This window comes from Amblyomma maculatum, chromosome 6, assembly GCF_055883805.1.
Source record: "Amblyomma maculatum isolate TAMU_Amacu chromosome 6, ASM5588380v1, whole genome shotgun sequence".
Classification (NCBI taxonomy): domain Eukaryota; kingdom Metazoa; phylum Arthropoda; class Arachnida; order Ixodida; family Ixodidae; genus Amblyomma; species Amblyomma maculatum.
In genome coordinates, this window is record NC_139349.1 from 144,875,265 (window position 1) to 144,946,894 (window position 71,630).

General features: G+C 49.0%; 1 protein-coding gene and 1 long non-coding RNA gene across 2 annotated transcripts; both read left to right on the plus strand.

The window, feature by feature from the left end:
• The first annotated feature begins 18,835 nt into the window (after positions 1-18,835).
• On the plus strand, positions 18,836-55,093 carry LOC146186961 (uncharacterized). The gene is made up of 5 exons (XM_084608152.1): positions 18,836-19,154; positions 25,434-25,599; positions 27,280-27,490; positions 38,418-38,706; positions 54,220-55,093. Exons 1-5 carry the CDS (start codon positions 18,987-18,989, stop codon positions 54,493-54,495), a joined length of 1,110 nt encoding a protein of 369 aa, XP_084464278.1. The 5' UTR covers positions 18,836-18,986; the 3' UTR covers positions 54,496-55,093.
• On the plus strand, positions 50,518-52,539 carry LOC146186962 (uncharacterized). The gene is made up of 2 exons (XR_014708186.1): positions 50,518-51,754; positions 51,983-52,539. It is a non-coding gene; the product is annotated as an uncharacterized LOC146186962 (long non-coding RNA).
• Positions 55,094-71,630: the final 16,537 nt, after the last annotated feature.

Genomic DNA, 71,630 nt, shown 5'->3' on the forward strand with positions numbered 1-71,630 from the left:
AATTACAAAAGCAACGAGACGTGAGTATAACTTTTTTCTCCACCCAGGGACAATCCACTGTTGTCATTGGTCCTGTTCGTAAGGACAGCTAGGAAACTTGAAGAAACACGTTTCCATGGAGCTTTCATAGCTGTTACGGCACCCCACTACGCAACAGTTGACTCTAGACATCACCCAAGTTCCAGTTGAAGCGTATGAACCGAACGATCACAATTTTTGTGTGTCAAAACCTTCGACTACATAGAAACCCAAGGAGAAAGGAATTAAGTTGTTTTCATCACATTTGCGTACGTGATGTGAATACCGTGTTCTAATATCCATGTGTTGCTGATCGTTATATGCCTAATTTTTGTTATTTATTTTAATGTACTTGATTTCAACCGATAACTGCACTGTAATTAATGGTTTCGGGTGTGTTTATAGCACTTGTGCTTTTGCGAATGATCTGACAGTCATATTTGTTTAAAGGCCAAGCTGTAGGAGCATGGACCCATGCCAAGCCTCTTCCTTTGAAAAGAAAATAAAGAACTAAATGATGCAAATGAACGAAACTGCTCTGGAGCGCGCGAGTGCGTATATCGCTCGCTATGTCAGTCCGTTGCGAAAGAAACTAGAGTGATGCAAGCCCTCGTTCTTTAGAAAATGTGTATTTCCCGCCGTTTTTCTCAGCCCGTTTCTTCATTTTTTTTTTATCGCTAATGAATAACCGTGTACCACATGAAGTGAAAAATGAAAAAGCTACTGTCGAACGAACCTGCACCACGAATGCGCATCGCTTTATCGTGGCTTCGTACTTTCTCGGCTGATTGTGCATGCTTCTGCCATGTACGTAGGTATATGCATGAGCTGGCCGCGCCTTCTGTTACTTTTAATTTTTCGCTTCCGCATTATTTTATTCGCTTTGACGCAAGTCTGTTTATCGGTAGTTCCCTCATCTATTTTCGGCTGGTTTTATTTGACCGAAATATGAATACGCTATATGTGATTTCGATCCCAATTGAAACTAGACAGTTTGCTACTTTTTTGGGCATCGACACAGTAGTGTCGGCATTGACGTCCACTGGCCTGAGAAAATTCGACAAGTGCAGAGTGAATTCCTACCGTGTGAATCTCCTAGGCGTGTCGCATGTCGGCGGCGTAAGCAAAAGATTCCTCAGTTCTTCACGGAGCGACTTCGACCACCGGTCAAGTTATCACCACATGAATCACTCAGATCTACCGTCACTTCATTCTCGCCGTCGTGGGATCTAGTCTCTGCCTATTTCACGAAATATGCTTCCGTAGTGCTCACCTGCACAGTGAACTAATCTCTAATCCGCCGTATCATTCAGATCACATCGACCGCATTCACAGTTAGAATTATCTCTTGCCGTACTGATATCTTGTCCCAAAGTTTTATTCCGCACACATCCCGGGATTGGAACCAACTTGCCGGACTCTTAGCTGCTATTGAAGGTCACCAACGCTCTTTAAATACCTTATCTAACATTGTATAATTTGAGCCTAACAATTTGTCTGTTATTCGTTTGCTGCATTTGTTTTCTTTGTTTCTGTTTTGCTTTGTATTTACTCACTCCCTTTTGTAATGCCAGTGGCCTTAAGGGTAGTAATAAATGAAATTAAAAACTTGTGGCATAGTGCCGTATGTCAATGGGGCCAGCGCCAGCACCCCCTTTTTGTTATTATAGGCAGGCATGCACTAGCTAAATGATCGTCGACTGGAAATGCATCTGTGTCTTCTAAACCGCGCGCTGCGATGCCAACGTGTTCGCGCTTTTGAAAACGCGCCTTGTCTCCGCCTCGGCATACGGGTGAAACCGCGGAAGGGGGCAGTAACCCCCCCCCCCTCTTCCCAAACGCCTTTGCACATCTTCCCGATCTTCCGTTTGTGGGCTCTCATGAGGCAAGATAGGATTTTGAAGCGAAAGGATTCACTAGGCTAGTCAACTCCCAGTCTCGCGTGTGCTCCGTCGTTAGAAAAAGCCACAGCTGCGCATGCGCATACCACGTGACGTCACAGGTGGTCGGAGCCGCCGCTACCGCCGCAACCGCCACCGCGACTCCGCCGGTTGACCTTTAGCCGGTGCCGAGCGCTTATCTTATGTGATGTACGGCTGTAATCAATGTTTCACCCTGATGATAAGCCATGGAATATCTATAAGGTGCAACCGTGAACAACAAGGTAAGCCATAACTACGCCAAGGAACCACAAGCTAAGCCATGGCATCGCGGAAACTTTTCGCTTCTGATATCCAGGCTTAACCAAGCTAAGCCACCACTAATTTTTGGGGCTTTTTCGTCCGGGTAATGCGTCAAATAGTCCCCTACTTTCAACGTTTGCCGTGTTAGCGGCTGTCTTGTTTCACACAATTGCACGTTCTAAAGATACGAAGAACATTCCCCGTGACTGTCGAGGTATCGCGGTCATACCGTGCCATGGTCCTACCATGCATTACATTGCTGATGGGAGAGACAAACATAAGACATTGGAAAACAACAGAAATCGTGCATATAATAACAGCACCAGAAGTAAAATCGATAGATAGGTTAAGCAATGTGTGAAACTAGAGGAAGTGTAAAACATTGTATGAAGTCATTGATGGAAAGAAAACTAAGAGACCTAAAGGATCAACGATAACAAAAATAACGTAATAAAAAGTAGAGACGTAGGGCTATAACAACATGGAAGAAAGTGAATATCAATAACGTCATTTAGGAGGGACCTACCGAGTTTTTTAAGGCATTTTTGAAATGTGTGGGGTCAATAATGTTAACTACTAACGCAGGCAACTTATCCCATTCATAAAAAGCTCTTGAAAGGAACGATTCAAGATAACAGTTTTGCAAGGCGATATGTGAACTTTGAGTTGGAGGTCACGACGAACAGAGAAAATTGAAGCTGGGTGCATACAAGATGATAGGAGGGACATCTTGTGATTAATGGGTTTTGTGAAAATGACGAGGCGTGCTATCTTGCTGCAGGTTGCGAGGGGTTATAAGTTCAGAGGTGCCTTCATTTGTGTGACACTGGCATTGTAGTTAAGTTGGCTATTATAAAACGAACAGATCGATTTTGCGCTGTTTCTAAAGCTTGAGGTAATGCTGTGTAGATGTAGTCGAGCAAAAGTTTTGTATAGATACATTTTAATGGTAATGGTGTCAGAAAAAAGTTATTCTTCAGGGACCCGAGAGTTCTATTAGATTTGGATGTTATGGATTCTAATTTCTGTTTCCAAATCATTGGGTTAGTTACCTGAACATAAATTTAACGATATGATTTTACGAATTCTAAAGATAAATTATACCTCTGTCACAGGGGCGATCTGAATTACCATTGAGTGAATGTCCACTAAAATTTTGCAAAGGTCATCGAGATGCGCCACGGCCACACGGCAAATTCCAATGACCATGGAGTAGTGAGCGTGTTAGCTGACAGATGGCGTCACGTGTAACAGCATCCAGCAAAAATATGAAGTGAAAGAGGATAAAACGAGGAGGATATTGCACTAAATGTTATTAATAAATGTAAGGTCTTTCAGAAAAGGTTATTGAAATACTTTGTAACACGGCATAACCCGCAGGCAAGCAACGGCGGAACGACGACGAACGACGTGCAATCGCCGCATTCATTTTGCGTCAGCGATGCTGGCACAACTCGGCTGTGGTCTCCTCTGCGTTCTTAGATAGTTAGAAGCACATGTAGGGCTCTGCTTGGTCTCGGTTAAGCGTGGTAAAGGGCGAACATGCGCAAAACATTGCAGCATGCCGCACTGCCACCGAACAGCAGCTAGACACCCTAGAAAAGCGTCAGTTTCATTACATCTGAACACTGCACATTCAATAGGGCGATAATTTTGACTTGCAAAAAACTAGTTGAACTGTATAACATAGTCAAAATAATTTAGGCCTGAAGATGTCTTGTTTCGTCTAAGTTTATGTCTTAGACGAAACAGTGCCGGGCTGCTCTCAATGTTCCTTGGCATTCTAATGGTCATTCGCGAACACCATTGAGTTAATGTCGATCGAGTTCAATCTTCATTGAAAACCGCAGTATGATAGTGTCCGATCCCCACTGAGTTCGATCTCCATCGACTCAATGGGCATTCAAACTGTCCGTTTGACAGGGGTATTATTTAGTAGGTGCATGGTCGTCCACATTTAGGCTGAACACACTAGGGGATGGTCGCTCGCTTCGAAGCACCGTTATGTTCAACACAGCCGCGCATCGAGACAATGTGGTGCAGATACAGAGGGACCTGGAGACGGTACTTTGCGTGGGTTGCATGCTTATTCGTTCTGCAGTCGGGTCGGATTCACTAGTGCTCTGAACACATTGGCCTCACACTCGCCGTGTTTACCCTAAGAGTGTACGACCCTGTACATACGACATGAAGTGTTAGAGCGAGAGATACGCTTTGAGTTACATTCTTTCATTTTATTCTCCATTTGCAGCGTACGGCACGAGTTAATCACATTATTCAGATCAGTTTGAAGCAGACCAGTTTAGGTGTTGTTAGGACCGGTGGATATTTTGCAGTATATTATAAAATCATCTCCAAACAAGCATAAATGGGAATAAATTGAATTGGCTAAGTCGTTTATGTATATTATAAACAAGAGAGGGCCGAGAAATAATCCTTGAGGCACCCCAGATTTCAAGAATGCAAGGTATGCAAGGTCAGTGCCTTCAGCAGTAACAAAAAAGGAGTGAATCCAGTCAAATGAAGGAGATTCAGCATTATTACAACAAAGCTTATGCCGTATAAGAGAGTGTTTAGCCTTGTCAAATGCTTTAGCGGAATCGAAAAAGAGACATGCAGATAATGAGGCACCCTGAGTCCCGAAGCGTATGTACATCGCGAGTAAATGAAAAACATTGTGCATCACATGAGAATGAAATGACATGCGAATAAAATAGAGAATAGAATAACAGGATAGACACTCACTTACGATGCGTAACCATGTACCACATACCTAAAGAGGGAAGATTTCAAAGATTTCCATATTGCCTATTTTCAAGGAGAAGCGTCATGAGGCAAAAAAAACGAAGCGGTCAAAAATCTACTCGTTCTTCATGTCATCGAAAAAAGAGAGTCACTCAGCACAAATCCATCGTTGGACGCGTCTATTCCTGCTTCCTTTCCTACGACGCCCGAAAGTACAGCGAGATTCTTTTGGTTAACGAGCATAGCCCTACCAGAACTTATCCCTCAAACGATGAGATCAGTCAGCTCTTGTCAAGTCAGATAAAGTAAGCGGTAAAGAATTGAATCCTTCCTCATCTCCTTAAAGAGAGGAGAGCGGATCTCAAGTGCAGCTCCATCGTTGTTTACGGCGCCTCCTTCTGATTTTTCTTCAACGCTATTCAAAGCCTCTGCAAACGAGCCCCTACCTACAGGCACTGCAACCCGACTTCCAGTTCCCTTAATGTTGGACAGTTCGCTGGTGAAAGCAGGCCAGACACCTTTACGCTTTGTCAATTACTGAAAACTCATTGCAACTACCTATCGTCGCAGCATTAAAAGGAAGGAAAAATCGAAAATTGGTTTGTCAGGAAATAACACCTGGCACAATATCCCTGGCTCGTAGTCTCGGCCGTAAAGAGGGGAGTGTTTGCAAATACTGTCGGTTTTTCGTGGTAGAGTGCTTCGGGGGTGATGAGCACAACATGCCTATGAACAAACGCATTAAAAAACCTCTCACGTCTTTTGCTAAGCTTCTTGGAAAAGATAGCGCTTTAAAGCTGCATAACCACAACAGGTACTATCGTGCCGCTGTGAAAGCGGTAAAGGCGTTCTTCTAGTGCTATCGCCTTCCGTCAAAAGATCTGGCCAATCAGCTGGAGACCCAGAGGCTGCAGCAAACCACCAATAACCATGATCGCATAGGCCGTATCGTTGACTGGACCATCTTTCGCGGCAGACAGAATACGCCACTGCGTGAACATAGCGATTTTTGCGCGCTGGAACTGGATGTGCACAACCAGGCGTCCAAAATCCCTATTAACCAAGGAAATGTACGTAACCTGCTGCGCTTTTTAGTTCTATAGGGAGACAAAACGCTGCAGAACGACGTAAACACATCGTCGTCGAGCACTACGTACTTCAGCAGTTGTGTTCAAAATGTATTAATCACATGCTAGGAAGTGCTGACGCATATTTAACAAAATTTATTAGGAGCGGAACACTACAGTATCATTTGCGACGTTACTGACATCTCCCATCTGTGTCAGATGAGTCTTGTTTTTTGCTACGTTCTGAGGTCACAGGATGGAACTCACGTAAAAATAGAAGACTTCGAAACCTTTTTGGATTGTCATGCCTCAATTCCCGAGGCGGAGTCCCAAAGAGAAGATGAAAACACTGTTTATGAGCCGTCGGTGACAGGAGAGGTTCTACGAAACATTGTCAAGAGAGAGAAGAAGTCGATGAGTTTGCTTCCAGCCAAGGAAATGTACGGCCTGCCTAGGCCTGCCACCTGAGCACGGGCCGCTGGAATTCAGCACCGCAGCCACCCCTCGACCTGTCGTGCAAGCTCCAGCCTATTCCACCCGAACCCATCGGAATGGGTGGATGTTGTCCTAAAATCTCATAATCTTGCAGAGCAATCCAAGAGATTAAACAAGAAGCCGTGAATGTTGTGCGCTGACCTTGCTTCAATCATGCCTTGAATCTATTTCTTTCTAAATCATCATCTGTTCAGAGCGTGAGAAATTTTATGCAAATCATAGCACCCACCGCCTCTTTGTTCACTTTATCATAAAAAAATGCCATCCTTCGGCGCAAGCTCAGACGCAAACTTCAAGGCCTTTGCGAAACGCGCTGGGTTGAGCGCCACATCGTACTGATAGCATTTGCGTACTCTTTAGAAGATATTGCCACCTGGTGTTCCTGATATTCCTAGGTGGCGCCTAGAAGAAGAGGACGCGAAGTCGGATCGGGTGTTGTGTGTGTGTGGGTGGGTATGTGCCATCAAATTAGAGGAGAACAACAACAACTCTGCTTGCTGGTACAGCTTCGGCCCGTCGTTTTAATCACGTCTAGCCCTGTTTTTCGTGGCATGTTTTGGTGTCGGCGCAAGTTGTCGATCCCAGTATGTGTCCCGCACTCCTCCGCACGCCCAGGATTCAGGTCCTGTGCCAGTCGACACTCCTGTGCACCGCGCTAGCCGAAGGAACCTAGGCCTGCCACCTGAGCACGGGCCGCTGGAATTCATCTCCGCAGCCACCCCTCGACCTGTCGTGCAAGCTCCAACCTATTCCACCCGAACCCACGGCTGCCTAAGCCTTTCCGCGGCAGTCAGAATGAAGCCGTCGAAGACTGGCTCGTCCAGTTTGAAGGGTCGCTTACTTTAATCTGCGGGATGACGCCGCGAAGCTCAGGAACATTTTTTTCAGCCTGGAAGATGGCACTCGTACTTGGTACGAGAATCGCGAAGGCGCCCTAACATCGTGGCGCGAGTTCTGCCACTCCATCCTGGACACCTACACCAGCCTGGATCACCGAGAACGAGCAGAAAGGGCTTTGCACTCTCGCATGCAGATGCCGAACGAGACTATAAGTATGTACGTGGAGGACATGACCAGGCTGTTCCGACGATCTGACCCGGCCATGCCCGAAGAGAAAAAGGTGAACCATCTCATGCGCGGCGTTAAGGAGCAACTGTTATCTCGCCTCGTGCGCAATCCGCCGAGCACGGTTGCCGAGTTTCTTAAGGAGGCAATCACGATGGAAAGGATGCTCCAGCAGCGGTCTACGACATACGACAGGCCGGTACTTGCCGCTTCACTCACAGAGACGCTTTCGGCCTTCGGGGCTACTCCGAATCTTCTTCGCGACTTCATCCGCTCTATTTTGCTCGAAGAGCTCCAGAAACTTTTTGGTGCTCCCCAGCCGACGGTCAGCTCTGTCAGTAGTATCGTCTGAAAAGAGCTTCAGCAAGCATTTCGGCCTTCGGTACCGCCTGCTGACCCGCAATCCTTTTCCACCGAGTCCTGTCGGCCAACGTTTGCGGACGTCTTGCGACGTCCTCCGACTGATTCCACACAACTATTCCCACCTTACCAAGGCTCACTGTATTCAGCCCACCCTGAGCCATACATCGACAACCGCCGACCACCCCAGCGAAAGGCAGACCTGTGGCGTGCCCCAAATCGGCACCGCCTGTGCTCTGTGGAGAGCCAGGTCACCTGCATCGGCAAGTGCCCATATCGGCACATGGGACTGAAGGTTCTCCGCATCGACATGCGTCGCCCTCCATTAGGCCAACGACCCCGGGATATTGAGGACTACGTAGCCCACAAGCGCATCGCGCCAACTTTACAGCGACAGTCACGTTCTCCCTCTCCACGCCTACCATCCTCGAAGCCCAGCTCCTCCTGGATGGCGCAGCGACGTTCGCCTAGTTCGCGTCGGGCAAATTAAAGACAGCGACATCCGGGGGCGAGGCCGCTTCAGATCGACGCGACGAAGACCCCCCGACAACGCGACCTGTGAGCGACTGCGACTTGACGGCCCCGACGACAGTTCGTACGCGTGAAGATAGATTCTTGCTGGATGTAACCGTGATCCTCGACGGCTGTAATGCTAGCGCATTGGTAGACATTGGCGCTGTTTTTTCGATTTTAAGCGGAAAGCTAGCGGCGCTTCTAAATAAGTTTATGACTCCATGGTCTGGCACACAGTTTCGCACCGCTGGCGGGCATGTCGTAACTGCGAGCGGTCAGTGCACGGCGAGAGTCCAAATTCGCAACTCCACGTTTGTTAGCTACCTTTTGATACCTGACTTCTCCGAGAGTATGGAGCCATTATCGATCTCCGTAAGCGTACAGTAACCTTTTCGACCAAGAAAGCTGATGATACTGACACCGCGTACCGCCAACACCGCGCCGTTCTTCATATTTCTGCTTAGAGCGTTTCTATTCCGCCACGTTCCATTAACTGCAACGAACTACGTGACGGGACGGCGATCGCTAAGGGAAACCCGTCCCTTTTGCTCAGCCACGGCATCACCTCGGCGCGGAGCCTCATCCACCTCCGTAACGGCCGATCTGAGCTCCTGGTGACTAACTTCACGAATGAACCCCGTCATCTTTTCCGCGCTACTGCAATCGCATTCGACGACTCCTTAGCGAACGTTTCTGAATCTTTTACGTTCGGAGCAGTTGAAAATGTGCGCCCATCCCTTGACCGTCTTGATATTAGTACAGATCTCTCGGAAACACAGCAGCGCGAACTGCGTTCTCTCTTCCTAGAATACAGCGCTTGTTTCGCGACCTCATTGAAAATTCGGCAAACGCCTCTTGTGAAGCACCGCATAATTACGCCCGACGATGCTCGCCCTATACGCTAGCAGCCATACCGCATCTCAACGACGTAACGTGAAGCGATTCAGACACAGGTTCAGGAGATGCTTCGTGATGATGTCATCCAACCCTCAAACAGTCCGTGATCGTCCCCTGTCGTGCTATTGAAAAAAAGAATGGCACCCTTCGCATCTGTGTTGATTATAAAAAATTGAACGATATCACTAAAAAATACGTCTACCCGCTGCTCCCTATCGACGAATCGCTCGACAAGCTTCGTCGCGCCCAGTACTTCTCCTCCATTGACTTGAAGAGCGGGTACTGGCAGATTGAGGTCGATGAACGGGACCACGAAAAAACTGCTTTTGTCACCCCAGACGGTCTGTACGAATTTAAAGTGCTACCTTTCGGCCTATGTTCAGCGCCGGCTACTTTCCAGCGCATGGTGGACACGGTCCTCGCTGGCCTCAAATGGCAAATTTGTTTGGTTTACCTCGCTGATGTCGTCGTGTTCTCTGAAACATTTGCCGAACACCTTCAACGCCTGCGCATAGTGTTAGACGCCCTTCGGTGAGCTGACTTAACACCCAAGCCAGAGAGATGTCACTTTGGCTACAAAGAGTTGAAGTTTATCGGTCATCTCGTGAGCGCTGATGGAGTGAGGCCAGACCGCGGCAAGACTTCTGCTGTCGCCAAATTTCCCGTTCCTGCAAACAAGGGAAGTTTGGAACGCTTCCTGGGTGTCTGGGCGTGCTACCGCCGCTTCATCGCCGATTTTTCTAAGGTTGCCGCCCCCCTGACTCGCATCACGTGCGATGATACACAGTTCGTGCGGGGCGCCGAGCAACAAGAGGCCTTTGCAGAGCTGTGCAGACGACTGCAAACAAGCCCTGTTCTTGCGCACTTTCATGAATACGCTGACACCGAACTCCACACCGACGCCAGCAATATCGGCTTTCGCGATGTACTCATTCAACACTAAGCTGGCGTTGAAAAGGTCATCGCGTATGCCAGCCGCACGCTCTCCCGCTCCGAGACAAGCTATTCCCCTAGGGAAAAGGAATGCCTTGCGGTTGCGTGGGCAACCATGAACTTTAGGACTTACCTCTATGGCCGCCAGTTTAAAGTGGTCACTGATCATCATTCTTTGTACTGGCTGGCTTACATCCGCGACCAATCGGGGCGCCTAGCACGATGGAGCCTTCGCATCCAAGAGTTTGAGTACACCATTATGTACAAATCTGCCCAGAAGCACGAAGATGCTGACGCGCTGTCGCGCGCACCCGTCGGATTAGTTGATGAGAGCACGGACGACGAGAGCGGGTTTTCCTTGGACTGGTAAGTGCTTTAGAGGTAATGACCCGGCAGCGAGCTGACCCGGACCTTCGACCTGGCATTGATCACCTGGAGGGTCACGCTGCTGATATCCCTCGCCAATTTTTTCGGAACCTGTCTGCTTTCTGTCTTCGGAATGGCATTCTATTCAAGCAAAACTCCAGCACTGTCGACCGAGCGTACCTCATCGTAGTGCCGGCCAACCTCCGTGCCGATATCCTTTTTGCTTGCCACGATGAGCCCACCTCTGGCCACTTGGGCTTTGCACGCACACTCACCTGAGTTTGTCAAGCCTATTAAGGGCCTAAACTTGCTGATGCCGTTCATCGCTACGTCAGAGGCTGTCTTGAATTCCCACGTCGAAAGGCACCGCCTCTCAATCCAGTGGGTTCGCTCAAACCTATTGCGCCTCCCCGGACTCCATTTGATCAAATCGGCATCGACCTTCTGGGCTCATTTTCGCTGACATCGGTAGGTAACAAATGGATTATAGTCGCGACCGACTATCTCACACGGTATGCGGAAACCAAGGCGGTGAAGCGTGGCACGTCGTCTGAGATCACCCAGTTTTTTATGCAGCTAATCGTGTTGCGCCATGGCACACCATCCCAAGTGATCACCGATCGAGGCACGGCGTTTCCGGCACAACCTATGCACGACGTATCTGAGCTCAGTCACATGAGCCATCGCAAAACCACTGCCGATCATCCACAGACGAATGGCCTCACTGAATGGCTCAATAAAACGATCGCCGACATAATTGCAATGTACATAGACTCCCAGCAGAAGACCTGGTACGAGATTCTCCCGTATGTCACATATGCATATGCAACACTGCCATCTAAGAGACGACGCGTTTTAGGCCATTTCGCCAGCTCTACGGATGCGAAGTTCAGACGATGTTGGATGCCATGCTTCCGTGCTGCACTGATCCTCTCACGCCAGACGCCGAAAAGTTTGCTCAGCGCGCCGAGGAAGCACGTCAACTTGCCCGCATTCACATTCAGCAACAGCAGGGCAAGGATACACGTCGCTGCAACCTCCGTCATCGACACGTCACACACCAACCTGGAAAGCACGTTTGGGTGTGGACACAAGTGCGCCGGCCCGGCTTGTCTGAAAAACTGATGCCGCGTTACTTTGGACCATACGAAGTTCTGCGCTGTATCACGGAAGTGACATAGGAAGTTCTTCCAGCGGGTACTGTGCAGCGTTCACGTCGACAACCACGCTCCGAGGTGGTGCACGTTGTCCGCATGAAGCCGTATTTCACGCGGTAATGTGCGGTGTACTATGCGCTTGTTTAGTTGTGTGGGCTACCGCCTCCGTTTCTTATTCGGTTTCTGTGCTGATCCTTTTGTTTTCGCTTGCATGGCCCATTGCTCGCTCCCAGTCTGTGCTTTCGTTTTTTTAGGACGGGGAGTAATGCCAACTTGTGTTCCTGATGTTCTTAGGTGGCGCCTAGAAGAAAAGGACGCTGAAGTCGGCTCGCATGCTGTGTTCGGAACTCTGCCTGCTGGTACAGCTTCGTCCCGTCGTTTTAGTCCCGTATAGCCCTGTTTTCCGCGACAATATTATTATCGCGTCGCTGGACACCGGAGCCAACTGGAAGAGCCGAGCGTCATCTGTGGCTAAGGCTCTGATAGCAGCACTTCGAACACCGGGGCCAACTGGAAAAGCCGATCGTCACCTGTGGCTAAGGCTCTGATAGCAGCACTTCGAAGTAGCAACTCCCCGGATGCCTTGCTTACGATGACCTACGTCGTTTCTTTCGCACAACCTTTGAGCAGGCTTTTTAAAAAACAGGCCCTGGATTTAAACACTGCAGTCGACCTCTTACATGGCACTCTTTCTCAGCTGAAAGCGATAAGACAGCAATTGAAGTCGAGTTCAGCTAGGGAAGTCCGAGCTATCGCTGACAAATTTGGCGTAGAACTATCTGCTGCCCCGACCGCGACGAGCCAAATACGCAATCAGAGCCCTGGATGAAAGATCCTGAAACCTTTTACCAGCAAAGAGTTCCGCGCTCTCCCCCGAGGCTTGCCGTCAGTCCACCAATTCCAATCCTTATATCAATCATTGAAGACCTGTTTCCGCGTTTGCGCAGTCTCTCTACATTAGCCAGGGCCCTGATGGTGCCCGCCCGGTGCAAAGGGTATGGATTCGTGCATAAATCTGGCCACCAAACAAGGTTTAGCGCTAGCTCGTTCGGACAAAATGGCGCCAGCGTCATAGTAGTGTGAGAGTTCTCGGCACAGCGTTTTGGAAATAATCGTGGGCTACGTACAGAATCGTATAATGGTAATTGTGATTGTAGTCATTGAGATTGATTGCTGTGTGATAGGCGATAGCGAGTTAATTAAATTATTGGAATTATTTGATGACTAAACAAATTTATGCTGCGACACAGCCCCCTTATAAGTAGTAGAGCGCGCCATGTTGAGGTCACTCGGCTCATCGCGCATGCGCACAGCTGGCGAAGCGAGGCGGTTGGAGCAGCGGCGAGGCGAGCAGCGAGGTGCACGCCAGCTGCGCGCTGTCACGTTACTCGGCTTCTCGCGCATGCGCAGAACTGCACCTGTTACAGGTAGGCGAAACGGCGAAACTGTGGCCAATGTAGTACAAAAAGGATACAAATACGTCAAAATGCTCATAAGGAAAGCCAACGTTTCCAGGCGCTATCGGTGCATAAAAATATTACAGCATAAAAGTGAAAAAACGTTATCACTTTGTGTGAAACGCTGTTGCGTCATGCCTTTAACGGTGGTTTCACGGCGTTTCATCGAACGGAAACAGCGCGTTCCCCTGAACGCGCACCGGGACGCGTCAAGTTGCAAGAAGCGGCTCCCGACCTTACGTCATCGTCCTGCTCGCTACAAGTTAAATATATATAAATATAACGCCAACAAAAATTAAGCAAAACTAACAAACCAGAAAGCATCATCTGTGAGCACTTGTTACAGTGTCAAACACTTAGCTATAGAGCATTGTACCTTAGCGGCGGAGCTGGTGTCTCCCTATATATATATATATATATATATATATATATATATATATATATATATATATATATATATATATATATTACTGAGCGCCTGTACAGATGCAAAATGTGGTAATAGTGTGCATTGTTTACAAAGTGACACGTGAAATAAAAATGGCTGTGGTTTCGCTGTGGTTAAACCTGGTAGACTAGCGAGAGCAAGATACCCCTGGCTATGCTTAGGTATCGCTTGAAAGTAAGACACAGGGTTTACGTAACGGCTTGAACTTTATGTCTGTACCAAAGAAGACGCTACGGTGCTGAGTAAACTAGTGAGACTTTGTTTCCTGTTTGTCGATAGCATGGTTTGAATCACCAGAGTTTCGCTGAAGCATTTAGTCTAGACTTCTTCCCCATTGCGTGGTGGTAGTCGGTCATTGTCTGCTGAATACCAGTTGAAATCGTTCTTTGGAGGCTTGAAGAAACTTCGGGCTTCTCCTGGGGTTTTTGTTGAGATCACTCGTGATGAGTACCAACTCCCGTTCGGTACAGCTAGGCAGCCCGTTTGCCACAACCTTTAGGGCGGTTCCGATGGTGGCCTGCGGGTGATGGTGAAAACGTTTATTAAAAATAGAGAGTGACATGGAGGTTTATCTGGGGTCAAGCTTAGTGCCCTTCTCCTCACGAACACTACGTGGAGTCTCTAGTACGGAACCCCAGTGGCTTCCGCTGCCGCCACTGCTCGTTTGACAAACGCCTTTTGGGCTTCCAGGTCGGAGCAGGCGAGTAGGTCGCCTCCCAGTCCTCCCGGGTAGGGCTTGGGTTAGGTGCAACGGCAGGGTTAAAGGGGCACGCCTACACCATGTTCGATGACATTTTCCCACAGTGCGGGCACTCTCCGGAGAAGGTACTGTCAAATGTGTTTAAGTGACGCAGGGCACATCATGACGTTCGTAAAGAGGTGAAGAAACACGTGTTCCTCCGCTCTCGTTAACCCTTTACACCGGTGGGGGTAAAGATTGTGTCTGTTTTGGTACAGCTGCGTAATTTCTCTGAAAGTGTAGGCTGGTGTGAATTCTTCTGGGGAGGAAGAGGAGGGGCACGAAGTTGCCCGGTTAAAAAGCGCGCGGGCGGCAGCGTCTGCTGCCTCGTTTCCCCCTAGCCCCGAATAGGCCGGAGCCCAGACTATGAAGCGGCGGGATGGGCTTTCCACGTACGAGCTGTTTTGCAGTAGTCGGTAGGCCAGGTCCGAGCTGTTTTTTAGTAGCCGGTAGGCTAGGTACGGAACCCAGCCCAGTTGAAAGTTCCTACACGCCCCTCGCGAGCCCGTTATGAATGTTTTGGAGTCAGATTGTGTTGCTGCTAACGCGATGGCGACCTCCTTTGCCTGTGTTACATTTCGGGCTTTAAATGTGAGCCTGTTTACCGGTTTGGACTCGTGGATCACTACCGCCGTTTATCACCCGCCTTAGTGCTGCCCGGACGCGTCCACATAGTACACTCCGGGTTTCCCTTCGTAGTGTTGAGCTAAGGCCTATGTCCTGGCCATGCGACTACCCTCGTGGTCATCCTTGGACATGTTAGTGGGGAGTGGTTTTACGTGCAGGACGTATCGCCACTCTTAGGGAAGCCTTTCTCTTTCCTCGGTTAAAGTCGTGTGTTGTATGTGTATACGGGTTAATAGGCGACGCCCCGATGGTGTCCGCGATAAACGCTTGTATTGGCTTGTGAGATGGGCTTCTCTAAGCTCCTCAGACGAGTTCGTCATACCCAGACCTTGGAGTCTCAGGTTCGACGCGGTTATAGGAAGGTCAAGGGCCTTCGCTATTTTGCGCGTGATCACCTCGATGGTGTTCTCGTCGTGTTTCTTGAGGTGGAGATAGTGGGTCGAGTACAGGATTCTGCTTGTTACAAAGGCATTGACCAGTCATAGAGCATCTTTGCTTCTCAGTCCCCCTTTCTTGTTGAAGACTCTGCGGATCATTCGGCCCACCTGGTCTCCCACCTTTTTTAGCTTGTCGAGCGTTGTCGTCTCTAGCTTACGCTGGCGAATGTAAAGACCCGGGACTCTAATTTTCTTTCTCTCGGGTATCGGTTTTGATCCAAGTCGCGATTCTATCTTGTCTGTGCATTTTTTAGAGGGACGAATATGGAAGGATTCGAATTTTTTCTGTGAGCAATGAAGGCCGCTTTTTTTTCGCGTACTCATTCACAGCGGTGGCTGCCTCCTGCAAGCTGGCTTCCATTTCTCCCAGAGAGCCTTGCGTGGCCCACATTTAGATGTCGTCCGCGTACAGCATGTACTGCACACCCGATACTTTCTCCAGGTTGACCGAGAGATTTTTCATTGCCATGTTGAAAAACAGCAGGGATAGCACCCCTCCCTGTGGTGTACCTCTCGTGCCTAATAGAAAGGGACCGTGTTCTGCGTTCTGGATTCTCACGTAGGCTTGTCTGTCTGAGAGGAAGTGTATTATATACTCGGACGCGTTCTTTTCACACCCCGTCTCCGAAAGGTGTTTCAAGATCACCTCGTGCGTCATATTATCGAAGGATCCCTTCAGATCTAGGGCGAGAACAATCTTATCTCCGTTCGGGTGTTCAATCGGATTTAAGATCTCTCTGCTAAGTTGTAGCAGGATGTCCGGAGCCGATTTATTTGGGCTGAAGCCATACATCGAGTCGGCGACGACGCGCTTGTTTTCTAGATACTCGGAAAGTCAGTCTCTGACCATTGTTTCCATCAATTTGCCCACGCACGACGTGCGATAAATGGACCTGAGGTTGTCTGTATCTATAGCTTTGCCCGCCTTTGGAATGAAAGTTATGAGTGCCGTCTTCCATTTGGTGGAAAGAGGAATTTCTGCCGTCCAGATCGAATTGAAGTGTTCTAGAAGCGATTGGTAAGCGTACTCTGGTAGGTTTTCAAGTAGTTTTACCGTGATCCCGTCCACCCCTGGAGCTGTTCCGCGTTTCATTCTCGCTAGGGCCGCCCAGAGCTCGTACATTTTGAAAGGTTCATCTAGCTTAACATTTTGGTCTCCACTGTACCTGTAAGCTTCTCCCCTTGGGTCCTGGGTCGTGCTCAAGTACTGGTCTCAGAGCTTCAGCGCTAGCTGGGCCGTATTTTCTTTAAATGCGTGTATTGCTCTCTGCAGGTGTTTCTGTGACTCGCGTCTGGTATAGATCTATGAACGCTCGGAGAGACGCGATGTGTTTTTGCCAGACATCTGCCTAGCTGCCCATTGCTCCTCTCTACCCAGTTAGCGTCCGCGAGCTGCGTCTCGTATTCTGCCGCCTCTTTTGTTATCGCCGCGATCCGCATTTTTAGCTTGCGGTTATGTTTCTGCCTGCGCCATCTTTTAACCATGCTGCGTCTGGCTTCCTAGAGGTGGAGGAGGTAGGTGCCCACATCCGTCACCGCCTCAGATAGCTTTACCCGCAATTCCGTCGAATGGAGACTGGTCAGCAGCTGTTTGGTCCAGGCTTGGTATCCTTGCTCCTGGATAGAACTAACATCATATTATTTTCTGAATTTTGCCCAGTCCGGCATCCTAGTCTGCCCCATTGGTCTGGTAAGGGGTTCTTATATCGGCGCAACGCTTATCAAGCTTGCTGCTGTCTTGCTACTGTGTGCCGCTTGGTTACTGTGTGCCGCTATCTGATGTACGCAGTCATGGTTCGCGTGTGCGACCGTAGCGCTAGCCAATAGCATGCCTCGGTTGCACCCAGGCTTCCTTTATAAACCGAAGCCACTGAATCCTTGTTGCTTGGATGTTCGCGTTGCTGTCCGAATAAAGTCTTGCCTTCTCGGCGTCTCGGAATAACATGGCGACAAGAAGGCAAGACTTTGCGGATCGTTATGTTGATCATACCGTGGTCGCTACCGAGTGTTTCCTCCGTATTCGTCCACTCCACTCGCCTCGGGTTTTTCGAAAAGGTTAAGTCTGGACAAGTGTCAATCTGCGCAGAGTTCCCAATCCGCGTGGGGTACGCTGGGTCGATGTGTAGGGTTAGGCATAATGTTGACGCTGCCTCCGCTAGCTTCCGTCCTCTCGTATGTCCTCTCGTTTGTAGCCCCATGAGAGGCTCTGCGCGTTGAAATCTCCTAATACTAGTAGCGGATCTCGCCCCACTTCCCTGATAGCTTTGCTCAGTAGTGTTGAGAAGGTTGGTTTTTACTTTAGGTAGGCAGTACACGTTCATGATGTGGAACGGCGGATAATCCTTTTTTATGGGCAGGAGAGTCACCATCACGTATAAAAAACTGGCTTGTAATTTCATATCTATTAAATTTGCTGTGAAAGTTTTGTGCACGAAGATGCATGTTGGAACGTTTTGTAGTTTGTGAGGCTCGCGCTCCCGCCTGGCTCTAGTACGGCCACCGTTGCTGCAGTATGCTCGTACGTGGAAAGTTGCATCCTCAGGGTCCGCTCTCTTAGTCTGATTTAAAGCATAGACTATTTCACTGTGGTAAAATTATAGGGCTCCCTTTAGTTCGTCCTGCCATGCTGTGCCTGGAGATTGCTATTCTGGAGGGGGAGCTGCTGCAGCTTTTCACCCTCACTGATATCCCTACGCATCTTGTGGGTTATAGGATTCTTGGGTCTCATTGTGTTAGCATACTGGCGAACCGTCATCGCTTTCGCTATCTGTCGTAATACTATGGAGGGAATGAATTCTTGTATCTTCCTCATCATAACTTCTAGTTTGCTTTCCATGCTAGGCTCTGCACCGCTTTCCATCGCCTCCTCTTGTTGAGGCGGCTGGGATTTAGTTGGTGCAGTTTCTGGTTTGCTGGTTAGCAGCTCAATCTGCGCTTTTAGAATGATGGCCTGCGGAGATATGTACACACCGATTATGATGATCCCACCTTCGCATACATGCATTTTCTCCATGTTCAACGACTATGGAAAGAAGGCGACGCAAAACTCGAACGGTGTCCCTGACATAAACGCAAACACCGACGTTTTGCACCTGGTTTACTCTCCTGGCTGCAGCAACGAGTTTAAATCCCGGTATCTAACCGGAATCAACGGGGCCCCATCTTCAGCGACAGCTGACGAAGTGAGCAGCGTCTGTTCCGTCGTAGGCACAGTGGCGAGGCGTGCGGCGCGAACGCCAGTGCGCATGCGCTCATTCCGCGCATGCGCATAGCTAGAGGAGCGGTGGAGCCGCGACTCGGCGCGCTGCCCTGCTGACAATCGCGAAGCGGCTGGCGTAGTGTAGCTCTCGCTAAAAAAAACGAAGTGGAAGCGCAGAGCACGAGGCACATGCTTATAGAAGAAGAAAATCCTTTTCGCGAAGGTCGCGTTACCCTGTCGTCGCAATTCGGCCTGTTCAAAACTGAGCCCGAGAGTCGCAATGGACGTCGTCCACATTGCCACCAAAGACTTCGTGGTAGAGAACGTGCTGGGCTTCCTGGACACAGAGCAGCTGTTCGCGTGCGCCGAAGTGAACCACCTCTGGCAGTCGGTCGCCCTGAGCCTGCTGCGCAAGAAGCTCATCTCTGTCTCTGTCTGTTGTGCACCAGTAAGCCTTTCTCTCGCATTCTCTTCCGTTGTGCTAAGTGGAATCAGACTTCAAATTGCCATTGCGTTTGCTTGCGCAAACAGCGCTAGGCGCCCGCCGCTCACGGCGAAGAGCGCACGCGTTGCAAGTTACGCTAGCCGGCCGCGCATGAGAAATGGCTGCAATCCATTTGCTGCGAGGATGCTGCTTCGCTGTCAGTTCACACAGTCAGCCGATTTTACACAGAAATCGTTGCGTTGTCGATTCCGCTGGCATAAACATTAATATGTCTCCATAAACACTGTATGACAGCTTACACTTGATTGCACTTATCTTGCGGCAAGCATTACCTCAGGCTGGATACGGCGCTTTTCGGTTACCGGGGGATGAGTGCTATGAATGCAGCTTGCGCAACATCGATCTAAATTTCCTCCCCGAACGTCAGTAGGGAACAATCGTTTTGTTCTCGTTGCAAACTGAAATGAAGAGGCCCATCCTACATGTTATAAAACTGACACTCGGACCAATTGCTAGGCCATCGCTATATATTATTTAAAAACTTTCTAGAAAAAAAATCGTTCAGAATTTCTTCCTCACTCTACGTCTACCATCACAAATATGTTTGTTGTACCTGCCTTAGTTCATTCCCATTCGATTGCAAATATAATAATATTAATAATAATAATAATAATTCGTTTACAGGACGGGAAAGGCGCAGTATCTGTCACACCTGCTATGTGGACACCTGAACCGCGCCGTAATTGAAGGGATAAAGGTGGGAGTTAAACTGGAAAGAGAGAAAGGGGAGCCGTAGTGTAGAGCTGCGGGGTAATTTCGACCTCCTGGGGATCTTTAACGTGCGTTGACATCGCATAGCACAGAGAGAGAGAGAGAGAGAAGAAACCTTTATTTAGCCGGATAGTTATATAGGGCCGAGTTATATTGCCCTACTAGATGGCCAGCAGGTCAAGCCTGTTAGCGACCTCGTAGGCGCGCTTGAGGATCCGGTCTTGTATGCACGGGTCCGAGCTGCGCAGCAGGGTCTCCCAGTCATCTGTATGCAGGATTTCTCCTAATTCTGGAGGTGGGGGGTCCTCCTTGCATCCCCAGAGTATATGGTTGAGGGCAGCTCTTTCATCGCACAGTGTGCAGTCAGGAGAAAATTGGCTGGGGAAAATATGTGAGAGAACTACCGGGTTTGGAAAGGCGTTTGGAGTCTCCTCCAGGTAATTTCGCGTTCTTTGCTTAGACGCTTGTGCGGGGGCGGAAACTTCCTTCGTTCAAGGCGGAAGTGGTGGGTTAAATCTTGAAATGATATAAGATTATCCTTGGCTGTCCCAAGAGCGGAGGTGGTCACCGCCCGGCCGACTAAATCTCGGGCTGTCTGGTGAACCGCCTCGTTTCCAGGGTTGCCAGAATGTGCCGGTACCCAAATCAATTCAATTTCCCTATCTGGGAAGGGAATCTTATTAAGAATATTTAGAATAGATTGTGCAATTCTACCTCGGGCGAAATTGTGTATGGCAGTCTTGGAGTCGCTGAGGATAATATCTGCCTCTGAATTTGTAATGGCTAAAGCGATGGCTGCCTCCTCAGCCATTGCGGATGTGCGTACACGGAGGGAGGCCGAGAAGGCTGTGGCGTGTGTTCCCGTGACCCCTGCCACTGCAAATGCTCTTTTTGGAACTGCATACTCAGCCGCATCAACGTAGATAACACCCGGTTGGTGCTTATGAGTCTTATGAAGAGCCAGGGCCCTGGCCATCCTCCTACCCTCGTGGTGTATAGGATGCATGTTTTTGGGCAGAGGCTTAATGGTGAGCCGCTTCCTGATTGGTGTGGGTAGATCTCTCGGTTCATCTATTTCTGGCTCTGAATTTGCGTCCAGTGCGCCGAGGATGCTTCTGCCTGTTTTAGTTTTTGTCAGCCGCACCATCTGTGTGGTGATGTGGGCTGCGCAAAGTTCCTCGAGTGTGTTGTGAATGCCGAGTTGAAGAAATTTTTCTGTAGATGTGTAATGAGGAAGCCCTAGTGCCGCTTTGAACGCTTGTCTGATGAGGCACTCCAGCTTGGTCTTCTCTGCGGCATAGAGCTGTAGGTAGGGCACTGAGTAGGTGAAGCGACTGAGAACAAATGCCTGCACTAATCTGCACAGGTCTTTCTCTCTCATGCCCCTTCTCCTGTTGGCAGTTCTTTTAATCAGACTGATTGTCTGATGGGTAGTGGCAGGAAGTCTGTTAATCGTCTCCGCATTCTTGCCATTACTCTGGATGGAGAGGCCCAACACCCTCAGTGTCTGGACTTCTGGTATGGGTTGTCCGTTAACCTTAACAGTAATGGGAATAGAATCTTGATGTGCTCGCCTACCTCTCCCCTTACCTCGAATGACGAGGAGTTCAGATTTAGGCTGTGAGCAAGTTAGTCCTGCTTGTGCGGCGTAATTTTCTACCTGGTCAACTGCCAATTGCAGAGTTTCCTCGATTTCGCCCTCGTTACCTTTATTTGTCCAGAGGGTGATATCATCAGCATAGAAGGTATGGTGCAAATTTGGAATTTCGGCTAGCATACCCGGGAGGCGGATGAGTGCCAAATTGAAGGTAAATGGAGAAAGGACCAAGCCTCGCGGTGTACCTTGTGTTCCTAACGTTATTGGAGCGGATGTTATGTTTCCTAGTGTTATGACGGCGGTACGTTTAAACAAAAATGATTTGATATAATTGTATGTTCTGATGCCTGGATTAGACGCCACTTCGTTTCGCCTCCATCGAAACGCAGCCGCCGTGGTCGGGTTCGAACCCAGGAATTCCGAGCAGTAGTCGGGCGTCTTACCACTGCACCACACCGGCGGGGTGCAAATATATGCCGATTTCAGAAACAACGGCATGCGGGGCAGACTGCTGCAGAACCAGATTTTACCAGAAGCATACTACTGAGCTTGTCGTACGTGATCGGAATTAACAGCTGCAAAACTTTTGGGGTACGCCGGGAGAGTGCGAAAAAAAAATTACGGAGCTTGTCCAGATAAACAGGCAAGTCCCGCAGCTATAACCGCGGCCGCTCAACCCGCGTTCAGAGTGCAGAGTGCAACGTATACTCTCGCACTGTTCACTGCACATCGTCTTCAATATCAACTTCCATCTGTGCAGAAAAGCTTTCGTCCGTGCTACTGAATCAGTTTAACTACGCTAAATTCCTACCATGTTTGTTGTTCTTGCTGTCCTGCACTCAGCCTGAGGACGCCGGGAATACTGTGGTGTCCTCACAAAGGCCTTGAATTCTCGAGTTATAAATATGCTAAAGACTACGACATGACGGCTTTGGCGGCCAGATACGTGACGCAGCATGATTCCGTTTTCTCCATGGGACCATCCCAGAGTTTCTCACTAAGCAGAGATACAGTTTCGGTTTCATTCAGGGAAGTTTTGGCCGAAATCACTGTTTAAAATGTCTGCAGGCGACCGTGCGGTACAGGGTACCGCACAGTTGAGACATCTATATTGTGCCGCGTCGCCGTACGATATAACAGCTGACACGCGTAACGGCGCTGGCCGATAGCTACGGCAAAACCCTTTAAAAGCAGCAATGTTTTTAGGAGAAAGTGCGGCTGAGCGCTGATCGGCGGAGGCATCCAGTTTGCTGTTAGCTTCCAGCGAAGCCGAAAATCACCTCCTTCGCGTTTTATACACGTCCTGCTTCACAACAGCGCGCCTCACACTGAAATTGCCTCTGCAAAATAAAAAGCACTGATAATTAAAACATCTAAGGTTTAAATCGCCGCCGGAGTAGCCGTTTCGCCATCCGCTTTCTTTTGCGATACATTTCCTTCGGTTTCGCGCTACGTAATCGGCCTCCCACGCCGGCTGCTCCGGAGTGATCCTGCAATACTCTCACCGCTGCTCGCAGGGTGGCGCTGGCTTGCTAGGTGATCATGGCGGCTCCTAGGCACTGTTCATTGCCTATACCTTTGACCACTTGATGCCCAGTCTTACTGGGTATCAGCAAGATGACAGCTGTAAGGCGTCGTAGTAGAAAACACCACGTATGTCAACACAGATCTTAACTAAAACAGAAAATTCGACGAGATTATGCTCGGACATGATCATTGTGACCGCCTGGTGTACATCCACTGTGAAGAATTGAACTTCTGAAACACTTTCTGCACTTCGACACTCATTAAAGATCTCCAACTAGACAAAATTATACCGCAGCTCTTCTCTACGGTACATCTCTATCTCCTCCTCTCTTGCCCTTTCCTGAGTTCTTCAATCCTCCTGATTGAGATGCACTCCTCGGAAAGGTGAATTCCGTTTCTCAAAACGAAACATATTTCTAATTTACTCCACTCTCACCGGCTAATTTGACGCCCATATAAAGTAGATGGGATATACTTGCAAAGCATTAGAAGTCTCCACTGTGACATTTAGTCCTTAGCGCCGCGCTGCACGTGATGGAAGCCGTACAACTTAAGTGCGTTTATTACTGTCCGGCGCTTTTCGAGAGAACGGACTAAAGTGCAACAAAATACTTCAGCCCCATTTCATCGCTTCGGTGTCATCATCATGCAACACGCATGTATATCTCTCCTAGTTTGTGCAGGATGCAACGCCTTACTGGGATTCTGCGCGTAACTTTACCCTGAAACATTCCAGCACGCTATGTGGCTGTTTCGTATTTGGCTGCTACTCCGGCTATTAGAAATCCGAATAAAAGAATCCGGGTTAAACTTTGCGTTTTACTGCTCTCCCACTGTTACTTCTTAAAGACCAAATTGGAGAGCTTCGCCTATACGTTGCTTTCGCATAAAGACACATGATAAGTCACTTCTTAGGGAACACCAACAGCGAATTTATATGCAACTGTAATTTGTAAAAGTTTAAATGCCGAAAACTTGAGATGATGCGGAAACCGTTCGTCTCACCCATTTCTGATACGACCTTTTGCTCACATGTGCCGATTCGTTTTCGAGTTTAAAATGGTGTGTGTACTGGGTCTGCATCGTACCCTTCTTTGCTGACCAAGTTCTTGGTCATCTAGATCATAATACCGTGCTCAATGCTCTACTTTCGGGATAACTATTTAACTTTATCAAATCGCTCAACGCATGCTGACCATTGAATATGAACGAAAAATAAGTCGCTCGTGTTCGAAGTGTTCAACAGCCCTGTGGACCACATGCACACGTTCACGGTCTATGGCGAAATTCGTTTTTCGGATGTTCGGCCCTTTTCTAATGCACCATGCTCCTGCGAATCAACTGTATCCACCAAAAGCCTGTTGAACGAGCCGTTACACTGTCCTTAAAAAAAAAAAGAACATCTGGGAACTTTCGCCTCACTTTAACCCCCAAAACGCTACACCGTCAAGCTTAAATATTCAAATTGGCGGATAGCCGACAACTCCCGCGTTAAAGGCACATAATGCTCTCTCAGTAATTCGCACACATAAGTAAAAACTCGTAGTGCCCGCAAATAACGTAGGCAGAAGGTAACACCAGCGTTTAAACTTGACAGTGAAATTGTGTACACTCGAAAAGCTGTCAAAGCCTGCAAAACGAATGACATGAAGACGACTCAGCAAGACGGCTGCGACCAAAAGAAGCGGCATTCTTTGAATGCTCAGAAATATATAATTTGTCAATTCTTCCTAAGTTATCGAAACAAGTAGGAACCGGGGTGTTAGGAGACCGCGCAGTGTGTGAAAACGTGCGTTAAGATAATGGCTAAAGGTTTCGGTAAGTCGTAGTTTGACCTACCGTTATTTAAGGATCTTCATGGATTTATAAAGCACTGCTGTAACCAAAGAAATCAAGCAATACGTAACACGGAAAACCATGACATCTAAACATGTATCCGGTCTTGGGACGGCTGATGCCCTTGCTAAGGACAGCTTATATAATATTTATAAAGTTTTCATTTATTATTTTACGTTCATTATTATTTGGAGTTCAGAGCTCGTCCTAGCTTCGTCTTCGTCGTATACTCTCTTTTCGCGATGCTGATATTTTGAATTTTCGTCTTTCCGTCCCGAGAGCGCCCGTGTTCGCGGTAAAAAAAAAGAGACTACAAACAGTCAGTGTACATCTTGCAGCAACAAACACCGGCCCAATGTCGGCACTCTGTTGTTAGTGCTAAGCCCTACACATATATAACCAGTACATTCCCAACGCCCTCCACAATTCTACCCGTGGTTTGCACTAAATCTGAGCTGAGTGCACGTTAGTACGCTCGGGTATAGGTCATTACGCGAATGCGCAATAGCAGCATATGACAGCGTAACGGCTATTTCTTAACATACATGCAGGACTCAGAGATGGTTCCCCGAGCGTCTGCGCTGGGTAGTGCGCATATGTGTGTGGATATATTCTGCTCCAAATTCTCCCGCTACCGCAACATTGCCCACATGGCGGGAATGCGGCCTTCGCTCGTCTTCCTCTCCTACCACGGCGACCTGAACGAGGACAGGAAGGGTGCGTATTCATAGATTTCGGCTGGTGTTTGACATCAGACCGTCACAGTGCAGCTTTCTACCATATCAAAAGGAGCGTACGTGGACATAATAAAAATGCAAAAATTACACAGTCGAATTTTGCAAAACAAAGCTGCTAAGGACGAACGCGATGCGTAATTGTGATGTACATGTACGCCGCCGCAACAATTCCGATTATTTCATGTGCGTGCATGCGTGTGTGTGTGTGTGTGTGTGTGTGTGTGTGTGTGTGTGTGTGTGTGTGTGTGTGTGTGTGTGTGTGTGTGTGTGTGTGTGTGTGTGTGTGTGTGTGTGTGTGTGTGTGCGTGTGCGTGTGCGTGTGCGTGCGTGTGTGTGTGTGTGTGTGTGTGTGTGTGTGTGTGTGTGTGTGTGTGTGTGTGTGGTATTTAGGGCACGTACGTGGCAATTTTTCTCAATTTACTGGCAAGAAGATCCGGAATCCCACCCCCAAGAAAGCAACTCAATTTATACGCGTATGTCCTGAAAATTAAGGTCAAAGTGTAAACAGCTAGTGGGAGGATGCGAATTATATTAAACAACCTGGGGCTACCATCGCTTTACATCCGAGCGACCTTGCGAGCAAACTCCGGAGGCACTGAATCGCCGCGTTCGCTCATCAGCCGTCAACCATGAATATATACGTATTAGATCCAACTTTCCGTCTTCGAAAATTAGCGATGCATTCATAGTAAGAAACTGCGTGATTTGCAGCTATAGACGCTTATGCTATCTCCAGTAACATCGCCAACAATTTTTAGGCAATACATAAACGATTATGTATGCAATAAAAACAAAATGAGAGCTTAAAGTGACAGTGAAAAGCTGTTCGGTAAAACTGGCAAGTGCGCACGAACAAACGGTATTACATCTTCCCCCTCCCAACAGAAAACCCTGAAAGTTTGCTTCATTGCATTTAAGCTATTTTCGATCAGAAATCATTTTCTTCCCCCCCCCCCCCCCAAGAAAGCAGCGTGCCAGAAAATAACTGATAAAATAAATCTCTGGTTGGACGTCAAGTACAAGAGGCAGCTACGAACGCGCGTTGATGTCGCCCTAATCGGCAGCGAGCGGTTGCAGGGGCACTTTTTTTAAAAATGATATTAATAATAATAATAATAATAATAATAATAATAATAATAATAATAATAATAATAATAAACCTTTATTTCCATCAGGTGCTATACAGATGGAGGGCTACGGAAAAAAAGCTGCCACTTGGCGGCTTGACGAGTCCGCAGCCCCATATATAAGGCAGCGTCTAGGCAACACCAGAGAATCAACACGCGATAAACAAACAAACACTTAATCAATGCGGAATAAAAGAAAAGTTCCTGAGCCAGGTAAAACAAACACCGTCAGCACAAAAAGTAAACAAGCGATAAGCATAGCAAGACACTTAATCTATGCAGAAGAAAAGAAATGCTAGATAAAACAAACACCAGAAAAGTTGATCAGCTTAGTCAAACAGCAAACATGTCTCTGAGTTTAACAGTTAGATAACAAGGTCCACGTAGAGCTATTAACTTTGGCTCGCATACCCACAAATGCAGCCTGTACAGATACGCAGCATTACGATGTTAGAATAAATATTGTTTAAGGGTCCCTTTAACGTAACTGTGCGAAGATTTCCCGCCAGTGACATCGATGATGTTTTGCGCAGTGGTGGAACGCCTCCGCGAGATGCTACCTTCCGATTCGGTGATTCTGTACTTCAAGCTAGAGCTTGTGGGAACTATCGACGAGCCGGACGATGCAGTGCACGAGGGTATCTTCGGCGAGTTCCTCTTTTGCGCCGACTCTGACCGATCCCCGCAGCCGTCGCTGAACGGAGCAGACGACCAGCAGACGTCGGGCAGTATTTTCGCAGCCGGGTGAGTAATTCCGCACCTAGGCGTGACCGGTGCGAATTGCATGCAATACAAGAAGCCTTGCGGACTGGTATTGGGTTCGTTGCAACAGAAACGATTGTGCACGTATGCGACTTAAGCTGCCTCAAAGCCAGCTCAGGAGCTGGCCATGTAGCGCTCAACAGACGTAAACAAAGGGCCACGGGACATTCGGTCGTTCATGATTCTGAAAACCGGATCCAAGAAGCATGTTCCGCCTTTATTTTCGAAAGAGAATCGTCGCTTTCTATAGCACGAATCAGTGTGTTCCGATGTGTTTCCATTGTATTTAAAATTGTGTACAGCCCAGCCCACTTATAACAGCCGCAGATATAACGAACGCTCGCTTAGTACGAACGAGGGCGGTGCTACCGTCAAAATATATATTGGGGCAATGGCACAGTGTCTCACATAGAACGAACTGCTGTGGCCTCAACAATCGGTTAGAGCGAACGCGAAGCTGTCGGGCCCCCGTAGTTGACCGAGCCGGCGGTGTTTGGCGCGATTTCGCTCCACTGCGAACCCGCGGCAGGCGAATTTCGCGCACTTTGTGTTCCCCTGACACGACGTGAACACATAGCGCACAAAGCGTCCCCCGGCACTCCTTTTTGGGTAAAATAAAGTAAAAAAAGAAAAAGCGCGCGTTGAAAAATGAAAACGAAAAAGCGCGCGCACAGTGACAAAAGAGAAAGTGGCGCCGCCCGCGTCGCTGTGATGCATCCACGTGATCTGCGTCGGCGAATCCGGAAAGTCAGGCGCCTGCTCTACCGGCTCAAACCAGTTCTCCATTAGTTGCTCCGCTGCCACCCCGCGCTGAGGGCATTGCGCAGGAGGCACGAGCAGGTGCTCTCTGAACCCTGGAGTACTGCAGCAAGTATGACCCGTCAGTGCAGTGTGTGTTGTGTAGGGTGTGCGGCAAGGAACGCGAAACAATGACGCACATCGTGCCACAGTGCACAAGCCTCCCGACGCCGCCGCTGGAGACTGCCACGTTACCGCAGTCGCTGGGTTTTTGCCTGCGCTAGGCGCCCAACTTCGCCACTGCAGAAGGTGGTTTACGTCCAGTGGCAGTGACAAAAAGCCGTCTGAGTGGATGACTTTGGTGCGGCGTGGTGTAGGAGTGTAGTGTGGAGCCAGCTACCCCACCCCGAACTTCACCTGGGTGGGTGGGGCATCATCCTGTTCGTGCTTCTCTTCTCTCAGTCCTCTGTCTTGTTTGTTTGTTCTTCCTTTTTTTAACTTTCTTCTTTCTCCCTTTCACTTCTGGCCTGTGCACCAGTTTTGGTGCCGACCCGTTTCAAAGGGTATGGCCCTGAGCATCAACATCATCATCGTCGAACAGCAAGTTGCACATAACCGTTCTTCTGTGTGTCAATATGGACGGCAGTGACCGGCGGCTGCCTTTTGTCATGGGCAAGTCACGAAAGCCGCGATGCTTTGGAAGCTACGTGCCCGTACGCTACAGGAACAATACAAAAGCCTGGATCAGTCGTGACTTATTTGCCGAGTGGCTTGTCGAGTTCGACCGCGCCATGGCACGAAAAAACAGGAAGGTCCTGCTCGTGCTAGATAACTGTGCGATGCACCATGTGCAGCCTTCCTTGAATGCGGTGACAGTGCTCTTCTTGCTTCCCAATGCAACCTGCAAAATTCAGCCGCTGGATATGGGCATCATTCATGCGTTCAAGGTGTGCTACCGGCGGTGCGTCATCCAATGCTTGTTGATCGCGATTGATGCTGTCATGCCAGTTCGCATCAGCTTGCTTGCCGCCGTGGAGATGTTGAAAGCGGCGTGGATGGAACTCGCCGCGGAGTGCATAGTAAATTGGTTCCGCAAGGCGGATTTTATGGGCCCAGGCATCGAGGACTCTATAGATCACCCACCGGAAGGCCGGTCGCACGAGGACCTGTGACAACGCGTCGTTGACACGCAGTTGGCTGGACCTGACGTTGCCTGGGACGATCTCGTTTCTGCTGATGACGACGCCGACATTGCGAAGCCATGCACTGACGAAGCTATTGTGCGTGAAGTGCGAGTCATTCCTGACTGCCCAGAGACCGACGAGGACGATAACGAGGATGCTGCTCTACCGCCGGTTGCTGTGAACGCTTCAACCGCGATCGGTTACCTCGCGTCGCTTAAGGAACTTGTGTGCAGCAGAGGCCTTGGCGATGAACATATTACCGCGCTGGAAAAATTAGAAACGGCAATGATGCGATCAGATTTCAAGAAGCAGACATGCATCACGGACGTTTTTCAAAAATAAAGTTAACTTTCGTCTCGCTTGCTCTTTTTGCCCGTATTATAGGTGGTCTACTTACTACGAACTTTGGATACAACGAACAAATGCCGCCTGACGATCAAGTTCGTCATAAGTGTGCTGGACTATGTCCCACGCCTACTTACGGCCTTTTAATGCGAAAGCCTTGAATGCGTCATATTAACGCGGTAGCGTTAAGGAGCTCGTGTCGCAGAAAAGCCGGTGTCGTCGGCGGCGTTGGCCGTGAGCGATAAATCCCGGCTTGCACTTCATAAATAAAAAGCAACTTCCAATATCGGCTGGGTGGGAATCGAACCAGGGTCTCCGGAGTGTGAGACGGAGACGCTACCACTCAGCCACGAGTTCGATGCTTGAAAGCGGTACAAAAGCGCTTCAAGTGAATGCGGTGTTGCCTTAGAAATGTGCCGTAGAACGTTATACTGCGGTGTATATCGGTAATTATGAGCATGTTACAGAAGTCGCAGTTACTTACAGGACGCTTAAGCCTCGCCTTCAAGAGTGGAAAGCGATAGCGTTATTGCACCTCGTTCGCACCGCCCAGCGCTCCCGGCACTGGTAGATGGCGCCGCTTCCATCACACGCGTCTCAAGAGCGAACGCGCAAGGCCTTGCAATACAACACCCGTCGACCTGCCAAGGAGTGTAAGACAATGCGCTACGGCGCAGCAATCACTGATGAGGCGCCCCGCTTCGGACTTTGCACTCACGAAGCACGCGGTGAGCGCCGAGCAACGCAGCGTTCGGCGCGGCAACGAAACGTGCGCCTGAGCAAGCGGAACGAACCAAAGAACTCGGTGTCTCGGAGGGAGAAAGCCGGACATCGACGCGCCATGAAGGCGGACGAGGTCATGGGGCTGACGCCTTGATGGGATCATCCTCTATCTCGCTTGGGAGCACCACGCAGAAGCATGATTCCTCGGAAGCAGCTCGGCACACATCGCAGGGGACGCTTTCCAAGCAGACGGCGCAGCGAACCCGTCAGAGGCGTCCGGCATCAGACGCTGCACCTAGCAATCACGCTGTGAGCGGAAAGAGGAGCCGCGTAGCCTAAACACCACTGTTCGAGTGACGCACGCTGGATGTTGGAAGGGGAGAGAGCGAGAAAACTTATTAAACGCAAGGGTATTGGGGCATCCTCCCACCGGTACCCGCGCGGCCCGAAGGGGAGAAGCGGGTGAGCGAAGATAGTGATCTAAAGAAAGGAAAGACGCTTGATTCTACAACCCGTGAGGGTGCACGGCGAAACGTCAGGGGCGAGTGGCGCGCCACGTGTCGGGGCAGCGCCGCACATTGCGAGGAAGGGTTCTTCTGTGTTTGCCGCAAGATGGCTCTGCATGTGCGCAGAGCACAGAAGAAATGTAGCGAAAACGTACTTCGCTACTTGTGTAACTGCGACTTCTGTAAGTAACATGCTCATAATTACCGATATACACCACAGTATAACGTTCTACGGCACGTTTCTAAGGCAACACCGCATTCACTAGAAGCGCTTTTGTACCGCTTTCAAACATCGAACTCGTGGCTGAGTCTGGCACTGTGGTCTTCAATTTGTGCATTTCAACCAATGCGTGTATACTCTCGCGGAAGTAGAGCCTTGCAGGGCGGGCGTCAGGGTCACAGTGAAAACCCGCCATTCCGGACCGCCATAGACTGTGCAGGCCTATTAGCATAACCGTATCAAGTGGAATCCCATCATTATTTTCAGTTGGCAGGAATCTAATCCCGTATGAGTCTAATGGTAATTCTTTTTTAACAGTTCGTTGCAGCACGTCCCAAAAATAGACGCCCTCCCAACAGTGCAGAAATACATGGTCTATTGTCTCTGGCTGTTTACATATTAAGCAAAGTGAACCCCATGGCAGATAAAAGCCCTTGCTTTCAAAAAAAGTTTGTACCGATAATGTTCCTGTATGTAACTTAAAGAAAAACGTCTTTACCCCAGGAGAAACTGGCATTCTTTTGACCTGCTTCAGACGTCTTGACCTAGACGGCCGCTATACAAGGCTCTGTACACAGGAACAAGGAAGAAGTCGTCACAAACAGCTTTATACAGGTTCTTCTTTTTCACTGAACTTAAGTAGTGTCGAGAAGCGAGCTGACAGAATTCGAACACTGCTGACAATCTCTTTGAAAAAACTAGAAAGACGCCCTGGCATGCTTTCCGTAGCAACAACGAAATTGGGCAACGCCCGCGCGAGCCTCACTTGGCACACAGTGCGCAAAAAGGGGTCGGTAACGTCGCGAAAGAAAATAAATCTGTTTACAAGCTGGCGCACAAATAAGTGAGCAAGCCCGAGACCTCCGTCTTTAATTGGCCGGAACAGGTTATCCCGACTACATCTTTCCCAGCTTGATGCCCATACAAACACAGCAAAGATTCGATGTAGCTTTTGAAAACTCAACCTAGAACAATGAAGTGCTTGCATGACGTACCACACCTTGGCAACAAAAAATAGATTACACACAGTGGCTCGTGCGAAGATAGACAGCGGCACTCCTTTCCACTTGTCAGCCTTCTCCCATATTTCCTGAACTTGGGCTCGCCAAAATGGCTTGCTGTCTTCATAGAATTCTAGAGGTACACCCAAATACTTCACGGGTGTTGTAACCCATGTAACGTTGGCAAAAAAGTCAGGCGTTGATGTCCACGCCCCGTGCCAGAAGCCAAGACACTTTCCCCAGTTTACTGGACTTCCTGTGGTCGCACTAAAATCTTTCACAACTTCAACTGCGGCGCAAATACTTTCTTTGTTCGCACAAAACACTGCCACATCATCAGCGTACGCCAAAAGTTTGACCTCAGACTTGTACAGTTGAAAGCCCTGAACAGATGGATTTTGCATAATAGACAGGCATAAAGTTTCGATATAAATGCAGAATAGAAGAGGGCTGAGGGGACGAACCACTATGCGAGCTGAAGGAATTTTAACTTGACAAAGGCAACACATATGAGCCTGCCGGCTTCTGTATTAAGTGTCAGGCTTGTGGTAACCGCTCTGCTGTGAGCATTTGATTGTAGCGCGTTTTTGTTGGTTTTGTTGTGTGTTGGTGATGACCGGCAATAAAGAAAAAAAAATCTCGTGGCTGAGTGGTAGCGTCTCCGTCTCACACTCCGGAGACCCTGGTTCGATTCCCACCCAGCCCATCTTGGAGGTTGCTTTTTATTTATGAAGTGCATGCCGGGATTTATCGCTCACGGCCAACGCCGCCGACGACACCGGCTTTTCTGCGACACGAGCTCCTTAACGCTACCGCGTTAAAATGCGCGGGCCTGCTACTGGCTCTGCAGCTGAGCCACCTCCGCTGCCTCCTGCAGACAGAACAAAAAACAAAGAAAGAAAAGGTAGAGGGAGAGATAGACGCGCCCCGCAACAACAGCCGTCGTCCACCACCGAAACAGTGGCGGGTACAATGACGGCCTACAACATTTTGTGGCAGGCTAGCCTCCACCGCAAGCGGCGTTGACCTACCTGTCCCAGCCCCATCAGGGTTCTCTATGCCATAACCGCGTCATTGAGGGAGAGAGGAAGGCGGGCTTCAGGTGTTTACAGCAATCACCGGTTGCCAGGCAACGGCGCAAGGAGTGGTGCGACCACGGCGCGGCCACCGCCACAGCGAAAACAAATTGCGGGAGCTTGCCCTGATGGGGCTGGGACAAGTAAAGTAGGTAGCCTGCCACTGATTTTTATCTGTTGTAGGCCGTCACTGCACCCGCCACCGCTTCGGTGGTGGTGGACGACAGCTGTTGTTGCTGAGCGTGCTCTCCCTCTTCGTTTTTCTTGCTTGTCTCTTCTGTCCGCATGAGGCAGCGGAGGTGGCTCAGCTATTGAGCCAGTAGCAGGCCCGTGCATTTTTTATGCGAAGCATACTAGCCGCACAACCGAGCTCTTCCTTGCTGCGCCGCGCGCGGCCGCGTAGCTACCACTTGACCTACATCGGCGCACCACGTGATATGACGTCACAACAGCTGTGAAAGCTGGGGCTCAACTCGTGCGGTCGCTTGCTGACGCGCAGCCTCCGCCGGCGGCCTAACTCCCGCTCCTACCGCTAGGAGATACTGACGTCACACAATTGTATAAAAGGCGACGCACTCGTTGAGTCAGTTGAGCAGCGAGATGTCGGCCAGGGAGAGGGCGGCTCGCCAGACCGCAAAGCGCAAGCTACAAACAGCCACGGAAACGGGAGAAGAACGAGAAGTACGGCTTGCCAAGCGGCGTGCACAGTATGCAGCTAGACGGCAGCGTTCGACAACCGATGCCAAGGTGAAGGATGAAGCTTCGAGTACGTCTACTCGGTTCGAGCGGCGAAATGCTGGAAAATAAAGGAAGAAGCAGAGTAACACATGAGTTGTTCTTGTCTATGAAATGGCTAACCAGGTATAGCCAGGTAATGTCTTGTCTATGAAGGGCTAACCAGGTATAGCCAGATAATGTTTAATTTTTTAGGCTAGTATGCTTCGCATCCTAGGCTTAACCATTAGCTATTTTCTTTCTTCCCACAGCCACAGCAACAAAATGCGACTCTTGTTGCAAAATAATTAGTTTAATGGAAAGAAAATGCGCAGTATCTGTCACACCTTTTGTGGACACCTGAACCGCGTTGGAAGAGAGAGGAAGGTAGGAGGGAAAGAGGAAAGGTCTGTGAGTGGGATTGGTCATATTCCGTGAGATTCCACGAGATGTGTTCTTGCATAGCGCTCCTGCCATCTGCAATCCCACACTTGAACGTGCACCAAGTCAAGACCACCTAGACTACTCAAGTACGCACCAAGGAACGCCACGCGACCGGCGCGATGGTGTACCGTCCAAACCAAGACCGACTGAAATACAGACCTGCACAGATAGCACTGCTCAAGCGCGCCCCTTCTAGTTCATTGCCTTCGCCGCTAGGGAACGAACACTACGGGTAGCCTGGCGCTACTGTAAACCTGTTAATAAGGAGGCTCTATTCTATCAATTTTCTTCGTCCTTGTAGTTTAATTATCTGTCCACGCTGTAATGCACAAGCACCTGTTCTGCGCATGTGCATGCCAGTAACTGCAGTGCCGTCGCACAAAGCGGAATTGCGGAATGTCTTCTGACGAGAGAAAAACATTAAAAAATTAAACACTCTCCGTTAATATACAAATAGAGAAACTTTTCGAAGTATAACTCGGGCAAAGAATTTTTTTTTTTAATTTGGGTTCAGTTTGTTTATATTAATTTGTGATTTGATGATGAAAATGACAGACGAACAGATCAACCGAACGCCCTCAATGGCGAGAAAGGTAACGAAAGTTTGTCCCATAGGACCTTGTTTTCTGTGCAGGTATACTGTATTTCAGGCGGTCTCTGTCCAAACACTTACCGGAGAAAGTGTCACAGATACTACGCCTTTCTTTCCCTTACTGTAATAATAATAATAATAATAATAATTGGTTCATAGGAAGGGAAACGCGAGGTAACTGTCTTGCGTGTTTTCTGTGGACACTTCAACCACGCCGTAAGTGAAAGTGGATAGAGAGAAAGAGGAGTCGTAGTGGAGGGCTGCGGAGTAATTTCAACCACCTGGGGATCTTGACGTGCGCTGATATCGCACAGAACACGGACTCCTCTTCGATACGCCTCCATCGAAACACAGCCGCCGAGGACGGGTTCGAACCCGGGTACTCCGGCACAGTAGTCGGGCGTCTTACCACTGCACCACCCCGGCGGTGCTAGGAACGTCGATAATAGGCAAACGATGAGAGGCTACTCATAGGAGAGGAAGGGTAGGCTTTCGTCATTCCGCTCTTAAGAGACATCTAAGAGACCTTGTAATTTTGCGAGACTAGCGGTACAGTGTACATAAAACTGGGGAAAACAGTCCTGGCGCAAAAAATTCACACACACAAAAGACAGAGACAAGGGGACAACGCCAGGGTTTTATTCCCAGCTTTTAAAACCAACTAGCCCGGCAACATGCTTTATTGAGTGCACATAAATAAAAATAAATCATTACGTTGCCCATGGTAATGTACAAACTTAGGGGACTATCAGGTTTTGGTGAACACATGACGCGCTCTCATTGTTACTGGAATTTCAAAGAGAATTTCAAAGACGACGGAGACTTCACAACCGCGAAACCCTTGAAATATTCAATAAAGTTTTCACTCACTCACTCACTCACTCCATGAAGTCGTAATACTCTGCAGATCTTTGTGTACTTTTTAGGCAAAATTAACCTAAACCTGCTTGATACCGGGTATATCGGAGAACCCCATCGATAATTTTAACAGACTTTTTGACATATCAAATAACATAGGCTCTGTTAGCAAGCAAGCTAGCTGGCTAGGAAATTAGAGTAGGGATTGCAGTACTGCAAAACATTTATTTCGGTAAGGAAGAGTTTGGTCACAGGGGTCAGGGAGAGACATATAATAGAACTTCGGTAATTGGTGTTCCCTATTCTGGCATCACGTTGACTTTCGCAAACCCCTTGCCTCTGGTCCCCAGCATGAGCTGTGTGCTCTGGTCGGGTCGGGTCGGTCTGGAAGGCCCCTCACTGTTCTAGACTGGAGCTATGTGTATCTTTGGCAAAAACGGATTGCTTTCCGCAGCGCTATGTGACGTGGTATATCGTAGCCTATCCTCTTACCCGGCATGCACTCTTTCATGCGTCTGGTGGGCCGCATATTATGATACATGACTTCCCTTGGTACCCTAAGTGTTCGTTTGCAGTCGTCTAAGCGCGGTGGCTCTCTACTGCCTCTTCGGAAAATTCTGCTGGAGTTCGACCGGCAAACTCGCCCTTCCCTTCCGTGAAATTTTTTCAACTGTGTGCTACGTCACATATCCCTCAACCTCTGTTTCGTGGACCCAAATGTTTTTGTTCTTAGTACTGTGTATGCGTTATGTTTGTTCATAGATGATCAACGCTGCCATCCTCGTAGCCTGAGAATCCGTTACTGTCCAGTAACTCAGTCCTGCTGGTGGCCTATGTCAGAAACAGGGCTAAGATCATTTCTTCCACTCCCTTCCTGTTGTCTTTGTGCGTCCTGATACAGAGCTTATTGTATTTCCTTTGGTATTTACTACTGCTACCGTACCCGCACTTGCTCAGTTGTCTATTTCAACCTGCCCAATACAGAAACATCTGATTCTTCTTCAGGATCCTTTCCAACGACAACGATCTCGACGCCCTTTTTTCGTGGCTGTTCTTTGGGTCCATGTTTTAGACGCCAGTTTCACTACGAAGGTGTTGTCAATATCCGTTTTTTCTTCATCAACTTTCTGCAAGATATCTAAGCTTCAGCAATAATGATTTACAAGCGGGTATAAGCGTCAGTTTTCCAGTTGAAACCTGAAGGTGGTTTCGCTGAGCTCCCCATTGATGCCACTCACTCACTCATTTCTCGGTCGGGGCGCAGTTCATGAGCCTACTGCTTACTGGTACGTCTTTCTCACGAATCTTTTCATTTTATTTATTTCCCCCTTGTTGGGTTGTTCGTATGGAAATGCGTACGTCATCCTCTATATTAACAGCACCGAAGTGAATCGTAATGCCTCCTGTTCCTTTGCCCTTTTTCTCTTGTTTGTCGCCCCGATGAATATTCTGCATAACTTCTTCGTTGAGTGTTCTAAGAGATGGATCGTATGGTCCTGTTTAGTCTTTCTCCTGTAGCCACTATCCCAAGTTGTGGAGTTTATTTGTCCTTCCTAAGGGATGTCCGTCAAGTCAATTTCCATTCTCCGTCGCCATGTCCTGTTTCCTCTTAGATGTGTATTTCTTTCATAGTTAGCGCTCATCTCGCTATGTAAAGCGAATTCAACGATACCGTCCGCCGCCGTCTGCTACTTTTTCTTGTTCGCTTCCAATCAACCCCTTTATAGTCCAGACTTATGTCGCTCAAGTACATTGAAAATATTTTGCCTTAAATGTTTTTCAGTCTCCTAGTTAGTCCAACCCTTCATACGTTAAAGTATGAACGTAAGAAGACACATGAATTCGATGCCCTTTGTACGGCTTCATCTTCCTTCTTGACGTCCCTGTCGTGGTTGTTTTTGTTGAACAGCAAAGTATTAACGTAACCGAAGATTCCAGATCTTCCTATGGATCTTGGTCGAAAGTTCGCTGAAGTGTCGTTTTGGCGGACGTTGTTTAAGATTGCCTTATGGTCCACGGCTAAGATTACTTCTCTAGTTATATATAATTGTTTTAGTACCATGTCTTTCAACTAGGCTATCACGTATATTGGGGGTGAGCACGATTCTGAACTAGAAAATACATCCGCTTACAAACCGTTCTTCTCCATGCGATTGCTCAGTAGAATCTTAATCGCTTTCTCGAGGGGAAGTTATAAAGGTTCCGAACTGATTTCGACTATGTCTGGTTCTTCAAATTACGATGACATCGCAAGTGCATGAGTGCGTTTGGAATTTCGGTTTGCTCAAAATCCGCGTCATTTGATACAGCATTCGAACGCTGCAAGGACTCAGTGCTCGCTTCGAAAAAAACGACCGTCTTTGAAACTGCTGTTAAAAACATGATCTTGCTATAACATATAGGTCTGCCAACAACTCGCAAAACATACTCCAGTTGTTTTCTATTCTCCTACAACTAAATGAAGAAGTATATGCGGGACATTCTTCTTTTGCTCGCCACTGTCGACAGACCATCCTCAGCCGGGAACAGCCAGCAACGTAAACGCAAGGAAAGTGACCCGGTCTTCCTTCCCGGCTCTGCGGCCGCAGCCGCTGCTGTACCCTTGCCGCAAGCTCTGCTACCAGCTCCCAGGGTCCGGCCTCGTCTCCCGTCTGTGGGAAGCGACGGCGGGGCCGTGTTCCACAACGTGCTGCCGGGAGTACTTATGTTCCAGGCCCTTCACGTGACGATGGGTGGCCTCCAGGGACACGCCGTCACGTCGCACTTCACCGAGGAGGCCACCGGTAGGACGGTGAAGGTAACATCAACTAACCATCCTCTAATCATTACTTCGTGTGGAAAAATTGCTTCCCTTGCATCACGTTATTGTTTGTGACACTGATAACTAAAATTCGGTTAAACATATGACGAATGACTGCAATGTGAAACATCTGCGCTATCCCCCGCCCTCCCCTGGGTTTAGGTTATAATTGTCACACAATTTTCAACTGCAAGAAACATAAATACCGACCATATTAAGTCATGTGCACTAAAAAGAGCTGAAAAATCAGACACCCAAAGAAACACTTTAAGCTTTGGAAATCAGTAAGCGTGGTGAATCCTGCATAAGTGATGTGTCGTTATCAGAAAAGGAGTTGCGTTTCTGGGGTCCAGTGCATGAACGGCGTGTGTCCTAACGAGCTGTGCATGGCGTGACGTTTTCTTCATGTTTCATTCCTTACTGCAAATATATAATCTATGTTGCAAAAAGTAAACTTTCATTTGTTCGTGCGGTGCGGCTTATGTGAGTCTAATGTTCTAATTTTCGTCCCTGTCTCGGCGCCGGTTGTTACAGTCGTGTCGCCCCAGTTCGGCCAACAGCACGTTCTGTACTAAGCGCAAGCTCGGCTATGGTCTTTCTCTAGGGCAATGGCGTTCTTCCTCTTCTTTTTCCGCCGGTTTTTTCCCCAAACTGTTGCCCCCATCATTGTATAAGGGCTGTCGTTTGTGTATATGAGAAAGCTCGCAGGTCTTGTAAACCTTGCCGCCACTTGCCCAGTTTCCTGGCACTTGTAGCAGTCAAGCACCTGTGTGAACATTTCTTAGTTTCGGTCTGTTTTGAGCAATGCTCTATTGTGTCTAGGGCTGGTTGGGGACTTCCACAAGTTCTTGCTGTTTATACAGCCCTTCATTCCTAGGTTTAAAGCCCTTCTCGTGCCGAAGCGCTTTTTTTAAACCCGCCTACCTCGGATCTCAGCCTTCTTATCATTGCATATTATTTTCTAGCTCCGTTGCTTTCTCCACCGTGCTCACCTTTTTTTCTATCTTGAACCCATATCCTGTTTGGCTCGGGGTTACTATTGTAGAATCAGCCCGGATCTGCAAATTCAACCGCATTATCTCTACTTTGACAAGTCTCCACGCTCTTAAATCACTCTGTAAGATTGACCTTCAAAGGAATATGGTGAGCGAAGACTGCTTAGCTCTCACTTTATTGCTGACACCTTTCAACAGTAGATGAAATTCGCCAGCAGACAGGCGGTACTTTCCCCGTTGAGTCGGCTTTACTTTTTCGTAGTCCTTGGAATCCGTTGTGTTAAGTTTTGCAACTGTATGGGCTGCTCACAATAACACCGTAAGCAGCCCTAGGGGACAACAAGGGTCCCTTAGTGTTACTTATTCGGTTTGGTAATTTAGTAATGCAATGAATTACTTTTGGCAGTAATTTTGCAGCAAAAGTAATTAATTCCTTTCGAAAGTACTTTTATTAAAGTGCACCAGTACTCCTTCAAAAGGCAACAGAGTAGAGGCGTGCGGCAAGCCGAAGCCAGCGTATTGGATCGGCAAAAGGAGACAGAATCGAGCAAAACAATGCGCCTGAGACCTCCTGTGTAGCAGGGTCACTTAGTGCAGACGTTCTCCAAGCAGCAAGATACAAAGCGTCAAGGGACCGCCGAAGGGACAGAAGAAGGACAGAGCAGTTGAGAGCGGCGCAGTCGCACTTCCTCTTCGTTGGCTAGGGCACAGTGGTGCCTGGTTACCCTCGTCGCCACAGGGCGAGGGAGGATTGGGTAGGGGCATAGCCTCCTTTATACTCCGTGCTTGTCAACGCGCCGCGCGAACAATAGAGCAGCGCCGTCGAGTAAAGTTGCGCGGTCCCCTCGTTGAAGGCGCCGCTGACGTAGGGGTCGAGGCGCACGGGTCGCACGGGTACGAATGTCGGCGCGGGGTGGGAGCGCTGTTATTCGCTAGCGGGATAACTGTTCCTAAGCATGAGTCGTGCATATTCAGCATATTTACTTGTAAGGCCGACATCCACTAAGCATAACAAGTGATCATGATACTTTTAGGCAATAACACCAACGCTATATGACATTTTATGTCAGGCAGTTTCAAGAAATTGCGCATGGCTCGAAAACCTGCATGACTGCTCCGCTAGCCCCAGTGGTAACAGAAAATTACAATGCTAGTCTACGCTGCAATAAAACAAAATTTAAGAAGAAAGGCACCAGCATTTATTTACACATTTCACAACAGCAATTGTGCTTCAACAGTACCATGTAGAAGTGGTGTGATGAATAGCTGCCACAAGTAGGGAAAAAAGTTCACGGTGACCGCTGTCACTGATAGCACTTCAGAAGCCAGCTTGATTTACAGATGATTGGAACAACTGCATCGCAGTATGCCATTGAGATCTGTAAGGAGAACAATTTTGGTATCAGCTGTTACTTTCAATGATTCAGCGCGTCATACAAACGTTTTTTGTTTTTTTTTACTAGAAAAACAAGGAAAGACAAATATACGCGTTGCATCTTTCTGTTTCGATCACACCAAAATAATCGTCACTATAGGCAAAGCTCGTGTTTTTATTTTTTCACAGAATTGCACAGTTAGCGAAACAAACAATACTGCGCTGGAGCAGATGTAACATACCACACAGACGAGCTAACCAGGGAGGAAGTTCGCATCGCAGTCCAGAAAATACACGTGCACATTTAATATTATTATTACCTTACTGACGCGTAATAAACATACTTCTGGTGCTGTCATTATTTCTCACAGGCCTTAATGCGGTTGAGTGCGAGAAGGGAAACTAATATAGGCTTTGCAAGATTTGGTTTAACTCACTTTAAAGTAGTCATCTTCACAATAGGTAAATCTTGTGTTTTTATTTTATCACAAATTTTCGTAAATAGCGTATACTGCAAAAAAAAAGCTTCGCAGGAGCACACTAACACACTACGCAGACGAGCTAGGCAGGGAAGCAATTAGTATTGCAGTCCAGAAAGCACAGGTGCGCATCTAACATTACTATTGCAGTATTGACGCTTAAAAAACACATTGGTGCTGCCACTATTTTTTACAAGCCTCAAAGCAGCTGAATACTACGCAGCGATCGCCGGAAGGACAAAGCAAAGCTGGCACTTATGATCCGCACCATGGGCAGCTGGCGCTATATTGTGTTGGAAAAATCTTGTTTAGTATGTGTAGGTTTGAGAAGGAGCCCGTTTGTAGTCTCCTCCATCCCGTGGCTTCTTCCTTGGTTAGGTGTTTGTGTGGCGGGGGGTAGTGGAACCTCAGCCCCTTATATAGGTTTAGTAGGTCTGAATAGCTCTCTCCGCATCTGATCTGGGGGTCCTCCGGGGTGTGCGACGCTCCCGCTCGGCTGGTCATCCCTCGAGCTAGGTTGTCTGCCCCCTCGTTGCCCCTGATTCCCGCGTGGCTCGGTATCCAGATTATGTTTTGCTTTGGTGTCTCCTCCGAGGGCGCACCCTCTTTGAGGATCTTGAGTGCCGCATTGCTAATCCTGCCCCTAGTGTAATTCCGGCACGCCTCTTGTGAGTCTGTTAGGATGTGGAGAGGTCTTCCTGTCCTATATCCTTCTCTTACAGCCAGAGCAATGGCTATCTCTTCTGCTTCTGTTATGTCAGACACCCTGGTCGTGACACTTGCGATGTGTTCCCCTTCGTGGTTTACTACCACCGCTACTGCGTTTCCTTTGTGTGTTTGTGGATATCTAGAGGCGTCTGTGTAGACTGCGTCTTCCCTGTATCCCATGTTTTTCTCGTAATGCTCTGCCCTAGCTGCCCTTCTGCGAGCGTGGAGATTTGGATCCATGTTTCGGGGTATGGGTTGTGTGCGTATCTTTCTTCGTAGCAGATCCGGTACTGTCACTCGGCTGCTCTGTGGTTCTTCTAGCTTGCGACCTAGTCTTGTCAGGAGCGCTCTTCCGGTCTTCGTACTGCTCAGTCTTTTCTCTTGGGCCTTAAGTTGGCTCTCTCTTAATTTTTCAAAGGTGTTTCTGACACCAAGTTGCATGAGTTTCTCGTTGGATGCGTTCCTTGGGAGGTGAAGCGCCGTCTTGTATGCTTTTCTTAGAATCGCTTCTGCCTGTTCCTTTTCTGCCTTGGTAATTACGTGATACGGCAGTGAATACGTCACTCGGCTGACCACCAGGCTATTTACCAGTCTGACTGTCTCTTCCTCCTTCATGCCATATCTCCTGTGTGCTATTCTGCTGATCATTCGGCCTACCTGCCCTGCCGCATCATTCAACAGGCTGAGTGTGTGGCTGCTTCTTCGGCTCCCTTGCAGCCACATGCCGAGAATTCTAATCATCTTCTGTTCTGGGATGTTTTGCCCTTCCAGTTTTACTTCAAGTGGTGCGTCCGTGGGATGTCTTCCCACTCTAAGGAGCTCTGATTTTTCTGTGGAGCATTTTAGTCCTCTTTGTCTCGTGTACTCTTCAATACAGGAGGCAGCCTCTTGTAGTACCTCCTGCTTATCTCCCAGTGAGCCTTTGGCTGTCCAGACTGTAATGTCGTCCGCATAGATTGCGTGTCGGATCCCTTGTATTTGGTTTAGCCTCTTTGCGAGATTGATCATGGCTATGTTGAAGAGCGTCGGCGAAATTACTGAGCCTTGTGGTGTGCCCCTATTTGGCGTTTGGAAGGTGTCGCTTCTTAGGTCTCCCATGCCCACTGTTGCTGTTCTGCTCGCGAGAAAGCTCCTCACGTAGTCATGGATTTTCTTTCCACAATTCGTAGTGTTTATTCCCTCCATATGGCTGCGTGGGATACGTTGTCAAAGGCTCCCTTTATGTCTATGGCCATGACCACGTTTTCTCCGTTTCTTGGCATTGTTTCTAGTACCTCTTCTTTGAGTTGTAGCAGTATGTCATGTGTCGATAGATTCGCCCTGAATCCGAACATGGTGTCTGGGTACCATCCTTTGTCTTCGAGATGCGTCTGAATCCTTCGGTTGACTATTCTCTCGTACAATTTGCCTAGGCAGGAAGTTAGCGATATCGGTCTTAGGTTTTCTATCTGAAGTTTCTTTCCAGGCTTGGGAATCATGACGACTACGGCGTGTTTCCACTCTGCTGGAATCGTTCTTTCTTCCCATTGCTTGTTTATGTATTGGGTGAGCTGATTAATCGCTTCCTCGCTAAGATTTCAGATTAATGCGTTTTGGATCTTGTCCGCCCCCGCTGCCGTGTTTTTTGTCGTTGCTCTTATGGCCTACAGGACCTCTTCTCTCGTGATGGGTCTGTCCATGGCTGGATTCTCTGCTCCCTGGTATTCGTCTCGGTATTCCTCTGCTTGGTCTTTGCCATAGCATTTTTCTTTTACGGCTTCGATTAGTTGTTCCTCCGTACCCTCGTACTGATGAAGGACTTGTTGTTTTCTGCCTTGCTTTTGTTTGGGTCCATGAGTTTTCTAAGTATCTGCCATGTTCTTGCCGTGCCCAGGGTGCCGTTCAGTGAAGTGCTGAACTGTTGCCAGCCCTGCCTTGCTAACTGCGTCGCGTACTCCTCTGCTTGTTTGGTGATCTCTGCAATCTTCTTTTTGAGTTTCTTGTTTAATTTCTGTCGTTTCCATCGCTTGGTCAGGCCGCGCCTTGCTTCCCAGAGTCTGAGAAGTCTTTTGTCTACCTCTGGTGCCTGCTCCGTTCGCGTCACCTCCTTAGTGTATAGGTCCCTAATTTGTCTGAGTTGCTGGCTCCACTCCTCCGCCGAGGTTATGTCGCCCTTTAGTTGTCTGCAGTGGATGCGGAAAGCGTCCCAGTCGGTTATTTTTGCCGTTCCTATATCCTTTTTGATGCTTTCTGCCTCTACCGTGACCCTGATGATAAAATGGTCGCTGCCTAGATCTTCTTGTAAGTTCTCCCACTCGATTTGCCTGGCGCCCCTGACAAAGGCTAGGTCGGGACTTGTATCCATGCTTACACTGTTGCCCTGCCTCGTGGGTTGGCTTTCGTCTGTGATTAGTTCGCAGCCCGTGTTCTCTGCCGCCGCGCAGATGCCACGTCCTATCTTGTCTTCCGTTTTGCTGCCCCATTGCGGGCTTTTCGCGTTAAAGTCCCCCGCTATTACTAAAAGATTCTGCCCTGCCAATTTTCTCGCCCCTGCAAAGAGCCTGCCAAAATCTCCTTTGTTCTTTGGTGGGCTGTACAGGTTGACGACAAGGATACTTTTGGCTTTCCTTTTCTTCTTGGAAATTATTTCCGTTATTATGTGTTCTAGTTGTGTGTCCTCTATCTCTTTGTGTGCTATGGTGGTGATTTTGTTGTTGATGAGAGTTGCCGTTCTCCCATTCTCTTGACTTGTGTATCCCTTTAGGGTTGGAGTGCAATTTGTTTCTTGTAGGAGTATTAGGTCTGGTGGGTTTACTCTGGTGTCAATGTATTGCTGTAGGAGTCCCTGCTTGCGTCTGTAACCCCTACAGTTCCATTGCCATATCTCTAATTGTTGTTTTCCTGCCATGTTGTACTGTTACTGTTATTGCTTGCTCCTTGGGATTCTGACACGAACCTGCGCTCATTATATAGGCGGTCTCTGGCTTCGTTTATTGTTTTTTGTGTATTTTGCGATTTTACATAATTGCGAAAGCTCTGATCTTGCAAAGCTATTTTTTGGCTTAGCTGTTGCATTTGTTGCTGCATTTGTTCCATCTGCTGTAGCATGAAGGCTTTTAAATCGCTCATCATCGAATTTTCTACCTCGCTTTCGTGCGAGTTTCCCACAAACTGTTGTGGAGGTGAAGGTACTCTTATGGGTGAAAAGCCTGTCCTTCGTATCTCTCTTAGTTCTTCTAGCAATTCTCTTATTTGTTTTTTGAGTTCTTTGTTCTCTTCACGGATTTGTTCCTGTTCTTTTCTGATGTTATTATTTTTGGCAATTAATCTTTTCTCGTTTTCTGTTTGTGTGTTTGTGTTATTGTTGTTGTCGTGCGGAGCAAAAAGCGTCTTGGGAGGGCCGGCTCCCCAGCTTACCTTGACTCCGCCGCTCTTCCTTTGTTGTTGTGCCTGCTTCTCCCACGACTGCTGGCCACCCGCGTGCTGGTATAGCCTGTCTCGCTCCTGGCTCCGGCCCTGGCTGCTGCTGCGTCCCCGGTTTCGGCCCTGGCGGCTGTTGCTGTGCCCTCTTCCTCGGCCCCGGCTGCTGCTGCGTTCCTGGCTACGGCTCCTGGACTCGCTCCGGTATACGTCCTGTCGATCTTGTTCTTCGTTCCGGAACCAACGCGGCCTCCGCGTCCGCTCCTTCCTTGGTTGCGTCCGCGTTGCTGCTGTTGCTGACCCCATGTTCTTCCTCGTAACTCTTTGATTGTTTTCAGGCGTTGCGTGCATTCCTTCGCGCCCGTCTCGTGTGGGCCGTCGCATAGCTGACATTTGGGTGTGCATTGGTGCGTTTCTTCTGGATTCCTCTGGCCGCATTGTCTGCATGCGGTTACTTCTGGATTCGGCCAGACGTCCGACCTATGTCCTCGCTGATAGCAGACGTAGCAGAACTGTCTTGTTGGTCTGTATGGATAGCAATCCTTCTCTCCTCCGTGATAGTAGACTTGCTTAGGGAAGACGGTACCGTCGAAGGTAATGACGGCCGTATTCGACTGGCCGAGCATTCTCGCTGCCAGAATCTTCACGCCTTGCGTGCGGGTCCGTAGGTTCGCCTTGAGTTCCTCTGATTGGGTTCCCGGGTCCACCCCATGGATGACTCCTCTCATCGTTCCTTCCGGCGCCGCCACGTGTGTGGCGACTTCGTAGTTGCGTTCTCCGAGCCTCAGCTGCGCGATTCGCCTGATCTGTTGGGCGGCGCTTTCGCTGTCGGTGCTAATTATAATTATGTTCGAGCCGGTGCGCAGTCGAACTATGAGGTCTTCTGCCTTGCATCCGTGTCCGGTTGCCGCAATCACCGCTTTCGCCACGTGTTGCGCCTGCAGGTTTTTCACTGCTAGTCCCTTCGGCCGCAGGATTATTTTTAGATCGTCCTTGGGCAGCGGAGGCAGCCTCCTCCGCGGCGCTCTTTCCTCCTCTCTCTTCTTGCGCGCATCTGGCGCGCCATCTGTGCTCTTCTGCGCGTCTAGGGAATTTTTATAACGCAGCCGCCGAAGTCGGGTTCGAACCCGGGTACTCCGGCACAGTAGTCGGGCGTCTTACCACTGCACCACCCCGGCGGAGCCCACCTCCAATGAGCAGTAAAAATTCAATGGCAGGCTAGCCCCCGCTGCAAGCAGCGGTGGCCTACCTGTTACAGCCCCATCAGGGGAGTGCCCCCGAAGGGTCTCGCCCCCCCCCCCCCCCCCTACTGGCTCTAGCGTTTTGCTGTTTCTAGTCATCTGGCGCGGGGATCGATGTTGAACCCCTTAGAAACGGTGGCGGGTGCAATAACGGCCTACAACAAATAAAAATTCAGTGGCTGGCTAGCCCCCGCCGCGAGAGGCGTTGGCCCACCGTTCCAACCCCGTAGGGCCAGGAACTGCCACCAGGGCCTACTAGCTCTAGCGTTTGGCTGTTTCTAGTCATCTGGCGCGGGGATCAATGTTGGACCCCTTAGTACAACCATTTGTACGAAATTTTTCGGCCGCCCGTTTGGCGCAGAAGGTTTGGGCCGGAGTCGAACGATTCTACTGGACACGGAGCACAGAACTGCAAGTTGAGCCGGAACTATGGTCAGACTAGTCGGCGTGCGGGAGATTTGTACCAGTGACCTTTGCTCTCTCAAGCCATGCCCTTCAAAGATTTTCAAACAGCTATTGCGGCCGAACGGATTGTCGCAGGACGTTGGTTTGGTTGGTTTGTGGGGTTTAACGTCCCAAAGCGACTCAGGCTATGAGAGACGCCGTAGTGGAGGACTCCGGATATTTCGACCACCTGGAGTTCTTTAACGTGCACTGACATCGCACAGCACACGGATGCCACTCCGTTTCGGCTCCATCGAAACGCAGCCACCGAGGCCGCGGGATTCGATCCCGCTTCCTTGGGAACAGTAGTCGAGCGTTGTCAAACGATTCGTCGCATTGCATTGCGCTGTGGTATCTAATTTGGCTCGCAGTGTTAATTTTGGATGTAACGAAGGAGTATACAGGACATACAGGAAGTGAATATGCGCCATGTGATCCGGACATAAACAACGTTGGTTTGCCAGATTAGTGCAGAATCTATTTACTGCATGGTCCTATGGCCCTACTTGTATTGAACAGATGGCGCGGCACGTAGGTTTCGAAGCATACAACGCACAACTCACTGCAGCAATGCTAAATACGCTTATGCAACAACTAAAAAGGAATAAAGCAGATATTTACAGTTTATGCTCGATAATCAATCGCTGGCCTACACTTCAGCTCATTTTAACAAACCTACAGGAACTTCACTTCAGGCGCATTATTGGAAGCGTAAATCTGAGCATACTGAAATCGCCCATACGCGGCATAAATACAGTATATAGCCCAAGATCCCTAAATTTGAGGAATCGTACCTGTTGTGTAATCGCGGCTATAGCGATAGCGCGATAGCGGTGGCGCGATTATCGCGAGAGTTGGCTATAAGATAAGCCACGTCGTTCGGGCACCGGGCCGCATTCCACTACAAGCTGTGATGGAATAAACTACGTTCGGGTAACAACCCACCGGGCCTTCGTCTGCTGTTCCCCCGACGAAACACGACATTGGCGACGAGGATGGGATCCTGACCAGCCGACATGGCAACGGATGATCCGGCAGCGGCGGGTTCAGTGACGCAAGTCTTCGGTCGACTGGGACATATCGAGCCTTTCGACGAGTCTACTAGCGACTGGCCGTCGTACGAGGAACGATTGACGTCGTTTCTTCTGGTCAACCGTATCCCCGAGGATGACAAGGTACATGCTTTTTTGAGTCTCGTAGGCCCAAAGACATACAGTCTCCTCAAGTCGTTGACCGCACCTGATTTGCCGTCAGCTAAAAGTTTCGACGTGTTAAAGAAGCTCCTAGGTGACCACTTGTCCCCAAAGCCGTCGGTAATTAGCGAACGCGCAAAGTTTCACAGAAGAGCGCAACTCGAGACTGAGTCCATTTCAGAATTTGTAGCTCAGTTGCGCAAGTTGGCGCAGACATGCGAATTTGAGGCGGCCCTAGATCAGTCTCTGCGGGACCGTTTCGTCTGCGGTTTGCGCAGAGAAGACATACAGCGTGTGTTATTCACGGAGGATAACAAGCTAACCTTCCAGAAAGCTGTGGAACGAGCGCTTGCCATGGAAGCGGCTAAAAAGAGCGTGGCAGAAGCGCACGCCTCTGAAATGAGCGTACCGGACGTTCACAAGGTCAAAACGGTTGGGGAAAGTGTTTTGACGCAGCGGAATTGCTATCGCTGCGGGTCTGCGAAGCATGCAAGTCGTTCATGCCCGCATATCGCAGACACCTGTTTCAAATGTGATAAGAAAGGACACATTCAAAGAGTGTGCCAAGCTAGTAAGCAGCGAAAGCCAAAGGGAGAGCGGCGAAGCTCGGTGAAGGTGTTAATTCCCGGTCAAGCGTCTGTTAACATGAAGGAAATTGTTTCGCCTGGCCTGGAACCGATAAAAGTTTTGATTAACGTGCAAGGGGTACCTTTGGAAATGGAGCTGGATACTGGGGCTACTGTGTCCGTCATGTCTTTGCATCAGTTTCGTCAGATGTTTCCCTCGATTAAGGTCATGGCAACGACGCTCAAGCTAAAGACGTTCCAGGGAGCCATCGTTGAGCCTGTCGGAGTTGCTCACGTTGCAGTGCAGTATGGAGAACAGAGGGCCCAGCTGCCTCTTTACATCACGAGAGAAAAGGGACTCCCTCTGCTTGGTCGACAATGGTTGCAAGCCATCCGACTCGACTGGAGCCGTATTTTTTAGCTCAACGCCATTTCAAGGTCAGATGTTTCTGCATGTTCAAGTCAAAGCGGCAGATTGCGCACGCTTCTAGACAGGTACCAGAGTTTGTTTAAGGACGAACTGGGGACGATTGCAGGAGAAAGAGCGGAATTGGCACTAAAGGAAGATAGTGTGCCGAAATTTCTAAAGGCAAGAAGTGTGCCCTTTGCATTGCAACCTGCAGTCGAGGCAGAGCTTAAGAAGTTGGAAGGCATGGGAGTAATTTCACCAGTCGCGACGAGTGACTATGCCACACCGGTGGTACCAGTAGTAAAGAAAGACGGTAGCATAAGGCTATGCGGAGATTACAAGTCTACCCTAAATCCTTGTCTTGAAACTGACCGGTACCCACACCCAAGAGTCGACGAGTTGTTGGCAGCGCTCGCAGGGGGCCAAGAGTTTTCTAAGATTGATCTCAACCGAGCGTATCAGCAGGTAGCAATGTCCGAGTCTTCAAGAAAATACTTGACTCTTAATACCCATAAAGGGCTTTTTGTCGTTAACAGGCTGCCGTTCGGAGTTTCATCGGCACCTTCCATTTTTCAAAGAATTATGGACACAATGTTGAAAGACTTGAAAGGTGTCAGCTGCTATTTGGATGATGTTCTCATCACAGGCAGGACGCCGGATGAGCATTTTGCCAATCTCGAAGCGGTCCTAAAGCGGTTGATGGAGCGCGGGGTTCGAGTAAAAAAAGAAAAATGTTCGTTCTTTCAAAAAGAGCTGCGGTATCTGGGTCATGTTATCAGCGCAGCAGGAATCAGCACAACGCCAGACAAGATAGAGGCGCTAGTAAAAGCTTCTGCGCCCACTTGCAAGCAGCAGCTGCAGTCGTTTCTGGGCATCGTGAATTACTACGGAAAGTTTGTTCCACGATTGTCCACTCTTGCTAGCCCTCTTTACAAACTGCTGCGTTGCGGTGAGCCATGGCGTTGGGATGAATCGTGTCAAGTGGCTTTCGAGGAAATCAAGAACGCGTTGACGTGATCCTCTGTGCTAGCGCATTACGACCCAGATAAACCTTTGCAAGTGGCATGTGACGCTTCCCAGTACGGCGTGGGGGCAGTACTTTCTCATGTTGCAGAAAATGGAAGCTCTCGCCCGGTCGCTTATGCGTCGCGCACATTAACTGACGCCGAGAAAAAGTACAGTCAACTAGAAAAGGAAGCGCTTGCCATTATTTTTGCCATCAAAAAATTTCATTTCTACATCTATGGAAGATGTTTCACGTTGGTTACGGACCACAAGCCGTTACAAACGATACTGGGGCAAAAGGCAGGCATTCCACCGATTGCGGCAGCACGTTTACAGCGATGGGCTGTCACTTTGTCTGCTTACAAATACTCGCTTGTGTACAAAAAGTCCAGTGACAACGCAGAAGCAGATTTTTTTTCAAGGTTCCCTCTTAACAGCCAGGAGGACGGCACGTCCGAAGGCGAGGAATCGTTCTATGTGTTGCGCCTGGAGTTGATGCCTGTATCTGCCAAAGAGATCGCGCGAGCTACATCACGTGATCCGTTGCTTTGCAAAGTGCTCCAGTATACAAGTATAGGCTGGCCACTGCACTTACGAGATGCGAACCTAAAGCAATTTTTTGACAGACAGTTGCAGCTCAGTGTGCATCAAGGGTGCCTCATGTATGGAATGAGGGTTGTGATCCCGTCTTCCCTACGAGAGTCGGTGCTCGAAGAACTGCACCAAGGTCATCCCGGCATCGTGCGGAGCAAGGAATGGGCTCGCAGTTACGTATGGTGGCCGTCAATTGATGCAGACTTGGAAACAAAGGTACGAAGTTGTCAAGCGTGCCAGGAACAACGGAATGATCCATGTAAAGCACCTCTGCATCCTTGGGCATGGCCGACCGCGCCGTGGAGGCGTATTCATCTGGACTTCGCGGGGCCTTTCAGAGGAACAATGTTTCTAGTGGTAGTAGATGCCCACTCAAAGTGGCCAGAAGTGTTTGGCATGCGGAGCACAACGTCCGAACGTACTGTTGCTTGCTTACGTGAACTTTTCTGCAGATTCGGAATACCGGAGACGGTAGTGTCTGACAATGGACCACAACTGTTTTCCGATGAGTTCAAGGCATTCATGCGGGACATCGGAGCCAGACATGTCGTGAGCGCCCCTTACCACCCAAGCACAAATGGTCTGGCAGAACGTTTCGTGCAAACGTTGAAGTCTGCACTACGCAAGGCATCTCCTGGTGAGTCTGTCGAAAAAACACTTCACAACTTTTTGCTGGCGTACCGAAATACGCCCCATCCTACGACGGGAGAGGCTCCAGCTAACCTATTGATAGGTAGAAGATTGCGTACTAGGCTGGACGCAATCAAGCCTACAGTGGAGGGAAAGATAATGCACAAGCAGTTCACCCAGATGCAGCAGCGTAAAAGCAAGAGGGACTGTTTTGGCATTAATGAAAGTGTTTTAGTTCGAAATTACAGAGGCTCGCCGAAGTGGGTTCGTGGGACTATATTAGAGAAGACTGGACCGGTCTCCTACAAAGTCATGGTGGCCACACCCCGAGGCAAGTTCATCTGGCGTCGGCACCTCGACCAGCTGCTGCATAATTCAAGACCTACGGTGACAAGGTCTACCGACGCAGACTGCATGGAGGGGTTCCTGGTCTTCCCTTCAAGCACGACGGGTGATCAACCAACTTCGGATGAGCCGGGGCCCGAACAGTCTCCCAAGGTCCTTCCGGGTCCCGCTGATACATCTGAGACGTCATCTCCCGGGAGGCGCTACCCATTACGACAACGACGTCCACCCGAGCGATACGAAGCTCGCTTTTAACTATTGTATAAGGATACAATTGCACCCTTTAAATAAAAGGGGAGGAGTGTTGTGTAATCGCGGCTATAGCGATAGCGCGATAGCGGTGGCGCGATTATCGCGAGAGTTGGCTATAAGATAAGCCACGTCGTTCGGGCACCGGGCCGCATTCCACTACAAGCTGTGATGGAATAAACTACGTTCGGGTACCAACCCACCGGGCCTTCGTCTGCTGTTCCCCCGACGAAACACGACAGTACCTCTGCATGATCGTACAACACGCCGATATGGACACTGCCTCAGTTAACACTGCCCACCTACTGCCCTGCCACGTAAGTTTGCGAGCAGGTGGTGCCAAATAGAACAATCTAGCGGCCTGCTTGGCACAACTCCGCAGAAAAATGTGGCGACCCATCACTCTCGGGGTGCTATAGCAGATATGCGTTGTACGTCTCTATCCCTTTGACTCTTGCATTGTATCCGGGTCCGAGAACAAAGGCTGCGTCGAGATTATTTGGCCAGCAGTGCAGTGTCTATTCTCCGCAAAAAAAAACGAATACTCCCGAGATAGCACGTGTTGCTACTGCGCTATCTCCATGCATTACATCCCTAATATATACAATAGAGGCATCAAATAGTGAATGCTTGATTCTTTGTTTTTTTAACAATGCGTAAGAGTAAAATATGCTTGGGTTACGACGTGAAACTGAGATACGCCCGCTTAATAATTTATTACATCGGAATTGTTCCCTCCTGCCGTATCGTTTTTGTTTATTTATTTAACCTTCGAGTGACATCTATGATTTCACAAACGAGTCGAAGTCAGGATAGTTATAAAATGCTGCAGTATAACCGCTGATTAAAGTTTTGCACTTGCAAATTCTTTTCAGGCTGCGTAGGAGTTATGTGGGTTTTCTGCGGCTTTCTTTATGCCTCACCTGACCTCAAATCAAAAAGTCGTTCGGCGGTTGAAACGAAAACAGGAAGAGAGAAAAATTACATATTACTAGCATCTTTTACCCAAAGTCCACATGGATTTCCATGTTTTCTCAAGTACTATACGTTATGCCGAGAGACAGAACGCACAGCCTAAGTACGTTGTCTCTGCTCCTTCAAGATTCCCAAATTATACCGGACGAACTTTTGTCGAGGTGTATCCTGTGCAAGTCTTTTTGTACTTGTCTTTCAAAGGCTAGCCTTCGGATTATCAGGCAAGGCAGGAGAATATAGGCATGACCTATTATCGTATCTACATTTTTATGAGACTAAAATCACTTCCTGGCATATATGCTGGGTATTGTGATTGTCTGCATCAGTACATATAATTATAAAGTGAGTAGTAATAAATAAAATGATTTCAAGTAACTATTTATTTATGTCTATAGTCAGCATTGCCGTGTACTTACTATACCATCTTCGAATATAACTGAATAGAAGCGTTTCGTTCAGGCATCCATGACGCGTCTACAATCTACAACTGGAGCGTCTTGTAGTTGCGGTTTTCGCCTACCTCTTGTTTTTTTTTTTTTTTTTCCCGAGCCCCCGAATAGCGGAAGCTTAATGACGCACATACGCAACCCACTCATCGTTCTCCTTTTTCGCCTTTCAGTGAAGTTCTGAACTCGCGCTAGCTTTCTCTCATACAACGAATTTTTCTCAATATTCTTTGAGTGAAGCAACTTGACACTTGTTGCCACAATGGGGGTAACTGCGGATGGCTACTGATCGAAATGCAAAGCCTATTTCATAAGTGCTGCGGTAAAACGGTCCTAGACAGTAGTAGTGTGGCTCAAAATGACCCTGGTCGACGTGCACACCGTGACACTATGGTCGACGGAGGACATTGTGGAGAGACTCGCGTACATCAGCACCCCCTTTTCGTGTGTGCCGCAGGTGACCTCGGCTGCCCTGCTAAGTACGATGCCGAGCAGCCAGGTGGAAGTATTCATGCACAACCTCAGCGACAGCTTCGGGTCGAAGGCCAACACGATCGCAGTGGCCTTCCCCCGTAACCAAGACGAAGCTATCGCCGAGCTGGAGGTCTTCGAGCGCTGCTTCCGCGGAGTGCCGGCGCTGGCCAACCAGGCCACAGAGTTCAACGTGGGAGGACAGTTCGCGCCGTTGGGTCAGCTCAAGCTCGTCTTGCTGCTCATAAAGCTGCTGGACTGATGGTCGGCACTGCAGAAGCACGTGTGCATTACCGGGCGGTTCCCTGCTTCAGCGAGCATTAGAAATTTAAATTGCAATACGTTCAGTGGAAATGAACAAAAATAACATACAAAAGAACCTTATTTCTAAAGGCCAGTGCTTACCGCTGGAGCACGTTTCGGTCACTACTGTAAACTCTGCTGCGCCGTGTTTTCTGAGAGGCGAAAAAAAAACCACTAAGCTCACGGGCATAAGAATGCGTTTTTTTCTTCTGCATGCACTGACTTCAACACCTCCATTAAACAATGTTATGGACATCATAAACATCAACTTTCCGGTATATCATTGTCTTAAATAACTACTGAGCTTTGTGATAGACGAATCGCAGAATCTTTAGTGGGAATGGAGGCTCGAGAATGTTTTGAAGGGTTTGGACTTGCCGCATGTGTGTCTAGTCGGTTGGAGACCCAAAAACTCCGTTGCTGTCTAAATTTACTTCACCGACGCGCTTACACATGTCAGTACAAAATGAATAATAATCGAAGGGATGCTTCTTGTCTTCTAGACAAGGCTTCGACAAGAGCATAATATTTTATGCGTACCAAAATGTAAGGGCGGTCCGCTGTACTTTATGCACTAAAAATATGGTTTCATATTTTGCCCGCTTCACACTGCGGGAACACAACAGCGGCGTGGACAAAACACGGCCGCCCGTCAAGCCGGACACTTGTTTCTGCAGACACTTGTTTTCAGACAGCTTCTCACACTGCACAAGAAGATGAGAAACAAGGCAGGTTGCCGCGGTGTTACAACGGTGTGACAGACTTGGGTGACGAAAACCAAATACAAACAGCGGTCGTCGGCAGTGTTTCAGTTGTTCGCGGGCCGAGCGAAAATCCCGGCGACGACCCCCCCCCCCCCCCCCCCCCCGCATTCACTTAACCGTGATTGATCTGTTTTTTGTGGTTTTAGTGCTCGCAAAGAGCACTTGAAGAAAAAAAGCTTCCCTTCGTCGCTTTGTTGTCCCCCGCGATCCGGCGTCTTGAATGCAGTCGGGCAGTGGGCCGCAGTTGAAACCAGCTGTGGTGGAGCCGCCCTGGTTCCCTTCTTATATCCGGCCCTTTCTTGTGTGCAAAACCCCTCCTTTCGGGGGCCTTCATGGCTTCACTCCTCTTTTGTGCACCGGACTCCAGAGTCGCCCTCGGCTACGCTAGAGATTCAGCAGAGGAGCGTCGCTGAAGTTTTTTCAGTGTGACAAGGAGTTAGCATGGAATTCCTGCAGAACTTTCCGAAATTCCGTTTCGCCGGTCGCCAAAGACATACTTCCGGACAGTTCGTGTTGAATAAGTGTGACGGGGTAAATGGCATTACGCGAACACGCTGTCGCCAAACAGAGTCGACCAAATGTGTCCACAGTGTGAACCGGACATTATTAGTCACAACACATGTCTCCTCACGTTAGACCTCCACGAAATTGCATGAAGGTGTGAAAGTTCTGGAAATAATTATAAAAAATCAACACACGAGGCGGCGGCAATTGGACAAAATTCAACACTGAAAGAAAAAACATGTAACATCGAGAACAGTACAAATAAAACACACGCAACGAACACAAATTTACGGCCGATTTGCATAGTTAATCAAATGCGAAGTAGGTGCGAGCAGCTGCTTATCCCTGCTGTACCTTTCCATCGCTTGCAGTCGCGCAGCCCTTTGTCTTGGAGTTTCTACCGCACGTTTGTTCCTCTTCACTTTGGCATCCGTTTCACGACGGCGCTCAGTGCCTTAAGCAGTTTCCTGAGCACCCTCGGCAAGCTTCCTCATTCTTTGTGCTTCTAGATTCTCGAACCGTTTATCTCTGCGATATCAGAATCGGTAGATTACGACCCCGCTTTCTTTCGTAACCGTCGTACTCCAGCACGGTGAACCTGCGTCGCAGTGCCAGGCGGCCGGCTTTAAACATTGCGACACGAAGCAAATGCGCGGCGAAGGCGCGTCCTCAGCTTTCCTTACACCATCTTTAGAAATGAGTGTAAACGGGCGCAATGTACCCCTTTACAATGCACAGCTCCGCGGTCGAAAAGTCTGGGGTGAGATCATAAGGGGAGAGGAGGAAACGTGCTTGAAGGTGAGCGCCAGTTCAGGCGCGGAGGTGAGCGCAAGCTGCTTCACGACGCGGCAAGCAGCTCGTAGCCGAGATTCAGGGAGCACCGCGCTTGAACGTCTGCTGTCCGTGAAGATTGAGGTGTGACTATGCGAGGGGAGAGATGCCGCAGTTGAGGACGCGCGAGCGAGACACAACTGCTCACTCCGGATTAACACACGCATAGCCTAGGCTATGACACACGCTTGTGCAATGCTGTCCAGTAACAGCCGCCACGCCTGAAACGGACACGCCGCGTGATGCGGGCGTCACCACTTTATTTTCCTTCTCCTCTTCAAGTTCACAGAGAGACGGATGGACAGAGAGAGAGCGGCTTCTGCTGCAGCTGTGCGATCGCTCTGACTCATCAATGCTGAACCGGGCGATGCGCGCGTCGCCACCTTCTGTTTTTCTCCTTCAAGTTTGCGAAAAGAGAGAGAGTGAGCGGCTTCGGACAGACATAGGCGAAATCCGTGATTGCGGCTAGTAGTGCTACGCACTGAAAGATAATCTACAAACGAAAAGAAAAGGTCCACTCATATGATCTTGTCCGGGGTGATGGTGCGTCGGACGAAGTGATGTGGTTGAGCGTCGCCGGCAACATTCTTCAAGTTGTGCGCCACTCGATGAGTATAGGGGACCACTTGTGGTCGCCCTGATCCCGGCTTAGCATAGGATTTTTTTTAGAAAACGAAGGCGGGTCTAATTTCCCCACCCACTGTAACGAGTGCAGGTGTGAGCTAATGCTTAACGGAATAAGGATTCTGGGCAGGAGTCGCCATCAGGTGGCACGTAAAATTCTTGAAGCTTTTATGATCAAAAAGAAGGAAGGCACTTGTGTTAGCGGCTTTTCTCTATCCCTCCGTAAATGAAGTTTCCTTTCATAATAGGTTTTTGGGACGTTATGCACTGCGCGACTTCTCAGCCCTGCATTTCCAGTGGCCGTCTGTTGTTCCTTTATGAAAGTTGGCAATTTTCTTCTTAGTTTTATCTTTGACCTATTTGTTGTTTTTTAGGTTGCTGACTGTTTTTCCTTCATATGTATGACTCTGCTGTTGCTACAATTGTTTGGCACTGCTTTTGCTAAGAGATGGACCTTTTTTAAGTTATTTTATCAGAATAGGTTTCTTGTCTGTTATCCTGATGCTGCCGCTTGTTTTCTACGTGTTGGGTTCGGAACCATTTTTGCGATGAGTCTCATGCTTGAGCTGAATGTATAAATATGCAACTTTTCCGGTTAATAAATAGTTGGTAGTGTGCGCATGCGGCATCCCTTTCTTTTTAGTGTCCTTGTTGCGCCGCTAGTTATTTCATCATACACCAACTCGCCCCTCAGGCCGTTATTCTGTACAAGGTAAGGCATGCACCCCGTCTGCGGAAAGATCACCATCCGCCGTCTACCGGGCGTGTTCAGCTGAATGCGCACTGGGACGCGTCACAGTTCAAGTAGTGGCATCCGAACAGCGGAGCCACCCAGCGTCCCCCAAATTTTTCACCTCTTGCTGCACGCTGCTAGTTTGCCAAGCCAATTCCCTTCTGCACATGCTATTTTTCACGCGCGCGTTCTGTACCGTGCCGACGAGTGTTGTGTGCCTATGTGTCCAAGCAACTGCAATACAGAGAACAAGGTTAAAGTGTTTTGAAGTTTGTTTTTTGTTCCCAAAGGAAGAAGAGCTCTACAAAAAATGGCTCTGTGTGATTTCCCGAGAGGGTTTTGTGCCTACGGCCAAGAACAAAGTACGGTTTGATTTTCTGTTTTGCCATAAATGCACGGTATGCAAGGGTATGCATACCGGTATTATGCATATTATGCCGTATTGCGTTGGAACTATAGCGCGTCGCATTTTTGCTATTGTGATGCAGTTGTGTGCCTTACACTTCCATGCATCCTGTCTAAACCATACCTCATCGTACACTGAATCCGGACAGAAAAGGTTCCCGTCCCACTAAATCTGCCGTGTCCGCGTCTGAAATCAGTGCCATCACAACTGATTGGCTACGGGTCTCTCGAATCAAGATTCCCTTATATATGGACGTGTTTAGTGCCGAGTAGCCGTGTGAGCGAAGTGAAGAGGGCACATTCGAACTGGCGGCCGCGATCCGTGGTAACAATGCCAAAGCAGCCGAAGCGGGAAACCCACGCTGAAACGAAATCTCTGGCAACTGTTTGCGCAGTAATGTCTGGAATTGGCACGGCTTCGGGCCAACGGATGAAGCGGTCAACCATCGTCAGAATATACTTGTAGCCCTGAGATGCGGGAAGCGGTCCAACGAGGTCAAGATGAATATGGTCAAAGCGCGATCCAGGCGCCAGGAAAGACTGAGGGGGAGTCTTGGTATGGCGTGTCACTTTGGCGGACTGGCAAGCAAGGCACGAGCGGGCCCACTGGCGAACGTCTGTGTTAATGTTCGGCCAGGCGTACCGCTGGGTGGCTCGAATGCTAGGATGGCAGATGTCGTGGAGGGAATGGAAAATGGCACGACCAAAGGCCTCCGGGATGAACGGTCGTGGTAGGGCCGATGATATTGTAACCTGCGCTAGCCATGTCAGTTCTGGGGGGGAAGAAGACGAAGATCTCTTAATCTCTCTGTGAGCGAGAGAGCCAAATTGATAGCCCTGCTTTCAGAATTCCAAGACTGCTTCTCTACGTCATCCGGAGTTCGCCAGACGACCATTGCCAAACAGAGAATAATTACCGATGACGCTGCTCACCCTATTCGTCAGTCGCCTTACCGAGTTTCTTTCAAAGAACGTGAAGTTATTCAAAACCAAGTCCAAGAAATGCTGGCCGACCATATAATCCAACCCTCGCACAGCCCATGGGCAGCTCCAGTGGTACTAGTAAAGAAAAAGGATGGCACTCTTCAATTCTGTGTTGACTATCGCCGCCTCAACAACGTCACCAAGAAAGATGTTTGTTCCCTTCCTCGCATTGATGACGCGCTTGATCATCTACGACGTGCCCGTTACTTTTCATTCATAGATCTGAAAGGTGGTTACTGGCAAATCGAAGTTGATGAGCGCGACCGAGAGAAGACTGCTTTTATCACCCCGGATGGTCTATATGAGTTTAAAGTGATGCCGTTCGGCCTCTGTACCGCCCCAGCAACATTTCAACGCATTATGGACACTATCTTGGCCGGACTGATGTGGCAAACTTGTCTGATCTACCTTGACGATGTTGTAATTTTCTCAGGCACATTATCCGATCATCTCCTTCGCCTGAAAGCAGTAATACAAGCTGTAAGAAGCGCAGGCCTCACTCTGAAGCCAACAAAGTGTAAGTTTGCTTACGATGAACTAAAATTTCTTGTCCACGTCGTCAGTAGCGCGGATTTTCGTCCAGATCCCGATAAAACAGCCGCCGTCGCCTCCTTTCCTACACCATCGGACAAGAACGTTGTACGGAGATTTCTGGGCCTCTGTGCGTACTATAGGCGCTTTGTTCTCAATTTTTCTCATGTTGCTGCACCACTTACTCACCTCATGAAGGAGAACGTCGCCTTCCAGTGGTTGGATGAACAGCAGCGTGCATTCGACCGTCTTAAACAAAGCGTACAGACCTCCCCTGTACTCGGGCACTTTGACCAGGACGCCGAGACTGAAGTTCATACAGACGCCGGCAACAAAGACCTGGGAGCCGTGCTCATTCAAAAACATAACGCCACCGAGCATGTAATCGCTTATGCAAGTCAAACATTATCGAAGGCAGAGACTAACTACCCGACCACTGAAAAAGAATGCCTCGCGGTAGTTTGGGCGATCAATAATTTCGGACCCTACTTGTACGGATGCCCATTTCAGGTGATTACCGACCATCTGGATCAAATTCCATTAGAATATGCTGTGGAAGTGAAGAATCAATTTCAAGAATTAGATCTAGAAGACAGAGAGCCCGAAGAGATGTGGACTGATGTTCGTGATATAATACAAGAAGTTGCTACTAAGGTAGTTCCAAAGCAAAAGAAATGCAAGAAAGCAAACTGGTTATCTGAAGAGGCTTTGCAAATAGCTGAGGAAAGGAGGATGGCAAAAGTTATGGGGGAAAGAGAAAGATACAAGGTTCTCAATGCGGATTTTCAGAAAATAGCAAGGAGAGATAAGAATGCCTTCCTGAACATACAGTGCCAAGCAGTTGAGGACAACAGCCAATTAAGGAACACAAGAGCTCTGTACAAGACAATCAAAGATATCAAAGGAAGCTTCTGTGCTAAGCTGGGCATGATAAAGGACAAACGAGGCAAGGACCTCACTGAAGCCTCAGAGATAAAGAAGAGGTGGCAGGAATACACAGAACTGTACATGAAGGACCCGAATGTGCAAACCCAACATAAGACGGTTGTGATTACTGATCTCGAGCCGGGCATCCTGAAGAGTGAAGTTGAATGGGCCTTAGCCAGCCTTGCTTAGAACAAAGCTAGCGGAATTGATGGCATACCAGCTGAGTTGCTTCAAAACCTCAACCATGACGCTATTAACATTCTGCATACATTATGTCAGAAGATTTGGACAACCCTGCAGTGGCCACAGGATTGGAGGAGGTCAGTTTGCATCCCCATTCCAAAGAAAGGCAGTTCCAAAGATTGTTCCAACTACCGCACGATCGCGCTTATTTCGCATGCTAGCAAGGTGATGTTGAAAATCCTCCAAGGTAGGCTGCAGCAGTATGTGGATCGGGAGCTTCCGGACGTGCAAGCTGGGTTTCGCAAGGGCAGAGGAACTAGAGACCAAATTGCCAACCTTCGCTGGGTCATGGAAAAAGTAAGAGAGTTCCAGAAACCCATCTACTTCTGCTTTATTGATTATGCGAAAGCGTTTGACTGCGTAGATCACAGCAGATTGTAGCAAGCTCTCCTAGAGATGGGAGTTCTAATTCACCTCATCTGTCTCCTCAGGAACCTGTATGAAGGGCAAGAGGCCACAGTCAGAACTGGTCATGGTCTTACTGATTGGTTTCCGATTGAGAAAGGAGTGAGGCGAGGCTGCATACTGTCGCCCTGCCTATTTAACCTATATGCAGGGTGCATCATGAGGAAGGACGGCCTGCACGAGTCTTCAGCTGGAGTTAAGATTGCTGGAAAACGTATCAACGACCTTAGATATGCGGATGATACCACTTTAATGGCAGAACGTGAAGTGGAACTCAAGAGACTTCTGATGCGCGTACACGAAGAGAGTGAGGAGTTTGGGCTTAAACTGAACGTTAAAAAGACAAAGATCATGGCAACTAGCCCTATCAAGTTCTGGAGCATCAATGGACAAGAAGTGGAAGCTGTGACAGATTTTCTTTTCTTGGGCTCCAAGATTACCTCGGAAGGAGACTGCAGCCATGAAATTAGGAGACGCCTGCTTCTGGGAAAGAGAGCAATGGTTAGCCTTGACCGCCTAGTAAAGAGCAGAGACATTAGTCTGCCAACCAAGATCCGTATAACTCGTGCTATGGTCTTTCCAGTTGTCATGTATGGATGCGAGAGTTGGACTGTGAAAAAGGCTGACCGCCGAAGAATTGACGCCTTTAAATTGTGGTGCTGGCGAAGACTCTTGAGAGTTCCTTGGACGGCCAAAAGATCAAATCAGTCGGTATTGTCGGCCATAAACCCTGACTGCTCATTGGAGGGTCAAATTCTAAAGTTAAAGCTCAGCTAATTTGGTCATCTGATGAGAAGAGAGGAGTCGCTGGAGAAAGATTTGATGTTGGGAAAGATTGAGGGTTGCCGGAGAAGGGGTAGGCAGCGAACGCGATGGTTAGATGGCATCCTCGAGGCACTGCAGATGAAGTTATGTGATATTAGGAAGATAGTGAGAGACCGGAAAGCGTGGCGTGACATGGTCCATAGGGTCACGAAGAATCGGACACGACTGAACGACTGAACTGAACCGACCATAACTCTCTATGTTGGCTCAGCACTCTGAGAGACCCTCCAGGGCGACTTGCACGGTGGGCCCTTCGATTGCAAGAATTCGATGCTACTATAGTTTATAAGTCCGGTCGCAGGCACACAGATGCTGACTGCCTCTCGAGAGCCCCTATAGAATCAGCATCTGACGGTCAAGACGACGAGTATGAAGACGCTTTTATAGGCACCAAAAGCACGGTCGATATGGCAGCGCGGCAGCGACACGACACTCAACTCCGTGAAGTAATCGCCCATCTGGAACGTCAAGAAGGCACCATTCCACGCGTCTTCTTGCGCGTTCTACCCGCATTACGTCTTCGCAACAATGTGCTATGCAAAAAGAGCTTCACAGCGAGTGTCAGGTCTTGACGTAGGTCAGCCGGAACAACCGTTCCGGCTGACCTACGTAATGAAATTATGGACGCCTGTCATGACGACCCAACTTCCGGCCATTTGGGATACAGCTGAACACTCGCACGAACTCGTTCTAAGTATTACTGGCCTCAACTTGCTAAGACTGTTCGTCACTATACCAGGACCTGCCGCGAATGTCAAAGACGTAAGACTCCGCCCATACAACCCGCAGGACACCTTCCCCCCATCCCGCAGCCTAGGACTCCGTTCCAGCAGGTAGGCATGGACCTGCTCGAACCTTTTCCTACGTCCAACTCGGGACACCGCTGGATTGCTGTTGCCACGGATTACCTCACGCGGTATGCTTCTGCAACAGCGGCTGATGTAGCGAAGTTTTTCGTCGAGTCCATCGTCCTCCGTCACGGTGCTCCTGAAGTCTTGATCACAGATCGCGGTGCCGCATTTGTGTCCCAGCTAATGGCAGAGATCTTGCGTTTAAGCAACACGCACCACCGCAAAACTACCGCATACCACCCCCAAACGAATGGGCTCACTGAGCGCCTTAATAAGACTATGGCCGACATGATATCTACATATGTGGACGTCGAGCACCGTGCGTGGGACGACATTCTTCCCTACTTAACTTTCGTTTATAACACCGCAACTCAGGGAACAACCGGGTTTTCGCCGTTCCGCCTGGTGCATGGCTGAGAGGTAATTACCATGCTTGACGCCATGCTTCCCCATGAGCCGGAGGCGTACTCTTACGACGATGTCCAACTGGTAACCCAGCACGCGGAAGAAGCCCGACAGTTGGCACGACTACGAATCCAAGGCCGCCAGCGCATCGATGCACGAAGGCACAACCTCCGGCATCGTGAAGTTCATTTTGCCCCTGGTGATAAAGTGTGGGTGTGGACTCCCGTTCACCGTCGCGGTCTCAGCGAGAAGCTCCTAAAACGTTACTTTGGCCCATACGAGGTCGTTCGCCGCATAAGCGACGTGAATTACGAGGTGATTCCAATGGTTACGAGCACATCTCGTCGGCCCCCTCATTCTGAAGTGGTACATGTGGTTCGCCTCAAAACTTACTGTGAACGCTAGAACAACGTATTGACTCGGCGCCCTGCTCAATTTAACGTTTCAGTTACGCTGGAGCGCGCATCGTCCCGATGCGTCTTTCAGGGGGAGGAGTAGTGTAACCTGCGCTAACCATGTCAGTTCTGGAGGGGGAAGAAGACGAAGATCGTGCGGAGTGCGCGTGGTTCTGATGTGTCATACGTTATTTGGACAACAACAACAGCGGCCGCTGTTTTTGCCTGGTCAAGCGCCTGCTCTCTGCCTCCTGTGTCTCAGCGCCCCAACCCCATCCTTTGACCCTGTCCTTCTGGACTGCCGTCCGGGTAGCGATAGAACCCATGACAATATGCCGCACCACATCATACCATCCCTGTGCCAACGACATGGTCGAGCGGCTCCATCGCCAGCTCAAGGCTGCCCTCACTGCGCGACCTCCGTATGGTGCTCCTAGGCCTACGTGCCGTCCTGCGTCGTGACCTTGGTTGTTCGGCGGCCAAACTCGTTTTCGGTACATCCCTGCGGCTTCCCGGAGACTTGTTCGTACCTTCGACTCCCTCGTCCCAGCCCCTACAATACCTTCATCGCTTACAAGACTGTTTTCAGCATCTGCGCCCAATGCCGCCTCGCTCATCTGCCCATCAAGTCTTCGTGCACCTAGACCTTGCTTTCTCGACGCATGTGTTTCTCAGGCGAGACGCTGTAAAGGCGCCTCTTACCCCCTCATACGACGGCCCGTACCGCGTCCTCAACAGGACGACAAAGTCAGCGACAATCCTGCTGGATGGCCGTGAAGAGGTCGTATCTATAGATCGCCTCAAACCCGCGTACTCGAGACACCTCCCCAGGAGCTCCCCTCAGATGTATCCGGCTTATCTGCAGACCTGCTTGCCGCCGTGGCAACCCCATCTCTGCCCCGTCGGCGCATACATTTCGCCGTTCCGTCTAGGCGGGGGGCCCTATAGCGCCCGCCGACGCTATAAAGCGGAGGCCCTGAAACCAGTGTTACCAGCAGTGTTAAAGGAAAATAAAGATGCACAGCCCGTGCTCGGAGTGCAAGCTCGGCACGGGCTGTTCAGAATGAGAAGCCTGCCACGCTGGTCATCTTGGTCTGGTTCTCCAATGCGACCCTGCAAATTTGCAACAGACTCCCCAGATGAGAAACAAAATGCGCCGCGAGGCAATTCTTGCTCGTGCTTTATAACCGTCTCCATCCAGCTATCAAAAGGAACAAATGCAGTGTAATTTTTTATAAACCCCATGAAATGATGCAGCGACTAAAGGGGAACTGTGGTCCAGTTTAGTGCACTGTTGAGGGCACCCAGACTTTACTATGTTCCTGAACATTGTAAATGAAAGCCTGCCTATTCTACCGCCCTCTGCGATTGTTTTCGCAGATCTTCGTATCACTGCGTTTGTTTCACGGCAACTCAGTGAAACGTTTGGGAAGTTTGCTTGTGCCTGACGAGATCAGTGATATCAATGACCTTCTTGCTATATTAAATCGATTGCGGCGGATTCCAGGTGACGAAGGTCCATCTGATGCTCTACTAGCCTGATTGTAAACCTCATTTGAAAGAAAGGAGATAGTAAACCTCCTTTGAATAATACTCGTACACGTAAAGTATCATTGAAATCCACCTATGGCTGCGGTTAGGCAGATGTCAATGAGTCATCACTTCCTTATTACAAATTTTATTCCACCTTGTAGGGTTCCCCTAAACTTTGGACTTATATGCACCTTCACTCGGTTGTAGTAACATTGTTCTGTGGTGTATCGGCTGCTTGCTCGTCTCCCAGTCTGAAGGGCCGAAATACGATTTCCCGTACGCTCGGAACAACTGCTATTTGTTGCTTCCTTTGCAGATTTTCGTATTATAACGGAGAACAACAACGTCAACACCGATTTTTGTGCAACGCGTGGCCTTACCTTGTCATATGGAGGGGATGGTGGTGGTTAAAGACATTTTGTGGCTCAAAAGAGCATTCACAAGGACGTATGATTGGACCAACCCTTAAGAGGCCAGTCCTCACAAGCACTAGGTGGGGTCTCTAGTACGGGACTCCAGTGAAGTCGGCTGCTGCCCTGGCGCGCTCAACCAAGGCCTTTTGGGCCTGTAGGTCAGAGCATCCGAGCAGGGTCGCCTCCCAGTCCTCCCGGGTGGGGTTGGGATGAGGGGCGATAGCAGGGTTGGAGGGGCAGGTATGTCGTAAATGTCTGAAGACTTCTCTGCATAGTGCGGTCTTGGTCGAAGTGTTTCAGAGCTGCCGGGCACAGCAAAGTATTTGTATAAAGGCGGAGCAGAAGTCGCTCCTCCGCCTTTGAGAGGTTTTTAAACGGGCGGGGATAAATGCCGTGGCCAGAGTGATATAGTAAAACAATATATTTGAATGAATAAGCTGGAGTGAATTCGAGTTCCTGATCATTGGGGTTGGAGGGGAATGTCTGGTGAGAGGTGGTGGCGGAAAACATTTATATAGGATACAAATACAGGAGGTTACGCATGAACAGAGAGAGCGCGCGGGCGGCGGCGTCAGCTGCCTCATTTCCCTCAAGGCCCATGTGAGCAGGAATCCAAACGATATTCCGATGAGCGGGGTCCCCGGTGTAGACGCTGGTTTGAAGAAGGTGATAGGCTAGGTGCTCACAGTACCCAGCCCTGCTCGACGTTCCAACAGGCCCCCGCGAGTCGGAAATAATTGCTTTGGAAGTGGGATGAGCTGCAGTTAATGCAATGGCAACCTCCTCCGCGTGTGTTGTCACGGGCTCGAAACGTAAGTCCGTTCACTAGTTTGAATTGGTTCACGACTGCAGCCATTTACCATCCCTTATGGTGGGGACCGCAGGCGTCCACGTAGAATACGCCGAGTTTCGATCCATAGTGACGAGCCAGGGCTTCCGCCCGCGCCAGGCGCCGGCCATTGTCGTCCTCATGGGTCATTTTTGCGGGAAGAGGGCGCACGTGGAGGGCGCATCTCCACTGGGATAGAATGCGAACGCGCTCTTCCGTGAGAGTGGTGTGTTGGATATGTAGCCGGGCAAGAAGGCAGCGGCCCGACAAAGTCTTCGAGAGACGTGTATATTGGTTTGTAGAGTGGGCTTCCAGGAGCTCCCGAATCGTGTTGACCATGCCCAGCCCCAGTTGACGCTGGTTAGAGGTGTTCAGGGGGAGGTCCAGGGACCATTTAATAATTTTGCGGAAAATTACTTCTAGTGGTGGTGGTGGTAAAAACTTCAATCTCCAACTGATACAGGATACTCATCAACCTATCCGCCTACACGACGGCCTGGAGCCCTTGGACCCGGGCGGCGTGTTCGGCCAGTCGGATTGCACCAAGCTGAGTCTCAGGGTGTGAGCTAAGCAGTGGAGTCTACCAGAATTCTTCTGTGTTGTCTGTTCATTTATATTTTTTTTTATTTCTGGACACGTGCATATTACATGTACCAGATCCGTTTTATCCTGACATAGTTTGCACCTATCTTAGAATTGATCCAAGTACCACTGACGTAAAGTAGCTGGGTTCGGAAAAGTCATTGTTTGTGAGCGCCTCCAAATGCTTTCTTGGACCTTATTTAGGATCGTATCTGCCGGTGGGTATTCTAACCTGTTTAGTCGATAGGGCTCTGTAATCTCTTTGTAGCTTACTAGCCTGTCCCTGCTAAGAGTGTACTGAGGATCAGAGCCTACCCGGAAGGTGAGACCGCGGGCAAGCTTATGAGCTCCCTCATTTCCCTGAAGCTGAGAGTGGGCTGGTGCCCATATTATCAGGATTATTCTGTCATCCTGACATGTTCTCAGTATCCTTTTTGCCTGTGGAGAGACCCTTGCCCTGAGAAAATTGCACATTGCTGTTTTGGAATCACTTATAATTGTAGTAGCCATTGTCCCTACTATTGCAAGGGCAATCGCCACCTCTTCAGCCGTGTGGGCTAAACTCTCCCTGACCGATCCGCTTATTCTTAAATTTTGTTCATCTGACACTACTGCAACCATAACATGCCTGTCCTCATACTCGGTGGCGTCGACATAGACCACGTCCTGTCCTCCTTGATATATCTTCTGCAGTGTTTCCGCCCTTTTCTTCCTTCTTTCCTGGTGATGCTCTGGATGCATATTTCGTGGCAGCGGGGGGGTTTTGAGTCGCTTTCCGACTTCCATCGGGACATCAGTCTTCTAATCCTCTTGGCTTTCATATCGAATACCTAATTTTAGCAGTATGTTTCTTCCTGGCCGGGTCTTTGCCAGTCTATCATATAGGGGGATTTGGTTGGCCTCTATCACCTCCTCCAGTGTGTTGTGCACCCCCAGCTTCATTAGCCGGTTCGTAGACGTACTGATGGGGAGATCAAGGGCTGTTTTTATTCTCTTCCTGATGATTGCTTCAATCTCAGCCTTCTCGCAGTTGGCAAGGTGTAAGTGCGGGACTGCGTAGGCGATCTTGCTGATGACAAAGGCATGTACAAGTCATAGGAGGTTTGCTTCTCTCATGCCCGACTTGCGATTTGCGATGCGTCTAATTAGACGTATCGTTTGTTGAGTACAGCCTTCGAGTTTCTTTATAGCTTCTCCGTGACGACCATTTTCCTGCAGCCACATACCTAGGATCATAATCTTGTCCACTCTGGGGATGGGAACTCCATCTGCCTTTAGTTCAATCCTAGGTTGTTTTTTGTCGAATCTGCTGCGTGTTGGCTGGTACATGAGCATCTCGGATTTTTTGGGAGAGCATTTCAGGCCTCTAGGGGTTACGTATTCTTCAACAGTTTGCACAGCTGCCTGAAGTATGTCTCTAATTTGTCCATAACTACCTCCCGTGGTCCACAGTGTGATGTCGTCTGCGTAGAGGCTGTTGTATAGCCGCTCAATTTCTTCTAGCTTTGATGGAAGCTTGATGAGTGCAACATTGAATAGCAGGAGTGAGAGGACTGAGCCCTGGGGTGTTCCTCTGCTTCCCAGAATTTCTCCGACTTGTGCTCTCCAATTTAAATGGTTGCTTCTCGCTTTGAAAGTCCCTGACGCAGTTATAAGTTTTTTCACTTACGCCGAGATCTTGTAGGTTTTCCAGTATTGCTTCGTACTTCACGTTATCGAAGGCCTTTACTAAGTCCAGGCCCAGAATAACTCGCGTGTCTTTAGTCTGCGCTTCAATAATCTAGTGCTGGATTTGCAGTATAATGTCCTGGGTCGACATACCAGGTCTGAAGCCAGTTATAGAGTTTGGGTAGAGTCCGTTGTCTTCCATGTGTCTGTTTAGTCTTGTCAGGATGACGTGTTCCATGCGTTTCCCCAAGCACGATGTCAAAGAAATGGGTCTTAGATTTTCAATCTATAGCATTTTGCCGAGTATGGTGATCATGACGATCTGCACTATTTTCTATATGGTGGGAAGTCGTCTTAGTTGCCAGCAATCTTGCATGTATCTTGCGAGGGCAACAATTGAGCCATCGTCCAGATTTCGCAACATTTTGTTGCTCACTCTATCTGGCCCCACTGCTGACTTTGTTTTAAGGCGAGCAATTTCAGCCCTGACTTCTGTTTCTTCTATGGGTCTATCCAGGTCCAGGTTTGGCGGTCCGTGGTAGTCTGGGAGTGCTTCAGGAACAGGCGTTCCCACATAGCGTGCCTGTAATTCTTCAAGGAGCTCCTTTTCCAACCCAAAGTAGGAATGGACAATCTTTTGAATGTCTTGCTTCTGTGCTGGCTTGCAACCTTCCGGCTCCAAAAGGTAGCGTAGTATCTGCCTTGTTTTCGCTAGTCCTATGGATTTTTCCCTGCTATTGCATGCAGATTCTCAATTTTGTCTACATAGCTGAAGTGTATATTCTTCTATTTCTTTGTTGAGCCGGACCAGTCTGCGTCGTACGGTCCTGTTCCATCTTTGTTGCTTTAGCTTCTTCTCCAATCCTTTTTTGGCTTGCCATAAGTGCAGGAGACGGCTGTCTACTTCCTCCCAACCTGCTTCTTCAGTCACCTCTGTGGTTGCTTGATTTCTCCGCTTCCTATTTGGCTTCTGATTTCCCTGAAGGTTTCCCACTAAACTAATGTAGCCTTCTTGCATTTGATTCTTCGCGGTCCTTCTTCCACCAGAGTTTCGATGATGTAATGGTCACTGCCAAGGTCCTCGCCGGCCGCTTTTCGATGGAGACAAAAAGCAAGGCACCCGTGTGCTGTGCGATGTCAGCGCACTTAAAGAACCCCAAGTAGTCGAAACTTCCGGAGTCCTCCACTATGGCGTCTCTCATAGCCTGAGTCGCTTTGGGACGTTAAGCCCCACAAACCAAACCAAACCAACACCATGTGGCGTCTTTTACATGGCTAAGAAAGGTCAAATCCGGAGAAGTGTCTTCTGTCACGCTGTTTCCGCTTCGTGTTGGGTTCTGTGGATCCGTTAACAGCTAGCGTTAGCCCTGCCTGTTGCGCGTCTTGCCAGAGGATCCGGCCCTTTTTATCTTCTCGCTTGTAGCCCCACGCTGGGTGTTGAGCGTTAAAGTCGCCTACAAGAACCAGTGCTTGGTTGTTGGCAATTTTCAGTCATTTGGAATAGTGTGCCCCATTTGTCCTTTCTCTGCCGCGGAGTGCTGTATACGTTCAGGATGGAAAGTCTTCCTTCTGTCTTCTTGTTTGGTATGAGTTCGACGAGGACGTGTTCAATATTTTTAACCTCCGAGTCATGCCTGATTGCTGTTACGTTTCTCTTAATTAGTTTAGCCGCCCGCGGTTTCTCCCCTTCCGTACAGAAAGCTCAATACCCCATTAGCTTTGCTTGTATTCCTGCTTCTTGCAACGCGATTGCTTCCGGATCGTCCTTTTCACTAAAGAGTTGTTGAAGAAACGGCATTTTACGGCGATATCTACGACAATTCCACTGCCAAATACTGTGCCTGTTATTTTTGATGGCCATGATTAGCTATATTACCGTTTGGTGGCGTCCTTTCCGCATCCAGTGCGGCGAAGCGCGCATATATCTCATTGAACTTGACAATGAACGCATTTAGTAGCGCCCTGATTGCCGCAAATTATGCAGCTATCTCCTTAAATAAGACATCACGTTTCTGCTCTAGCTTTCGGTCGATAATTTTACTGACCTCCTCTAATGTTATGTTTTGATCCTTCGATTCTCCCGCCTTCCTCTTCGCTGGAGGCGGGGCATCCTCGCTTCTATCCTACTTTTCTTTACTATTCGAGCTAACCAGCGTTCCAATAGCGCTCTGTTGCTGTGATGCATTAGGATTTTCTAGATTTTCAACCTTCTTTTTTAAGAGTTTCATTTTCTCTGAGTAGTCTGTCTACCAACTGCCTAATTTGTAAGCTCTTCGGTATGCTGCTTATTCTTTTGGGAGACTCTATCTGCCCAGCTCACCTCGATTTTCATTGGTGTTTCGGATGTTTTCCGGCCAGTGCATTGGCTCCTAGATCTTGTGCGACCTCCGGATCGGTTCCTGGAACTCGACCAGCCCCTGGATTGGTTCCTCCGGTCCCCGAATCTGGATCTTGATTGCGATCCGCTCCTCCCTAGTCTCGGGTCGGATCTCGATTCAGAGCGGCTGCTGCTGCGTTCCCGGGTGATCGATCTGCTTTGTCAGCTCGCCAACGTCACTGATGCCTTCTTTCATTCTTCCTTGGCTCACAGTTTCGCCTCCCACCGTCGCTTCTTGACTATGTAGGGGGTTCGGTAGCGTTCA

Excerpts from the sequence above, each read along its gene's own strand:
- LOC146186961 (XM_084608152.1), top strand. The coding sequence starts at position 18,987 with ATGGACGTCGTCCACATTGCCACCAAAGACTTCGTGGTAGAGAACGTG. Across the intron at positions 25,600-27,279 it reads CCTGAACGAGGACAGGAAGG|TGGTGGAACGCCTCCGCGAG; the intron begins GTGCGTATTCAT and ends TGTTTTGCGCAG. Across the intron at positions 27,491-38,417 it reads GGCAGTATTTTCGCAGCCGG|ACCATCCTCAGCCGGGAACA; the intron begins GTGAGTAATTCC and ends CACTGTCGACAG.